General features: G+C 39.7%; 1 protein-coding gene across 1 annotated transcript; it reads right to left on the reverse strand.

The window, feature by feature from the left end:
* Positions 1-2,464: 2,464 nt before the first annotated feature.
* On the reverse strand, positions 2,465-10,612 carry LOC138355174 (coiled-coil domain-containing protein 42 like-2-like). The gene is made up of 3 exons (XM_069309998.1): positions 10,600-10,612; positions 9,406-9,627; positions 2,465-2,835 (listed from the first exon to the last, which is right to left on the reverse strand). The coding sequence occupies exons 1-3, from the start codon at positions 10,610-10,612 to the stop codon at positions 2,465-2,467; spliced, it is 606 nt and encodes a 201-aa protein (XP_069166099.1).
* Between the last annotated feature and the right edge of the window lie 61,477 nt (positions 10,613-72,089).

The following is a 72,089-nucleotide window of genomic DNA, read 5'->3' on the forward strand; positions in this document are numbered from 1 at the left end:
TACCCTTACTCAAATCTCTGAATATGTTAGATATTAAGTCACTGCACATTCTCTCTTGTGTATTATACATATATAAAACGCTGAACTGTAATGCCAATCCTGACCTCAAAAGCTTCATTGAAGGTTGTAACAGAACCCATGAGCACCACACCAGAAATAAATAGTTTTGATATTCCTAGAGTACGACTTAATCAAACTAGAAATGCTCTACAAATCAAGGGACCCAGAATGTGGAATGACCTTCCCAACCATGTTAAAGACTGTACCTCTCTCAACCAGTTTAAGATAAAAACTAAACACTACCTAATAAATTCCCTGTAACCTACCTCACTCCTCTATTGTTAACCCATGTCTGTAATTTTTTTTTTTTTTTTTTTTATTTAATCAACACTGTTTGTCAACCTATTGTATTAGTGCTGCTTTTTCAGTCATGTTCCCCCCTTTTTTTTTCTCTTTAATTGTATTTGTTCTCAACACTTTTTATTCTTTATGCTCAATTAGTATTAAGTTCTAGATATTAATGTTTTTCTTGCCCGAAACCCATTGCGTAATAGTGGCTTTAGGCATTGTATGTACTAGCTCTATCTATATATCAATCCATTAATGTAACATCACTTGTATGTATGTATGTACCTTACCTGAATAAACATATTTATTTATATTTATTTATTATTTTATATATTCTCCTGGTTATCTGGTAGGACATCGAAGTCCAGTATTCAGTGAGGTGATTGCGAGGCAATTAATATAACGTAACCAAGGGAACGCCCATTGCTTTAAGAGAATTTGTTCTTTCACAATTTGAGTAACGTAGAATACGTTTGGGTTAATTTACTTTCCTGTAAGCAGCTACGGTAGTCTCGAGGAGCCTAGCCATCAGCCAGATAAGAATTAGAGTATTGTCTGTCGAAATTAACGGTCAGTGGGCCGGGTAATTGACGTGTTTCAGGAAGTCAAAATAATTAATCTCGATCCTTGCTTGATCGACTCACACGAAGGCTACATTGTTCCATTAACGTAACGTCGTTATCTGCCCGGAAGTACCGGCACTTGATTGACTCGTGGGAGGAGTAGCGTCATTTTAGAATAACGTAAACGTGGGGCTAATTACTGTTATTAGTCGCCTGAATTGGTCTGAGTATGGAAGGTTTAGACGGAATTCATACCTTAATGAAAATTGCTGAGCCGGGGTGAAAGGTTGCGAATTTTAATTGTTTAATTATTGATCTTGAGGATAATAATTAATTACTCTAAAGGTAATCACGAGTGATTACCGTTCTCTTAGCACTTTGGACATTGTAAATCAGAGTTTACCATCGCTGAGTGATTAGTAACCGATTAACGTAAATTAACGTAACTAGTAGGGATTAATCAGCTGTCTGGAAGTACAGGGATTAATGGGATTTTCTCACTGAATGCTCGACGGGTAGAGTGTTGTTTGATTTCCGCGTTACTAGTGACAGTTGTAAGAGTTGTTAATTTAACGTAAATGTTACCTTGTTATTAACGTAAATGTTATTGTGTTATTAACGTAAATGTTATTGTGTTATTAACGTAAATCAATTGTTATTGATTGTTGATCGTCCGTGGGACAGAGTGTTAACGTAAGGATTAATTTGAGGAAGGGTGCTGGAGTTGCCAGTGAACCCATTAGTTATTGTTGTCATTGAAAGACTACTGATTTGATTGCATTGCAACCGCTGTTGCAGGAGTAGACTGCACTGAGGCGTAGAACAGTTAGGAGGTTACTGGAGACGTATTTCAGAATCTACTGTGTCCTTTGTTGTAATTGTGATTATAGATCTGTTAGTTCTTGTTTCTTGTTGATTCCTCTGTGGTCACGCTTATGTTCGAGTTAGTTCATTATGCAGTCCGAGAGGCTGGTGTCTAGCTGTCATTGATAGTGTCACAGGAAGGATTTCGAGTAACGTCATTGCCATTTCTTTTATGTTTTGTTGTAGTAGTTAGTACTTTATTGAATAAACTAAGTTGTTATGGTTAACACTGTCTTTTCGTTACACCCCCACACATTATTATTGTTATGCAAATGTTCTTCACACTCGACTAATAAAGTTGAGGCTAATTTTCTGAGCTTTGGATCAAATATACGGCACCACACAACAATAAATTATTGTTGTGAGAGCCCGGGACTTACTCGTTAGATTCGCTTCGGCGGCCTAAGTGGGGGGGATTTCGATTTTCATTGGGGTCTCGGCGTTTGCTCGCGCCTAGTCGATTGTTCATACATGGTCCCAAAGTGAGGAATGAGCTGTTTACTACACTGGTGTGTTAGCTAAGCAAGTCCTTCCTCAGGCGACCTAGTTGAATATCACGACAGGAATAAAGGTTAAAGAATAAAGAAAGTTCTTAGACATTTTCAGAGCTAAAATTCCTTATACCTATTTCAATTTATTCCAAAACTTCTCACAAGTTTCAACTCAAAACTCTCACAGCCACCAGTAAGTTAGAAGCTTACTGGAAGACTAGCTGTAGCTTGTTGGCGCTGAGTGTGGTGTGTAGTTTCTAAGTCTAGTTCTTGTCGATGGTATTCTAGAACACTATCAGCTTGTTTCTTATCGTGCTCACGTTGCATCTCCAGGTGACGTTTTCTTGCTTCAAGTTGTTCCCTCTCACGCTCACGTTGTAGGGCAGCCTCGCGTTCTTGTTCTTCCTTCTTTAGGGCAGCCTCGCGTTCCTGTTCTTCCTTCTTTAGGGCAGACTCTTCCTTCTTTATCTGGAGAGCTTCTTTCTGTTGTTGTAGAGCTTCTGTTTGTTGTTCACGCTCTATTTTCGCTAGTTCGAGGTTTAACTTCATAGCTGCCAGAGCATGCCGATCTGCAATAGAATAGTTTTCGTTAGAATCAGAGTCTATAATTCCTTCATATAAGAGGTGGTCGAGGATAATGTTGTGCAAGTCACTTTTGTTGGCTCCATGGGGAACATCTAGTTGATACTCATGTGCTAGAGCTCGTAATTCTGTCCTCTAGGCACGAATTAAGTTCCCGTGCTTCACTTGCTGGATCACTACGAAATGCTGAGAGACGAAACATTTTGAGATAGCAAATAAATGTACAGCGAATATACCTGTGATATTATAAGTGTCAGTAACAGGATGACGTGGCAACTGGTGACTATCCTGTGGAAATTCAATCGTTAATATAAAAACAATTACCGTTAATATTAGATGTTAAATAATTATTCAATCAAAATCGCAGGAAATCTTGTACCCGGCACTCAATATACGAGAATAAGGGCAAGAAAATCCTACTAAATAAATGAAACGGATAGTTTCAAAAACAAATGAAACTTTTAATTGTTTCAAAAATGAAAAGGTTGTCGAGGAATGTAGGGATACCTTGCCGGGTCTCTATAGGACAGAAGCAAGGGGTTTCCTACTTAACTAGAAGATACTTACAGAATTAGCATTCTTTGTGCTCTGAAAAAGAAAGCCAATTCCCTACCTGAGTAAATATCATAATCTCTGACCGATGTGTAGGGGTGCGAGTGTCAACTTGTGACGAGAACTGCTACTGAGGTCCCAACTCAACAGCGTAGTCCGTGCTAGAGGAACTATGGCCCTCTTTATCCTCCTTCGGTCGGATTGCAGAAGATAGGGTACGTGGCCCGAAGACAAACCAAAGTACCAGGGTACCAAAATGATGATCTGCCGTAATTGAAAAATATTCTAGGGACGAAAAAGGTGGAATACACGAGTAATAACACTGAGGGATGAACGACCAATTAAGAGCGTGACTGAGGCCTCCAGTCAACACGTAATCCATAGTTATCCAACACTCACCATATGTTACCCTCGGAATGCACAAAATACACAGCACCATATGAATATTAAAAGTTATGAAAATATTGAAAAGCAACTGTATCAAGGCCAAGTACACTTACCACAAATTGATGTTCTAGTATCAGTACCTGAGTGAGGCTCCTAGGACAGGCCCCCATTAAATGTGATGGAAATAAATGTAGGTGTACGGCAGTCCTCCCAATGGCGGGTGTCAATGCCAATCACATTTACAAAAAAAAAAAGAAAAAAAAAAGTTGACTACGTTGCTGTTGCCTCCTGTGGTCAAGTTAAAGGGAAAAACATGCAAAACAAATCGTATGAACAATGAAACATTAAATGACTTGAAAACAAATATGAACAAAGATAATCCCTTGGCTATGTACAGTGCGAATAAACAAAATTACAAAGTCAAAAAATAATATATAATAAAACAATGGTTACGTTACTCTACAATGAACAAGACAAAAAATGAATTAATAGGTGCTGAGAATATTGGCTAGCTGAAAACCTCCACTATTACACAGAGTTCACTAGATAGATGTATCAGCCTTGAGAGCACAGAATATTCTAAATCCAATGGCTCATGCACGCTTAGTCATCGGCTATGCAGATGACGCTGAAGTCGAGTGGAGTCGCCGATTCACCAATCAGAAGCGTGCTGGCTGGAAGTGGTAGTTTGGTAATCGACGAAGGTGGAGTGGTGACAGCAAGGAGGGGGAGGTGGAGAGCGAGTGTAGGGTTACGTATACCCCCTGTAAAAACGTATTCTACTAACTGTGTACTACTCTTGATTGTAGTATCTAGATGTTGTAGATGTACTGAAGTAACATGATGAAGGAAAGAGCAGGCCAAATCTTTCTTGAAGGAGATTATCGTCACAGTACCTATACCAAACCAAATTCGAGGAAAAGATCCAGGGTAGGATGTTTGTTTCAAAACACTCCATGTACAAATTGCTTAAAACAGGGGAGAGGGGATTACCCATCGCCATGCCAAATGTTTGTTTATAAAATGAATCATTAAAGTAGAAATAATTATCTTTAATGCACAATTTTATGAGTTCAACAATGGTGTTAAAGTTATATTATATTTAGGGAGTAGATCCCGTAAGAATGCCAACAGGTCATCAACAAGAACTCTGGTGAACAGAACCATCACATCAATACTCACAAATTTAAAATCATAATTTTATTTCAAACAAGAAAACTTGTTAACCAAGTCCAAGTTGTTTGTTATGTGTGTGTTGGAAATGGAACCTACTACCAGTGACAAGACCTGGACAAGCCATTTGGAAAGTCTATATGCTACAGATCAAACAAAACTAATAATAGATCTTGCAGGATTATTGGGGTTGTGTGTCTTAATAAGACCAAATAGATATGGTAGGAAAAGGAAACGACTTAAAAATTTAGGAATCAACTTCTTATCGTTCATGAGCAAGGTTTCAACAGTTTTGTTAAAATATGCAATAACTTCTTAAATTGAATCTCTATTAACAGGAAAAAAAGTGTTTCCGTCTTCCAACAACCGATTAATTTTTTAGACGAAGTCTTCCTTGTCCATGATGACAAGAGCATTGGACTTATCAGACTTAGTGTTATGTAGAGAGTTACCTTTTTTGAGGGTTTTGAATGCACGAATCAACCTCTCTGGACAATGACGAACAGTACTTAGTTTTTTTACTTCATAGGTTTCCATCTTCATTCTACTTTGCTCTGATGAAGACGAATTAAACCGAAAACGCATTTAGAATTGTCTGTTTTTCACGTGTGGTTTTTCTGCATACTTCGATCAATGTTTTGTGATCGTTGTTACATATTAAATATATATATGTTGTACCTAGTAGCCAGAATGCAGTTCTTGGCTTATTATGCAAGGCCCGGTTTGTGTAATAAGCCAATTTTTCCAGAATTTCAATATTTTTCTCATTTTTGTCTTATGAAATGATAAAGCTATTCATTTCATTATAGATGAGCTATTTTTTTTTTATTTTAGTTAAAACTAACGTAGATATATGACTGAACCTAACCAACCCTACCGAACCTAACCTAACCTATCTTAACCTAATCTAAACTAACATAAGTAAATCAATAAATTATGTTCTTAATATAATATAATAATAATACTTAAAATAAACTAATATGAAACAATTTATTGAAAATAAAGAAAATCACTCGGCCTATTAGGCAAATCGGGCCTTGCATAGTAGGCCGAGAAGTGCGTTCTGGCTACTAGGTACGACATATATATATATATATATATATATATATATATATATATATATATATATATATATATATATATATTAAATATGACCGAAAATATATATATTAAATATGACCGAAAAAGTAAGATTATTAATTCTAACACGAATTTTCTCAATATTTCTTATATTTCTTTTCACTGTTCACGGTAACTGAAAAATCAATTCTCCAAAATTCATTTTTATTTCTAGTCTGACGCAACACTTGAACGCATTTCGTAATAACTTATTACATTTTCAAAGACTTTCGTTTACACACACACAACTATAACTAAACAGAGTTTAAACAGCTTCGATTTTATACCTGCATTTGGGTGAGGTGATATGTTACAACAGTTTTGGATGAGGTGAAAACAAACTTTCAACACAAGACAGAACACGAAACAATGGGTATAATATTTTGTAAGTTAGAGGAAAGAAAGGAAGTAACTGCAAAGGGCCTATTGGCCCATATTTCTTGATGCTTCTATATTGGTGCGGAGTCTTGAAGTAGGTAGAATATAGTTGTGCATTAATTGGCTGTTGAGTGCTGGTGTCGACTTTTTAATGTGTAGTGCCTCGCAGATATTAAGCCGCCTGCTATCGCTGCATCTATCGATGATTTCCGTGTTTTTTGTTAAGACTTCTCTGGTGATGGTCTGGTTGTGGGAAGAGATTATATGTTCCTTAATGGAGGCCTGTTGCTTATGCATCGTTAATCGCCTGGAAAGAGATGCTGTTGTCTTGCCTATATACTGAATTCTTTGAGGCTTTCAGTCCCCAAGTGGGCATTTGAAGGCATAGACGACATTGGTCTCTTTTAAAGCGTTCTGCTTTGTGTTTGGAGAGTTTCTCATGAGTAGGTTGGCCGTTTTCTTGTTTTATAGTAGATCGTCAATTGTAGCTTCTGATTTTTGTCTGTAGGGATAACGTTTCTATTAACAATATCTTTCAGGACCCTTTCCTTCGTTTTATGAGCTGTGGAAAAGAAGTTCCTGTAAAAAAATCTAATAGGGGGTACAGGTGTTGTGTTAGTTGTCTCTTCAGATGTTACATGGCGTTTCACCTTCCTTCTTATGATGTCTTCAACGAATCCATTAGAGAAGCCGTTGTTGACTAGGACCTGCCTTAGCCTACAGAGTTCTTCATCGACTTGCTTCCATCCTGAGCTGTGGCTGAGAGCACGGTCGACATAAGCGTTAACGACACTCCTCTAGTACCTGTCTGGGCAGTCACTGTTGGCATTCAGCCACATTCCTTTGTTTCCTTAGTGTAGACTGCAGTGTGGAAACCTCCGCTCCTTTCCATGACTGTTGCATCTAGAAAGGGCAGCTTCCTATCCTTCTCCATCTCGTAAGTGAAACGCAACACAGAATTCCGCTCAAATGCCTCCTTCTTATGGCATAACACATAGATACTAAACACTATAACAAATGTTCATGTAATGACTACAAATCTACAAAAAATGTATATAAAATGCAAACAGAATAAACGACAATTATAAAGTACTAACCAAAATCTTATAAAAACTCAAATATTAAATAAAACTAAATACCAAAAAATGTATTATATATCCTAAATAAAAGATTATAATAATGTACAATGTCAAGACTTGAAATCAGTAAGAAAAGGCAAAGACATGGTAAACTAAACAAAATTATAATAAAATTAAACTACCAGAATGAACTATAAATCAAATTACAGTGCCTACTGTGCACTATACAGTGTACAATTGAACAGCCGAAAGGTTGCTATTTAACAGAGGTCGCAGCTCCTTTATATATAAGGATTCCATTGCTCTCAAATCTGACTGGCTATACATACAAGTGTCCAGAATTTTAAAATCAGATTCCAGCAGAGAATGATCAAACTCATAACAATGGTTTCTAATCTCCGAAAATGCTGATTTAGACAATGGTAATCCAGTCCTAAAAGATACTCCCCGGTGCTCAAGTATCCTAATCTTAAAGTTCCGAATGGAACTCTCAATATATCCAGCATTACAGCTGGAACAATTATACATATATACAACATTAGAGCACAGGGGGGTAGGCACTTTATCTTTAAATCTGAAATAAGAGCCTATGGTATTTGTGTTGACAAAAATAAATCTAAAGTCTACTTAAGGATAACAATGCTGCAACAGTCTCCTCAAACGACTCCTTACAGAAAAACTAATAGTGCCATAAAATCGTAATTTAATATAATTAATATCCCTTTCTACTGTAGTAATCTTACACGATGGGTGAAACTTCTAATTTACGAAATTCCTTATAAAGGTATAAACCATATGCAAAGGATAACCATTATCTGAAAAAAATTCAGAAGAAAATTAATTTCTTGATCAAAGTTATTCCAATTTGAACATAAAACAAAGGCCCTATTCAATAGAGTGTTAATTGCATTTTTCTTAAAAATATCAGGAACAAAAGAATTAAAATTTAAACCTAAACCAGTAAAAGTTGGTTTCCTAAAAACATTAGTGTTGAACCCATTAAGGTTATTCACTTTGACATCAAGAAACGACAATGAATTATCCACTTCACACTCTGCAGTAAAACGTATATTACTATGTTGTGCATTAAGATACTCTCTAAATTTCTCAATATGACATTGGTCCTTAAATAACAAAAAAGTGTCATCTACATATCTCCTGTACAAGACTGGTTTAAAGGCCAAAGGACATTTATCAAGCCAATTTATTTCATGAAAACTCAAAAAAGCATTAGCCAGTGCAGGACCTAAGGGAGACCCCATTGCTACTCCATCAATTTGTTTATAATATTTATTATTAAACATAAAGAGGGAGTCTTTAATCGCTATTTCCAGCAGCCGTCCGAATATTTTACTACAAAATCCAGACACTAAATTAGTGTCAGCAAATAATTGATTTACACAAATATTAATGGTTTCCAACAAAGGAATATTAGTAAAGAGTGATTCAACATCGAAACTGGTCATTATAGTTGGGAACTCAAAATTTGAGGAGGAAAGTTCTTTTACAAAATCCAGAGAATTTCTCACAGTAAATTCATTATGCGTTAATGGTTCTAATAATGGAACCAGAAACTTTGCCAGTTTGTAATTAAAAGTGCCAATCGCTGATAAAATAGGACGAATCGGTATACCTGTTTTATCAACTTTAGGTAACCCGTATAAGATGCCTGGCTTAGAGCCAGTTGCAAGTAATTTTGTATAATCAAAAAGAGAATCTTTCAGACTTCTTAAAACTCTAGTTTATCCTCACATTTCAAAATATACGAAAAGGGGTCTATATAAACCAACTTAAATTTAGAGGGGTCTTCTAACAACCTTTCAACATTATTCACATAATCTTACTTGTCCAAAACCACTATACCCCTACCTTTATCTGGTCTAGTAATACAAATACTACTATCATTCTTTAAGCCATTAATACAATCCAATTTCCTTTTGTCAAAAGGAGGGAATGTAGATTTATATTTCCCAAAGTCATTAAAGACTTCATGTGCTAAGGAAGAAACAGTGCTGATGATATTGGTCCAACTATAATTTGTACCAGTCCTTAGGGTACAAGTTTTCAATGTATTGCATAACCGCTCAAAACCTAAAAAATGATTAACAAATTTAGGGTTTTTACATGTCAACCCGAAGTCTAACCCCAGAGAGAGAAGTTCTTTCTCAATGGGAGACAAAATTCTCTTTGAGAAATTGAAAACCACCTTATCAGGGACCACCGAATTAAATGAAGGTATACCCAAGTTCCGCATTTTCTTCCCGTGAATAAGTCTACCCATTTTTCAACCCTTTTATCATAATAATTTTCATTTTTACATTTTAAGGATGCAAAATCAACCCAGGAAACCAAGATCTTGAATTTCTCCAAGTTCATGTGCAATTCACTTTTCAACTTATTTACCCGCTTCTGCTTTTCAGAAATTTCAAAGTCCAACAATCTTAATAACCAAGAATTATATTCACTTGTTAACGCAAATTTGTCGGAATACACTTTAAACCTGAGGAATCTTAGGACCAAACGATGCACCTTACAGGTCTGTAGAAATTCCAAATCCAAGTGAGCCTTCTTAACTGCGAAATCCACTTTTTCTATACAGAAGAATAGAGTTTTTGGTACCAAAAAAACGGCCAGCCTACTCATGAGAAACTCTCCAGACACAAAGCAGAACGCTTTAAAAGAGACCAACGTAGTCTATACCTTCAAATGCCCTCTTGGGGACTGTAAGCCTCAAAAGACTCAGTATATAGGCAAGACAACAACATCTCTTTCCAGGTGATTAACGATGCATAAGCAACAGGGCTCCTTAAGGAACATATAATCTCTTCCCACATCCAAACCATCACCAGAGAAATCATAGCAAACAACACAGAAATCATCGATAGATACAGCAATAGCAAGCGGCTTGACATCTGCGAGGCACTACACATCAAGAAGTCAACACCTGCAATCAACAGCCAATTAATGCACAATTATATGCTACCCACTTCAAGACTCCGCTCCAATATAGAAGCATCAAGAAATATGGGCCAATAGGCCCTCTGCAATTACTTCCATTCATACCTTCAATACCCATTGTTTCGTGGTCTATCCTGTGTTAAAAGTTTTGTTCACCTCATCCAAAACTGTTGTAACATATCACCTCACCCAAAATGCGGGTATAAAATGAAAAATAAAAGCGGTTTAAATCATAGCATAGTAAGAACTCTGTTTAGTGTTTGCAGGTAATAGTTGTGTGTGTGTAAACTAAAAGTCATTGAAAATGTAATAAGTTATTACGAAACGCGTTCAAGTGTCGCGTCAGACTAGAAATAAAAATGAATTTTGGAGAATTGATTTTTCGATTACCATCAACAGTGAGAAGAAACATAAGAAAGATCGAGAAAATTCGTGTTAGAATTATTAATCTTACTTTTTCGGTCATATTTAATAATATATGTCTACAGGAAAGACTGCTACCAAAATATACTAATATATATATATATATAGTTTGTATATATATATATATATATATATATATATATATATATATATATATATATATATATATATATATATGTCGTACCTAGTAGCCAGAACTCACTTCTGAGCCTACTATGCAAGGCCCGATTTGCCTAATAAGCCAAGTTTTCATGAATTAATTGCTTTTCGACTACCTAACCTACCTAACCTAACCTAACCTAACTTTTTCGGCTACCTAACCTAACCTAACCTATAGAGATAGGTTAGGTTAGGTTAGGTAGGGTTGGTTAGGTTCGGTCATATATCTACGTTAATTTTAACTACAATAACAAAAAATTGACCTCATACATAATGAAATGGGTTGCTTTATCATTTCATAAGAAAAAAATTAGAGAAAATATATTAATTCATGAAAACTTGGCTTATTAGGCAAATCGGGCCTTGCATTGTAGGCTGAAAAGTGAGTTCTGGCTACTAGGTACGACATATATATATATATATATATATATATATATATGTCGTACCTAGTAGCCAGAACTCACTTCTCAGCCTACTATTCAAGGCCCGATTTGCCTAATATGCCAAGTTTTCCTGAATTAATATATTTACTATAATTTTTTTCTTATGAAATGATAAAGCAACCCTTTTCTCTATGTATGAGGTCAATTTTTTTTTATTGGAGTTAAAATTAACGTAGATATATGACCGAACCTAACCAACCCTACCTAACCTAACCTAACCTATATTTATAGGTAAGGTTAGGTTAGGTAGCCAAAAAAAGCTAGGTTAGGTTAGGTTAGGTAGGTTAGGTAGACGAAAAAACATTAATTCATGAAAACTTGGCTTATTAGGCAAATCGGGCCTTGAATAGTAGGCTGAGAAGTGCGTTCTGGCTATTAGGTACGACATATATATATATATATATATATATATATATATGTCGTACCTAGTAGCCAGAACGCACTTCTAAGCCTACTATGCAAGGCTCGATTTGCCTAATAAGCCAAGTTTTCAAGAATTATTATATTTTCTCAATTTTTTTTCTTATGAAATGATAAAGCAACCCATTTCATTATGTATGAGATAAATTTTTTTTATTGGAGTTAAAATTAACGTAGATATATGACCGAACGTAACCAACCCTACCTAACCTATCTTTGTAAGTTAGGTTCGGTTAGGTAGCCGAAAAAGTTAGGTTAGGTTAGGTTAGGTAGGTTAGGTAGTCGAAAAAACATTAATTCATGAAAACTTGTCTTATTAGGCAAATCAGGCCTTGCATAGTAGGCTGAGAAATGCGTTCTGGCTACTAGGAACGACATATATATATATATATATATATATATATATATATATATATATATATATATATATATATATATATATATGTCGTACCTAGTAGCCAGAACGCACTTCTCGGCCTACTATGCAAGGCCCGATTTGCCTAATAAGCCAAGTTTTCCTGAATTAATATATTTTCTCAAATTTTATTCTTATGAAATGATAAAGCTACCCATTTCATTATGAATGAGGTCAATTTTTTTTTTATTGGAGTTAAAATTAATGTAGATATATGACCGAACCTAACCTAACCTAACCTATCTTTATAGGTTAGGTTAGGTTATGTAGCCGAAAAAGCTAGGTTAGGTTAGGTTAGGTAGGTTAGGTAGTCGAAAAACAATTAATTCATGAAAACTTGGCTTATTAGGCAAATCGGGCCTTGCATAGTAGGCCGAGAAGTGCGTTCTGGCTACTAGGTACGACATATATATATATAGATATATATATATATATATATATATATATATATATATATATATATATATATATATATATATATATATATATAGATATATATATATATATATATATATATATATATATATATATATATATATATATATATATATATATATATATATATATATATATTTATATTTATATTTATATATATATATATATATATATATATATATATATATATATATATATATATATATATATATATATATATATATATATATATATATATATATATATATATTATTAAATATGACCGAAAAAGTAAGATTAATAATTCTAACACGAATTTTCTCAATCTTTCGTACATTTCTTTTCACTGTTGGAGGTAAATCAAAAATCAATTCTCCAAAATTCATTTTTATTTCTAGTCTGACACGACACGAGCGCGTTTCGTAAAACATATTACATTTTCAAAGACTTTAGTTCACAACTACACAACTGAATAGAACTTACGCATCTCCGATTTTATATCTACATTTGAGTGAGGTGGAAGGGGTGATGTGGCATTAACACAAGACAGAACAAGATGTGGCATTAATAGGCTATTAATTTCATTAACACAAGACAGGACAAGAGTATTAATAGGGTATAATTTCATCAACACAAGACAGAACACGAAACAATGGATATTGAATAGAAGTGTTTGTAGAAAGCCTATTGGTCCATATTTCTTGATGCTTCTATATTGGAGCGGAGTCTTAAGGTGGGTAGAATATAGTTGTGCAATAATTGGCTGTTGATTGCTGGTGTTGACTTCTTGATGTGTAGTGCCTCGCAAACGTCAAGTCGCCTGCTATCGCTGTATCTATCGATGATTTCTGTGTTGTTTACTAGGATTTCTCTGGCGATGGTTTGGTTGTGGGAAGAGATTATATGTTCCTTAATGGAGCCCTGTTGCTTATGCATCGTTAAACGCCTAGAAAGAGGTGTTGTTGTTTTGCCTATATACTGGGTTTTTTGGAGCTTACAGTCCCCAAGAGGGCATTTGAAGGCATAGACGACGTTATTCTCTTTTAAAGTGTTCTGTTTTGTGTCTGGAGAGTTTCTCATGAGTAGGCTGGCCGTTTTTCTGGTTTTATAGTAAATCGTCAGTTGTATCCTCTGATTTTTGTCTGTAGGGATAACGTTTCTATTAACAATATCTTTCAGGACCCTTTCCTCCGTTTTATGAGCTGTGGAAAAGAAGTTCCTGTAAAATAGTCTAATAGGGGGTATAGGTGTTGTGTTAGTTGTCTCTTCAGAGGTTGCATGGCTTTTCACTTTCCTTCTTATGATGTCTTCGATGAAACCATTGGAGAAGCCGTTATTGACTAGGACCTGCCTTACCCTACAGAGTTCTACGAAGAACTCTGTAGGGTAAGGCAGGTCCTAGTCAATAACGGCTTCTCCAATGGTTTCGTCGAAGACATCATAAGAAGGAAAGTGAAGAGCCATGCAACCTCTGAAGAGACAACTAACACAACACCTATACCCCCTATTAGACTATTTTACAGGAACTTCTTTTCCACAGCTCATAAAACGGAGGAAAGGGTCCTGAAAGATATTGTTAATAGAAACGTTATCCCTACAGACAAAAATCAGAGGATACAACTGACGATTTACTATAAAACCAGAAAAACGGCCAGCCTACTCATGAGAAACTCTCCAGACACAAAACAGAACGCTTTAAAAGAGACTAACGTCGTCTATGCCTTCAAATGCCCACTTGGGGACTGTAAGCTCCAAAAAACCCAGTATATAGGCAAGACAACAACATCTCTCTCTAGGCGTTTAACGATGCATAAGCAACAGGGCTCCATTAAGGAACATATAATCTCTTCCCACAACCAAACCATCGCCAGAGAAATCCTAGTAAACAACACAGAAATCATCGATAGATACAGCGATAGCAGGCGGCTTGACGTTTGCGAGGCACTACACATCAAGAAGTCAACACCAGCAATCAACAGACAATTATTGCACAACTATATTCTACCCACCTCAAGACTCCGCTCCAATATAGAAGCATCAAGAAATATGGACCAATAGGCTTTCTACAAACACTTCTATTCAATATCCATTGTTTCGTGGTCTGTCTTGTGTTGATGAAATTAATACCCTATTAATACCACACTTTGTTCTGTCTTGTGTTAATGCCACATCACCCCTTCCACCTCACTCAAATGTAGATATAAAATCGGAGATATGTAAGTTCTATTCAGTTGTGTATTTGTGAACTAAAGACTTTGAAAATGTAATAAGTTTTACGAAACGCGCCCGTGTCGCGTCAGACTAGAAATAAAAATGAATTTTGGAGAATTGATTTTTGATTTACCTCCAACAGTGAAGCGTAATGTACGAAAGATTGAGAAAATTCGTGTTAGAATTATTAATTTTACTTTTTCGGTCATATTTAATAATATATGTCTACAGGAAAGACTGCTACCAAAATATACTAATATATATATATATATATATATATATATATATATATATATATATATATATATATATATATATATATATATATATATATATATATATATATATATATATATATATATATATATATATATACTGTCCAGCGAGCTCAACATCTGGTTCCTGGATGATGGCACTCTGGCAGGCACACAAGATTCCCTGCTAGAAGACTTACAGCTGGTGAAGACACGGGGGGAGTCCATGGGTCTCGTTCTTAGCCCCTCCAAGTGCGAAATTATTGCATCTAGTGAAGTAATCATTAGAGCAGTGAAATCAGTTCTACCAGAAGCCTCAGTCGTTAAACCTACCGACAGCACACTACTCGGAGCACCTCTGGGCCACAATGCCATTGCTGCAGTCCTTGACGAAAAGTTTAGAGACCTAAAGAGGATGGAAGAGAGAATTGGGGACTTGGACTCCCACGATGCCCTCTACCTTCTCACAAAGTGCCTTACCCTGCCCAGGCTAACATACTTCTTAAGGTGTGCACCAACTTTTGGTAACCCACTTCTAAATCAATATGATGAGCTCCTCAGGTCAATATTCAGGAAGGCGCTCAACCTAGATTTAGATGACAGTCAGTGGGACCAAGCAACACTACCAGTGAGATTTGGAGGGATAGGCATACGAAAGGCAACTGAGGTAGCACTTCCAGCATTCTTATCCTCATGTACAGCAGCCAACGAATTGGTAGGGCAGATCCTACCAGAGCGTATGAGAGAGACAGCGGGAACTCATGATCAAACGTTCATCGAAGCAGCCAGACAATGGGACACCATTGCACACCCTCAACCCCGACCACAAGCAGGCCCACTGGGATAGCCCCATAATGGAAAAGACTGTCACAGCAATGATTGACAACGCTGATGCTGAAAACAAAGCCCGCCTCCTAGCGGTAACAGCACCCCACGCCGGGGATTTTTTATTTGCTGTGCCCAATGCAGCCCTGGGAACTCGCCTCAGTCATGACGCTCTCCGCATTGGAGTTGCCCTTCGCCTTGCCGCCCCCATCCTCACCGAACATAGGTGCATCTGCGGAACTGCGATGGCAGACCAATATGGTCGTCATGGTCTGGTATGTCGTAAATCACAGGGTAAAATTGCAAGACATGAAGAAGTCAACGACATCATCAAGAGGAGCCTCGCCACAGCCCGCTGCCCGGCACAAAGAGAACCACACTTATCCAGACCTAACGACCCTCAGAAGCGCCCTGATGGGGTCACCTTGCTACCTTGGAAGGATGGTAAGCAAGTGGTATGGGACTACACGTGCGCTGCCACACTGGCCAGTACCTACCTCCACTACAGCACACGTGAAAGCGGTGGTGCTGCTTCTTTCAGGGAATCGCAGAAAATTATTAAATACAGAGGTCTAGCACACTGCTACAGCTTTGTTCCGATCGGCTCGGAGACCCTCGGTTCGTGGGGAAAATGTGCATTGAAGTTCCTGAAGGAATTGGGGGACAAATTGATCAGCGCTACAAAAGACCAGAGAGCAAAAAGTTTCTTGTTCCAGGGCCTCAGTGTTGCGATTCAGAGGGGAAAAGCCTGTTGCGTCTTGGGCACTAGTCCAACTTCAGAGGAATTCGAAGAAGTATATATATATATATATATATATATATATATATATATATATATATGTCGTACCTAATAGCCAGAACGCACTTCTATGCCTACTATTCAAGGCCCGATTTGCCTAATAAGCCAAGTTTTCATGAATTAATTGTTTTTCGACTACCTAACCTACCTAACCTAACCTAACCTAACTTTTTCGGCTACCTAACCTAACCTAACCTATAAAGATAGGTTAGGTTAGGTTAGGTAGGGTTGGTTAGGTTCGGTCATATATGTACGTTATTTTTAACTCCAATAAAAAAAAATTGACCTCATACATGATGAAATGAGTAGCTTTATCATTTCATAAGAAAAAAATTAGAGAAAATATATTAATTCATGAAAACTTGGCTTATTAGGCAAATCGGGCCTTGAATAGTAGGCATAGAAGTGCGTTCTGGCTATTAGGTACGACATATATATATATATATATATATATATATATATATATATATATATATATATATATATATATATATATATATATATATATATTAGTATATTTTGGTAGCAGTCTTTCCTGTAGACATATATTATTAAATATGACCGAAAAAGTAAGATTAATAATTCTAACACGAATTTTCTCAATCTTTCGTACATTACGCTTCACTGTTGGAGGTAAATCAAAAATTAATTCTCCAAAATTCATTTTTATTTCTAGTCTGACGCGACACGGGCGCGTTTCGTAAAACTTATTACATTTTCAAAGACTTTAGTTCACAAATACACAACTGAATAGAACTTACGTATCTCAGATTTTATATCTACATTTGAGTGAGGTGGGAGGGGTGATGTGGCATTAACACAAGACAGAACAAGAGGGGATATTAATAGGGTATTAAAAGTATCAACACAAGACAGAACACAAACAATGGGTATTGAATAGAAGTGTTTGTAGAAAGCCTATTGGTCCATATTTCTTGATGCTTCTATATTGGAGCGGAGTCTTGAGGTGGGTAGAATATAGTTGTGCAATAATTGGCTGTTGATTGCTGGTGTTGACTTCTTGATGTGTAGTGCCTCGCAAACGTCAAGCCGCCTGCTATCGCTGTATCTATCGATGATTTCTGTGTTGTTTACTAGGATTTCTCTGGCGATGGTTTGGTTGTGGGAAGAGATTATATGTTCCTTAATGGAGCCCTGTTGCTTATGCATCGTTAAACGCCTAGAAAGAGATGTTGTTGTCTTGCCTATATACTGGGTTTTTTGGAGCTTACAGTCCCCAAGTGGGCATTTGAAGGCATAGACGACGTTAGTCTCTTTTAAAGCGTTCTGTTTTGTGTCTGGAGAGTTTCTCATGAGTAGGCTGGCCGTTTTTCTGGTTTTATAGTAAATCGTCAGTTGTATCCTCTGATTTTTGTCTGTAGGGATAACGTTTCTATTAACAATATCTTTCAGGACCCTTTCCTCCGTTTTATGAGCTGTGGAAAAGAAGTTCCTGTAAAATAGTCTAATAGGGGGTATAGGTGTTGTGTTAGTTGTCTCTTCAGAGGTTGCATGGCTTTTCACTTTCCTTCTTATGATGTCTTCGACGAAACCTTTGGAGAAGCCGTTATTGACTAGGACCTGCCTTACCCTACAGAGTTCTTCGTCGACTTGCTTCCATTCTGAGCTGTGGCTGAGAGCACGGTCGACATATGCGTTAACAACACTCCTCTTGTACCTGTCAGGGCAGTCGCTGCTGGCATTTAGGCACTTTCCTATGTTTGTTTCCTTAGTGTAGACTGCAGTGTGGAAAACTCTGCCCTTTTCCATGACTGTTACATCTAGAAAGGGCAGCTTCCCATCCTTTTCCATCTCGTAAGTGAAACGCAGCACGGAACTCTGCTCAAATGCCTCCTTCAGCTCCTGCAGATGTCAGACATCAGGTACCTGTGTAAAAATGTCGTCAACATACCTGCAGTATATGGCCGGTTTCAAGTTCATGTCGACTAAGACTTTTTGCTCGATGGTACCCATATAGAAGTTTGCAAACAGGACACCTAGGGGAGAACCCATGGCGACCCCATCTACTTGCTTATACATGTGCCCATCCGGGCTCAAGAAGGGTGCCTCTTTAGTACAAGCTTGGAGTAGTTTCCTCAGAATATTTTCTGGTATGTCAAGAGGAGTACAGGCTGGATCACGATACACTCTGTCGGCTATCATTCCGATTGTCTCGTCCACAGGTACGTTGGTAAACAGCGATTCTACGTCCAACGAGGCTCTTATCCCTGTGGCCCGTGTGCCCCGCAGTAAGTCAACAATTCCTTTGGAGACTTCAGGCTGAAGGCGCAAGGAACATAAGGAGTCAGCAGGCCGTTGAGTCGCTTCGCCAGTCTGTACGTGGGTGTGGGTATCTGGCTAATGATTGGCCGAAGTGGGTTTCCAGGCTTGTGCGTCTTGACATTTCCATACGCATATCCAGGTTTATATTCCCCTTCTTTTCCACAGCTCATAAAACGGAGGAAAGGGTCCTGAAAGATATTGTTAATAGAAACGTTATCCCTACAGACAAAAATCAGAGGATACAACTGACGATTTACTATAAAACCAGAAAAACGGCCAGCCTACTCATGAGAAACTCTCCAGACACAAAACAGAACGCTTTAAAAGAGACTAACGTCGTCTATGCCTTCAAATGCCCACTTGGGGACTGTAAGCTCCAAAAAACCCAGTATATAGGCAAGACAACAACATCTCTTTCTAGGCGTTTAACGATGCATAAGCATCAGGGCTCCATTAAGGAACATATAATCTCTTCCCACAACCAAACCATCGCCAGAGAAATCCTAGTAAACAACACAGAAATCATCGATAGATACAGCGATAGCAGGCGGCTTGACGTTTGCGAGGCACTACACATCAAGAAGTCAACACCAGCAATCAACAGCCAATTATTGCACAACTATATTCTACCCACCTCAAGACTCCGCTCCAATATAGAAGCATCAAGAAATATGGACCAATAGGCTTTCTACAAACACTCCTATTCAATACCCATTGTTTGTGTTCTGTCTTGTGTTGATACTTTTAATACCCTATTAATATCCCCTCTTGTTCTGTCTTGTGTTAATGCCACATCACCCCTCCCACCTCACTCAAATGTAGATATAAAATCTGAGATACGTAAGTTCTATTCAGTTGTGTATTTGTGAACTAAAGTCTTTGAAAATGTAATAAGTTTTACGAAACGCGCCCGTGTCGCGTCAGACTAGAAATATAAATGAATTTTGGAGAATTAATTTTTGATTTACCTCCAACAGTGAAGCGTAATGTACGAAAGATTGAGAAAATTCGTGTTAGAATTATTAATCTTACTTTTTCGGTCATATTTAATAATATATATATATATATATATATATATATATATATATATATATATATATATATATATATATATATATATATATATATATATATATATATATATATATATATATATATATATATATATGTCGTACCTAGTAGCCAGAACGCACTTCTCAGCCTAATATGCAAGGCCCGATTTGCCTAATAAGCCAAGTTTTCATGAATTAATGTTTTTTCGACGACCTAACCTACCTAACCTAATCTAACCTAACTTTTTCGGCTACCTAACCGAACCTAACCTATAAAGATAGGTTAGGTTAGGTTAGGTAGGGTTGGTTAGGTTCGATCATATATCTACGTTAATTTTAACTCCAATAAAAAAAATTGACCTCATACATAATGAAATGGGTAGCTTTATCATTTCATAAGAAAAAAAATAGAGAAAATATATTAATTCAGGAAAACTTGGCTTATTAGGCAAATCGGGCCTTGCATAGTAGGCTGAGAAGTGCGTTCTGGCTACTAGGTACGACATATATATATATATATATATATATATATATATATATATATATATATATATATATATATATATATATGTCGTACCTAGTAGCCAGAACGCAGTTCTTGGCCTACTATGCAAGGCCCGACTTGCCTAATAAGCCAAGTTTCCCGACTATCAATATTTTTTATTTTTTTTCTTGTGAAATGATAAAGGTATCCATTTCATTATGTTTGACATTATTTTTGATGTTTGAAGGAACTTTTTCAGTGTCAGAATAGTTAACGGATGGAATGCATTAGGCAGTGATGTGGTGGAGGCTGACTCCATACACAGTTTCAAATGTAGATATGATAGAGCCCAGCAGGCTCAGTAATCTGTACACCAGTTGATTGACAGTTGAGAGGCAGGACCAAAGAGCCATAGCTCAACCCCTGCAAGCACAAATAGGTGAGTACACACACACACACACCTCCTCCTCTCTCTCCCTCACCCTGTCTCTTCCTCACCTGCTCTCTCCATCTCTCTCCCTCTCCTCTCTCTCCGTCTCTCTCTCCCTCCCTGCTCTCTCTCCATCTCCTCCCCCCCTCCCCTTCTACTTTCTTCTCACTTCAGTGGAAGGGTCGGATCGCCCCCACCCACACATTTATCTCTCCCTTTCTCTCTCTCTCTTTCTCTATCTCTTTCTCTCTCTCTCTCTCTCCCTCCCTCCTCCATCTCGCTCTGCCCTCCTGACAAATCCTATCACAGCACAACTATACGAACTGGGGCAAGCATGACAGCAAGAGGTACCAGGGGAACAGGGAAGAGTCAAGGTGACGAAATGAAGGAAATGTTTGCCTAGTTTCTGGAGGACATCAAGAGTGAGATGCAAGAAATGATGCAGGAAATGAAGAACGAAATAAGCAACCTGAAAAGAGAGCTGACAGCAGCAAAGGAGGAGATTAGAGCTCTCAAAGAGAATGGTATCGAGGCTGAGACTCAGAAAATCATCCAGGGAGAAGGTGGTAATAATTTTTTGGATGACAATGCCACAATAAAAGCAACATTTGCAGAAATACTAAAAAAAAATAACTCTGAAGTAATGACTGCAGTGATGGTGGTGGTCATGAAAGCAGCCACCTCACAGGAGGCGCCACGCTCCACTAGCCAACTGCTGGAAAGGAACAGACCAGTGGTTGCTGTGGGTATTAAAGAGCAGGAAGGGTCAAATAGGACAGAGTGGAATGACAAGGACAAAGCAGCAGTGAATGAAGTACTAAAGTCACTAGACATTGAAGGGGCTAAGCATAGCATTGAGAAGGTTTTCAGGCTAGGTTGGTACAACAAAGACCGAGACCGAGTGATAAAGATAGTGTTTGCAAACGAGAGCACAAAGGAGAAGATTCTATCAAGGAAGAGCTCCCTGAAAAACGTGGGAAAATTCAAAAATGTATTCCTCGAGAGAGACATGACAAGGGAGGAGAGAGCCGTGGCAGCAGAAGCATGGAAGAGGCGCAGGGCGAGAGGGGAAAACCAGGAAGTCACAGCTCCTAACACAACACCCCCAGAGGCGAGGGGGGAACCCACAACCAACTACCTAGTAACACCAGAGGGGAGGACAACCCCGCCACCCTCCTCTGCATAGAAAATCCCCCTACCCCAAACCCTCCCTGCCCCCACTCAAATGTTCAGCCAAATCTCCCTCCCCCCACACCCAATCCCCACCCTTATACCCCTCCCCTCCCCCCACACCCAATCCCCACCCTTATACCCCTCCCCTCCCCCCACACCCAATCCCCACCCTTATACCCCTCCCCTCCTCCCACCGAGTCCTCCCTCCTCCCCTTTCCTTCCTGTCCTCCCTCCCCTTTCACCCCATCCCCTCCCTGTCCCTCCTCCTTCACTGGATCCCCCGCCCCTCATCCCAGTATCCTCTGAGACCCTGTTATCCACCTCACAGGTCCTCACACCCATGGAACAGCTTCCCCCACCAGCAGAACACTCACCAAGGAGGCGATTTGAGAAGGGACAGAAGAAAGTGAGCCTCAAAGTAATGTACACTAACATAGATGGAATTACAAATAAAGCAAATGAGCTTGGAGAACGGGTATTAGAGGAAAACCCAGACATAATAGCCCTCTCAGAAACAAAGCTAACGAAAACAATAATAAACGCAGAGTTCCCACAGGACGATTATGTTATGAGGAAAGAGAGGGAAGGAAGAGGTGGGGGTGGTGTAGCTCTGCTGGTAAGAAAAGGCTGGGAATTTGAGGAGATGGTTATTGAGGGCTGTGAAGGTTTCAGTGTCTACATAGCAGGTACCATAACAAATGGAGGGAAAAAAATTATAGTCGTAGTCATATATAATCCACCACCAAATGACAGAAGACCTCGACAGGAATATGATAGAAACAACATGGCCACCATTAACATAATAGAAAGAGCAGCTTCTGTTGCTAGCAGGAATGGATCTGGACTACTAATAATTGGAGACTTCAACTATGGGAAGATAGATAGGTAGAACAGAGACCCGCATGGAGTACCAGAAACAGGGAGAGATAAGCTGCTGGACGTGGCAACAAGAAACTTTCTCCAGAACATCAAAGAACCAACAAGAATGAGAGGAGAAGATGAACCAGCAATGCTTGATTTAATATTTACCCTAAATGAGTGGGATATAAGGGAAGTCAAGATGGAAGCACCCTTGGGAATGAGTGATCACACTGTATTGAACTTTGAGTACCTGGTAGAGCTAGGAATTATCTCCCCCCGAAAAGAACTAGGAATCAAAAGGCTGGCATACCGAAAGGGAAATTATAAACAGATGAGACGTTTCCTAAGTGAAATACCTTGGGACACAGACCTCAGAGATAAGTCTGTACAGGGTATGATGGACTATGTTACCCAAAAGTGTCAGGAGGCAGTAAACAGGTTCATCCCGTCCAAAGGGAAAAATCCGAGAAGCAACAGAAGAATCCATGGTATAATAGGGCATGTATGGAAGCGAAGAAACTAAACAAAAGGGCGTGGAGGAACTTCCGGAATAACAGAATACCAGAAAGCTGAGAGAGATACCAGAGAACTAGGAATGAGTACTTCAGGGTGAGAAGAGAAGCAGAGAAAATTTTGAAAATGATATAGCAAACAAAGCCAAGACCGAACCAAAACTACTCAACAGTCACATCAGAAGGAAGACAACAGTGAAAGAACAGGTATTGAAACTTAGAATAGGCGAGGACAGGTATACAGAGAATGACAGAGAGGTGTGTGAAGAACTCAACAAGAGGTTCCAGGGGGTCTTCACAATAAAACAAGGTGAGGTCACTGTGCTAGGAGAAAGGGACGTAAACCAGGCAGCCTTGGAAGAGCTCGAAATTACGAGAGAGGAGGTCAAGAGACACCTGCTGGATTTGGATGTTAGAAAGGCTGTTGGTTCAGATGGGATCTCACCATGGATACTGAAAGAGTGTGCAGAGGCACTTTGCTTGCAACTCTCCATAGTGTATAGTAAGTCACTGGAGATGGGAGACCTACCAGAAATATGGAAGACGACGAATGTGGTCCCAATATACAAAAAGGGCGACAGGCAAGAAGCACTGAACTACAGGCCAGTGTCCTTGACTTGTATACCATACAAGGTGATGGAGAAGATTGTGAGAAAAAACCTTGTAACACATCTGGAGAGAAGGGACTTCGTGACAAATCGCCAACATGGGATCAGGGAGGGTAAATCTTGCCTTACAGGCTTGATAGAATTCTACAATCACGTGACAAAGATTAAGCAAAAAAGAGAGTGCTGGGCGGACTGCATTTTCTTTGATTGTCGGAAAGCCTTTGACACAGTACCGCATAAGAGGCTGGTACATAAGCTGGAGAGACAGGCAGGTGTAGCTGGTAAGGTGCTCCAGTGGATAACGGAGTACCTAAACAATAGGAAGCAGAGAGTTACGGTGAGGGGTGAGACCTCCGATTGGCGTGAAGTCACCAGTGGAGTCCCACGGGGCTCTGTACTCGGTCCTATCTTGTTTCTGATATATGAAAATGATCTCCCGGAAGGTATCTATTCATTTCTCTCAATGTTTGCGGACGATGCTAAAATTATGAGAAGGATTAAAACAGAAGAGGACTGTTTGAGGCTTCAAGAAGACCTAGACAAGCTGAAGGATTGGTCGAACAAATGGTTATTAGAGTTTAACCCAACCAAATGTAATTTAATGAAGATAGGTGTAGGGAGCAAGAGGCCAGATACAAGGTATCATCTGGGAGAGGAAACTCTTCAGGAGTCAGAGAAAGAAAAAGACTTGGGGGTTGATACCACGCCAGACCTATCTCCTACAGCACATATCAAGAGCATAACATCAGCGGCATATGCCAGGCTGGCCAACATATGAACGGCATTCAGAAACTTGTGTAAAGAATCATTCGGAACTTTGTATACCACATATGTCAGGCCAATCCTGGAGTATGCAGCCCCAGCATGGAGTCCATATCTAGTCAAGGATAAGACTAAACTGGAAAAGGTTTCAAAGGTTTGCTACCAGACTAGTACCCGAGCTAAGAGGAATGAGCTACGAGGAGAGACTACGGGAATTAAACCTCACTTCGCTTGAAGAGAGAAGAGTTAAGGGGGACATGATCACCACATTCAAGATTCTGAAGGGAATTGATAGGGTAGATAAAGACAGGCTATTTAACACAAGGGGCACACGAACAAGAGGACCCGGTGGAAACTGAGTGCCCAAATGAGCCACAGAGATATTAGAAAGATCTTTTTTTAGTGTCAGAGTGGTTGACAAATGGAATGCATTAGAAAGCGATGTGGTGGAGGCTTACTCCATACACAGTTTCAAGTGTAGATATGATAGAGTCCAATAGGCCCAATAGAGTCCAATAGTCCAATAGGGAATAGGGGCGGAAGGATTCACTACAAATGACAAGGAAGTGCGTGAGGAATTTAATAAGAAATTCCAGGAGGTCGTCACCTTAGAGCAAGGAGAAATTCCAGAGGTAAGTATGGAACTGGATGTCAGATCCACTTGCATTCCAGAATTACAGATACAATTACCCACCGAAAGGGAACTACAATTACGACAGACAACTGCCCTACAACAATCAGTACTGGTCAGAACAAACTCATTATGTCCACGAATAATGGACTTGCCGAAAAAGTCTCCCATTCAAACTATCACTAATAGAGTAACCTCATTCATCTTTGCCAACATACAAGGACTGAAAACAAGTACAAACAACAAAGTACAGTTCATAAATGGCCTCCTCTCGGAGTCAAATGCAGTATTTGGAGCTTTCACAGAAACCCATGCAGGGGAATTGTTGGACAGTGATATCTGGAATCCAGGATATAACCTATACAGGTGCGATAGGAAAATTAGGTCACATGGAGGAGTGGGTCTGTATATTAGGGAAGACCTTGTATGCTCGGAGCTCCTAAACGTTACAAATGAGGTGGTAGAGGTACTGGGATTAAAAATAGAGAAAATAAATTTAGTGATTATACTAATATACAAACCGCCAGATGCAACGGCTGAGGAATTCACAGAACAGATAAGCAAAATAGAGAATAGCCTTGATAATTTGGAGAACCCGATACCTGATATTATCTTCCTAGGTGACTTCAACTTGCCTAGTCTCAGGTGGCAAATAGCAAACAATAATATTATACCAGGAAATCTATCAGGACCTAACCAACCACAGATTAGAGAACTACTTAGATTCTGTGACAAATTTTCACTCAATCAGCAGATATCGGAGCCAACGAGAAATGAAAATATTCTAGATCTGATCTTTACGAAGAATGAAGACATTATCAGAGACATTACGATATCAGATACCACATATTCAGATCACAAGCTCATTGAAGTGCAAACGACCATCAATACTCAGAATAGACCTAAAACGTTGATAAAGCGAGAGGGGCTATTCAGTAAATTCAATTTTAATAATAAAAGGATAGACTGGGAGATAATAAACAGGGAACTTACAAACATTCCATGGGGAACTGTTCTAAGTAATACAAGTCCTACAGAAGGAATAGAAAAACTGACTTCAGAAGCGTATCAAGTCTGTCTGAAACATGTTCCTTTGAGGAAAGCCAGAAAGAGATCTAACGTAGAAAGAGAACGCAGACGACACTATAAACGCAGGAAAAAATAACGGAACTGCTTATGCAGACACGAATTTCCCGTCAAAGAAGGAATAATTTAAATAGGGAGATTGAAGAAATCGAGTGGAAATTGAAACACTCATATGAAACTGAAGAAAGGCAGTTAGAACAGAAAGCCATTCAGGAAATAAAAAAAAATCCAAAATATTTCTTCTCATGTGCGAAATCAAAAGCAAAAACCACTGCCAGTATTGGACCTATTCGTACAAGTGAAGGTTCATACACGGAGGGTGACAAAGAAATTAGTGAAATCCTAAAAAAGCAGTATGAGGACATGTTTAGCACTCCAATAAACAACATGAAGGTGGAAGATCCAGACAATTTCTTTATGCGGGATATTCAAACCCCTGTAAATATAACTGATATAAACACGAGCGCACTAAATTTTGAAAAAGAAATTGAAAACATGCCCATGCACTCGGCCCCAGGTCCAGACTCATGGAATTCAATATTTATAAAGAAATGCAAAGTGCCGGTAGCACAGGCACTCAGTATAGTGTGGAGGAAGAGCTTGGACACGGGGGAGATACCAGATGCACTTAAAGTAGCAGACATAGCCCCTCTACACAAGGGAGGGAGCAAAGCATTGGCAAAAAATTATAGACCAGTTGCACTAACATCGCACATCATAAAAGTATTTGAGAGAGTGATTAGGAGTCAGGTCACCAATTTCATTGAGACCAATGACCTTCACAACCCAGGCCAACATGGATTTCGAGCGGGAAGATCGTGCCTCTCACAGCTACTTGAGCACTACGACAAAGTCACTGAGGCATTAGAAGAGAAACAGAATGCTGATGTGATATACACGGACTTCGCAAAGGCTTTCGATAAATGTGACCATGGCGTGATAGCACACAAAATGAAGTCAATGGGAATAACCGGTAAAGTAAGACGCTGGATACTCAGTTTTCTGTCAAACAGGACTCAGCGAGTAACTGTCAACCATATAAAATCTAGTCCAAGTGCAGTGAAAAGCTCTGTACCTCAGGGTACAGTCCTTGCACAGCTGCTTTTCCTTATTCTCATATCAGATAAAGACAAAAATACAAGTCACAGCTTCGTATCATCCTTTGCAGATGACACAAAAATCAGTATGAAAATTACCTCGGCTGAGGACATTGAAAAACTTCAAGCTGATATTAATAAAGTTTTCGACTGGGCATCAGAAAATAACATGATGTTTAACAGTGATAAATTCCAGGTACTCAGGTACGGTAAAAATGAGGACCTTAAACATAATACAGAGTACAAAACACAATCAAATGTACCCATAGTAGGAAAACAGCATGTAAAGGATTTGGGAATAATAATGTCTGATGACCTAACGTTTAAGGAGCATAACCAAGCAAATATTGCGACAGCCAGAAAAATGATAGGATGGATTACGAGAACTTTCAAATCCAGGGATCCCATCACAATGGTTGTACTCTTCAAGTCACTTGTGTTGTCCCGTCTTGAGTACTGTTCAGTACTCACTTCCCCTTTCAGAGCAGGAGAGATTGCTGAAATAGAGGGAATACAGAGAACATATACGGCACGCATAGATGCAATAAAGCACCTAAATTATTGGGATCGTCTCAAAGCCCTCCAAATGTACTTACTAGAAAGAAGACGAGAGAGATATCAAATAATATACACCTGGAAGATACTGGAGGGACAAGTACCAAATCTACACAGTAAAATAACAACGTACTGGAGTAAACGATATGGAAGAAAATGTAGAATAGAACCAGTGAAGAGCAGAGGTGCCATAGGCACAATCAGAGAACACTGTATAAACATTAGAGGTCCGCGGTTGTTCAACGTCCTCCCGGCAAGCATAAGAAATATTGCCGGAACAACCGTGGACATTTTCAAGAGGAAACTAGATTTATTCCTCCAAGGAGTGCCGGACCAACCGGGCTGTGGTGGGTATGTGGGCCTGCGGGCCGCTCCAAGCAACAGCCTGGTGGACCAAACTCTCACAAGTCAAGCCTGGCCTCGGGCCGGGCTTGGGAAGTAGAAGAACTCCCAGAACCCCATCAACCAGGTATCAACCAGGTAAGTGTGGGAATAGCTAACCAGGAACCACTGGAAGAGTTTGAGATTACCAGCGGGGAAGTAAGGAAGTGTTTACTAGAATTGGATGTGACAAAGGCTATAGGCCCAGATGGAATCTCCCCTTGGGTTCTTAAGGAAGGAGCAGGAGAACTGTGCCTACCACTCTCCATAGTGTATAACAAATCACTGGCAACAGGGGAACTGCCAGATATTTGGAAAGCAGCTAACGTAGTCCCGATATACAAGAAAGGGGATAGACAGGAGGCACTGAACTACAGGCCTGTGTCCCTAACCAGCATACCATGCAAGCTGATGGAGAAGATTGTGCGAAAAAAACTAGTGGAGCATCTGCAGCGAAGGAATTTTGTAACACAGCATCAACATGGTTTCAGGGATGGCAGGTCCTGCCTCACAGGGTTACTTGAATTCTACGACCAGGCAACAAAAATAAGGCAAGAAAGAGAAGGGTGGGCAGACTGCATATTTTTGGACTGTCAGAAAGCCTTTGATACAGTGACACACAAGAGGCTAGTGCGAAAGTTGGAGACACAGGCTAGAGTGAAAGGGAAAGTACTCCGGTGGATGGAGGAGTACCTAAGCAACAGGAGACAACGAGTTTGTGTGAGGGGTGAGGTCTCAGATTGGTGAGACGTTACAAGTGGAGTCCCGCAGGGGTCAGTCCTTGGACCTATACTGTTTCTGGTATATGTAAATGATCTCCTAGAGGGTATAGATTCGTTCCTCTCAATGTTTGCCGACGATGCAAAAATTATGAGGAGGATTGAAACAGAGGATGATAGTAGGAGGCTACAAGATGACCTAGATAGACTGAGTGAATGGTCCAACAAATGGCTGTTGAAGTTCAACCCGAGTAAATGCAAAGTAATGAAACTAGGCAGTGGAAACAGGAGGCCAGACACAGGATACAGAATAAGAGATGAAGTACTTAATGAAACAGACAGAGAGAAAGATCTAGGAGTTGATATCACACCAAACCTGTCTCCTGAAGCCCACATAAAGAGAATAACGTCTGCGGCATATGTGAGGCTGGCTAACATCAGAACGGCGTTCAGGAACCTGTGTAAGGAATCATTCAGAATCTTGTACACAACATATGTAAGACCAATCCTGGAGTATGCGGCCCCAGCATGGAGCCCGTACCTTGTCAAGCACAAGACGAAGCTGGAAAAAGTCCAAAGGTATGCTACTAGACTAGTCCCAGAACTAAGAGGCATGAGTTATTCCTGGTGGTGGGGACGTGGCGTGTTTTGCGATGGGCGGCCCTATTCTCGCTGTCGTGCGGTTAAACTCCATGGGAATGGAGTTTACTGGCCGTGCTGGTTACCTGCTGGTGGACATGGTATTGAGTGACATGCTTCGAGTCCCGGTTCGGGACATATATGGTGTTGAGCTGGTCACTGCTCACCGTGTCATCATCAAGTTTGTGGGTGAGGCGGTGTACCGTGCTTTTCTACGGAGTTACGAGGGACGTACTTTGCAGCTGCAGGAAGGCTCTGGGTCTGTGACCATTTCAGACCGTAGTGGTGCTGTGACGTATATCAGTGTTCATGGCACCCCCATGGAGTTTCCTGAGACTCTCTTCCGGCGATTCTTCCAGAGGTACATGAGTGTGCGGATGAACTCACTTTCATCTGGCACGTATTCGGGTGTGAAGACCAACATTCGGACCCTCGGGATGCGACTGAGTTCGAACATTTCGTCCTCTGTCCGGCTGTTGGGATACTACGTGTGGGTGATTTATGCCCGACAACCCTGTACTAGCTTCCGGTGTGGCTTGTTGGGGCATCAGGCTGCCGGGTGTGGTGCTGATCCGGTCGCTTCCGTGAAGAGGATTTCCTGCCGCTCCCTCTGTAGGAGGACTCCAGGGGTGAGGAGGTGAGTGTCCCGTTCGCTGCTGAGGCTTCCCCAGCGTCACCCGACATTCCCCCGGTTGTCGCAGACCCACCTCTGGGTGTTGCGGTGCCGTCGGATGTTCCTCCTGTCCATGTCTCTGGCCCTGCCGATCCCGTGGACCTTCCTGGTAATCCCTGTGGAGCATCGCCGTCTGCTTCCTTGTCTTCGGATGCGGATCCTGGCCCTGCGTCCGCGCCTTGGGTCCCTGCTGTGCTGGACGGTGGGGTGGCTGCGGAGCCTCCTGCTGTGTGTGGTCAGGTTCCTCCTGTGGTAGAGGCTGCTGCCGTTCTGCGTCGGGCGTCGGTTCGTCCGGCTAGTGGTGCCCGTGCTTCTAGATCTGCTTCTGGCTCTGACGATATCCGGCCAGAGCCCAAACGTTCCAAGCGTTCGTCTACTGCCTGGGCTGATGTTGGGGACTTCATTGACTGTGTGTCTTCAGGTGTTGAGAGCGTGGCTCCGGATGAGTCGTTGTCTCCACGGTTGGTGGTGGCGGAGGTACATGTGCCTGCTGGGGCTGGTGCCTGTGTCTTGGGTGTGCCTCCTGTTCCTTCCCCGCCCGGGGGCTCTCCGTAGTGGTGTGTGGTGGGTTCCGGTGCCGGGGGTGGTGAGGATGCTGGTGCTGAGCGTGGCCTGGTGGTGACTTTGAGAAAGGATGCGCGCGCCCATGGTTCCCTGCAGTCGTCTGGTGGTGTGCCCGTGGCCGCTGGTGTCCCTGTGGTGGTGCCCTCTGTCCGGGCCCCTACTGTGGACGACCTGGAGGCCTGGGTTGCCGAGTTCCTGCTGTCTGAGAAGCCGGAGGACTTTTCTGATGAGCGGGCTCCTGGTGTATGGGATAGGGTGGCGGTTACTCGCGTCCAGAGGGACACCATATGGGTTTCCTGTCTGCGAGTGTTTGTTGCCAGGGTTCCGATTCACATGGCGCCCCCGGTGGTGGGTCAAGCCATTTGGGGGAGGTGGCTGATTTGGGAAGCGTTTAATGTGCGGTATCCCCATTCCCGGGCAATTATGTAAACTGATTTTACTTTGACATGTATGTTATCCTTCTGCATTGCTCGCATGTGTTTTTATTCTTAGCTTGTTGTGTGCTGTGCAATTTTCTTGTTTTGTTTCATGATGTCCTTTATGTTGTATTTTGTTCTCGGTCCTTCAGGCCGATGCGTGTTTGTTGTTATGTATGTACCTATGTTTATTTTCGGATTTGCATGGGTTGCTTGTTTATTATTGGTTTGTTGCGGGGCGGTTGGTTTGGTGTGGGTGTTTTTATTCATGTCTTGTTTCTGTGCTGTACGTTTGCACTGGTGTTTTAATTATTACTTTACATGTTGTACTTGTTTATTATTTTTTTTGTTGTTGTTGTGTATTGTGCTTGTATTTTTATGTTTTCTGTTATGCATCTTGATGTTTGTTTTGTTTTATGATGTTTTGTTTTAAAATGTTACTGTGCTTGCTTGTTTGACAATTGTTTTCTATTTTGTGTCTTGATGTCTGTGTTTTTCACTGCATATATCGGGTTTGTATTTTGTTGTACTGAGCTGTCGGCCCTTCTGGCCGGTGGTCTATTGTTTTATTTTGTTATGTTTTCTGTGTTTTTTTCTCGTTTTTATTGTATTTAAATTGCATGCTTTGCATGTAAAAATAGAAATAAAAAAAAATTAACGACAGCTCGTTAAATCGTTAACACTACATTAGTCTTCACTTGACAATTCCTCCACTGCATGAACTTCACTGTGACTGTTGCCTTTACACGTCTCTACATTAATGACAACAATGTTCAACGAAACAAGTGACTTCGTTAAGTAAATCGTGACCCCCCGTGACGTTAAATGACTTTAATTCTCACAGAATCCTTCACAGTACACAACGCCTTCCACCAAGGACCAACTTGTCTACGGTTTACACACGGTACAACACAGTACATCACACTACATCCTTGCCACTCACGGCAAAACTTGTAAATGACTTCCCCAGTAAATTATCCACCAATAATTCACACTTTACCACAACACAACAGTAAAATAAGCGCTGGCCAATATAATAATGGAAATTTTTTATAACCAAGGGAAACCTCCCTGTTACTACTTTCACTGCTGGAAAAGGGGAATCAAATTACAGCAAATTACATACACGGCACATGGAAACAAATGGAACTCACAGAGAAAATGGAAACAAATAAAACTCACTTTACTCCACCACTGAATGTGTCTGTATGTGTCCTCACACACGTCAACCTAACAGTTGGGCTCAACCTCAACTTGGTGACGGCAACCAGGGTAAACTCACACGTCTCCAATTCCCATTCACCTGACTAGGTGGTCGACTTGGGACAGAGGACAGACGGAACACTGGGTGCGAAACCAGCTTCAGAGCTTTATTACCCAAAACGGAAACAGTGTACTTACATCAATCTCGCGGGCCCGCCACACACACTCACATACATACGCGCCAATCTCACTCCCACTGCTGCTGCTGGATGATGACGTAGGCGTCCTCACTTCCTACATGTGGTCAGTTGGAGCATGGGTCCTAGACCACGGTGTTAGCTCCACACACAGAGACCAGGTGGCGCGAACACGCCGGCTTAGGCAGCCCAGGGTGCGCGCACAACAGATTACACAGCTGGGATGCGGTACCACGCCCTTCCACTTGACACGGTACCACAGGATGCGATGGTCCACGGTGTTACACGGTACACGAGACGGAGTCCTTCAATGTTCCCTTCTAATTCCACGGAATTAGAAATTTAAGGTTTCTCTCATAACACTGAAATCTTCTCTAGCACGTCTGACTGCAGGATCTTCAAGCACAGATACCATAGACGGCGGATGTCACTAACCTAGGCCGATAATTAACAGCCTCACTCAGTCCAGTTGCTCTGAGATGGCATCTCATAAACACACGGCTTAGATGTCTCAGTGCACACGTTCGGTGAACCTTTCCGAACTACCGAATTCTTACGGACGGCTCCCGGAAAGATAGCAAGATGATAGGCGTGACTTTAGTAACGTTGCAGGCGGGATTTCCCGATGCCTTGCCTAGCACGGGAAAGTACGTCCTCCCATAGCAACGTTCTTGGTAAGAATATTTTTTCCAGCCAAGACGGCCCCGGGGATAACATGCGGCACCCCCTCAGCGTCTTGACCAATCACGGTTCAGCATTCCTGAGGCCCAGGAGCCTTGGCCAATGGCGCACCTGCCTCACGCCGCTACCTCCTCTCTCTCACGAGGTGGACATGTGATAGGGGGGGGGAGGTCTACAGTCGTTATCCCCCATACCTCCCTCTCTACACTTGACTTGTACAAAAAAATTGCCCTGAAATCAACTCCTTCCTGTAATTTCTTTCACAGACCTGATACAGCGATCAAAATGACATCAATGACTACCAAATGTCACAGGCTGTTTAACGACACCCAACACGACTGTGGAAAAGTTATATTCAGAAAGTTGAATCACGGTGCACATCACTGGTGCACTATGCAATTTCGTACTTCATTCAGTGCACGAGAGAGCAGGAAAAATATGTCTCCTGACACCTTCCCATTACCTCCCCTCGTTCGCCTTTCCTTCTCTTGTTCCCCTTTCCCTTCCTTCGAGCCGACATCGGTCATAAACACGTCAAGGGCAGGCATGTGACACTGTGCGGGCGTCTCAGGCCATATCTAGGGGAAGAGGAAGGGGAGGGCTATGAGCGGTGTACAGATCACTACATTCGTTCGAGGTGAAGAAAAATCAATAAATATATACTGTATTACACGTGTTATAAAATTACTCAATGTTTCGAACCTACATGGTTCATTCTCAAGTGATTTTAAAGTACAGGGGATATTAGATTTATACCATTAGGGGGGAGGGTGTCAGGTGTAGACAAAATAGACCAATACAAATGGGACAAGAATAAGGCATAAAGAGGAGAAAATAAGGTGTTAAAATTTGAAGAAAAAGGCGAAAATAGGACCCAAAGCACGTAAGGCCCATGATTCACGTGAATTGTTCATAGCATGTTGAGCAATGACTTCTATGTTTTAATCTTCATGTTCCGATCTTGTTCTTACTCTCATGGTGGGTAGATGAATAGTTCCATAATTTGAGTTTTCATGGAAGGTTTTTCCTTTTTATGTGGATTGTTTCAAGAATTCGTAATCATCTTACATCTTGGGTTATGTCTATTATACAAGTGCTTTTATGCAATCTATATAAATAAAAATGGAAATGTTCGTTTGCTCATAATCGCTAATCTCCGGAATTTCTTCACTGATTACTTTGAAATTTTTACACCACATTCCATTCTCATCCCAGCACGTTTTTATATACATACTATATAGATGCCTATATATATAGATATATAGTTTTTTTCTGAAAAACTGTGTTTTTCATGTGAGGGAAATCTTCGAAACCTCTTTACCGATTGCGTTGAAATTATGACACAACGATGCATTCGAATATGGGCGTCTTTTTATATACCTGCCATATACATAACTCACCTGTGACAAGAAAAAACATGCTTATTTTGAAAAACAGCGCCATCTGTTGGTCGTAAGAGCAACATACGCAGTAATCTCCGAAAGTTCTTCACTGATTGTTTTGAAATTGTGACACAATGTTGTATTTGAATAGGCGCATCTTTTCATATACCTACTATATAGATGCCACCCCTGTGACAGGTAAACACATGCGTTTTTGATAAACAGCGGCATCTGTTGCACATAAGATCAACACATGCTATGCTAAATATGTTACAATTCAATTTCAATGTGTCTGATTTCATTGATAAATGGAATTTTCATAAATTTCGATTTATTTTAATTTTGATTCAATTATTTTTGTGACATTGCGTTGGAATTGAGCTGTGTTGTTAACCATACCGTTCATTTCTTGAGTATAGTTTATTTTTTCAATTTTTCCGTTATTTTTCATTTCGTTTTTTGAACTTTTTTTCTTATATTTCAGTTATGGGGACATCTGGGGCCAGATTCAAGAAGCAGTTATGCAAGTACTTACGAAAGTGTACATCGTTCCTCAATCTTTGATGGCTTTAGTTGCATTTATTAAACAGTTTACAAGCATGAAAACTTGTCAATCAACTTTTGTTATTGTTATAAACAGCCTCCTTGTGCTTCGCAGCTCATTAACTGTTTAATAATTGTAAACAAAGCTGCCAAAGATTGAGAAGAATACAGGTTCGTAAGTGTTTGCCTAACATCTGTGTGAATCTAGCCCCAGATTATTTGATGTTCCCAATTTTCTGATGGGAACATCAGATCATTTGATCATCAGACGAGGGAGTGGGGAATGGTGGGGAGGACGAGGGGACAGGGGAGGGGGGTAATGGTGGGGGAGGACGAGGGGACAGGGGAGTTGGGGATGGTGTGGACGAGGAGAATGGAGAATGGTTGGGATGACAAGGGGAGAGGAGCGTGGGGGATAGTGGGGAGGATGACGGGATAGGGGGAGGAGAGGAAATGGTAGGGAGGACGAGGGGACGGGGGAGGGGGGGGAATGGTAGGGAGGTCGAGGGGACGGGAGTAGGAGATTGAGGGGAGGACGAGGGGATGGTGGAGTAGCGACAAATTCGAGATTTGTGTAACGTTTTCAATTAATTTTCTATTCGAATATTTTTTGAGCTCCCTGCCCCTTAATTTTACTTCCAGCTTGCCCTTGCCTCCCTGAAATCTAACAACTCTATTCTTATCCTTCCTTCCGACAAAGGCAATTCGGTGGTTGTCCTTGAGCGTGTGGGCTACCTCCAGAAAGCAAATGTCTTACTTCCCTGACTTCTAATTTTTTGGATTGCCATAAAACTTTCTTCAACCGCAAACTAAGACAGCTCTCTCGTCTTTACCCTCCTGACTTCGATCTTATTAATCGTTTTCGAGTCATCTGCCCTTCTCTTCCTTATTTGTATGATCAACCTAAGACTCATAAACCTGGTGCTCCTCTTCACCCTATCATTTCTTCAAGGGGGCTCTGTCGACTACCCTCTTGCCTCCTGGCTAGCTAAAACTCTGATTCCTTACCTTGGTCCTTTTTCTCCTGCCCACCTTTGCCACTCTCAGGACACTCATAGAAAGACTGCGCTTGCAACCCTCTTATAAGATGCCTAGTCTTGATGTCGATTTTCTGTTCACTACTGTTCCCCCTCGATGACGTTCTCTCTTTCCTTAGACAGAAGGCGACTGAGGGCCTTTTTCCTCGCCTGCTTCCCATTGACGTTTTCCTCGAACTCATCAGACTCTGTGTTGATTCTAACTCATTCTCTTTCAACTGCAAATATTTCTCAAAAACTTTCTGTGTCGCTATGGGTTCCCCTCTTTCCCCTGTTCATGCAATCTCTACGTGGAATACTTCGAAACTGTTCTTTATCCTTCTATTGATACTCGTCCCTCTCTCTGGCTTCGCTTTGTTGATGATATTTTTGCTTAATGGCCCAATGACCTTAGTCTTTTCCAGCTTTTCTTCTCCTCTCCTCTCTGAACAATCTGGATCCTTCAATACATTTCAAAGTTGAATGGAAATCTAATTCCCTCTTTCCTTTTCTTGACGTTCACGTCAAGCTCTGTGCCCGGGTTCTTTTTCTCTGTCTACCGTAAACCCATGCATAGTGACATGTACATTCACTTCTTTTCCTACCATCCTCCTTCTGTTAAGAAAAGTGTCCTCGTCTCTCTCTTCCTCTGCGCTCTACACATCTGCGACCCTCAGTTTGTTAATTCTAAAATTTCCTTTATTTACAAATCATTCTCTCCCCTTGGTTACCCATTTAATATTTATGAACTGTGTCTATTCTCAAGCTAATAGAAATTTCTCTCATACTAAACCTGCTTCCAACACTAGCAGCAATGTGCTCCGCCTTGAGGGAAAAATCAGAATTCAAACCAGTACAAGGTATGCAACCTCCTGGAGACAGGGTACGAAGCTGATGGAGGGCGCCTTCCAGGGGGGGACTCTCGTTTGCAGAAATACTGCAAAACATCCAAAGTGCCAAGCCTGCTTTAGAGGCAGAAGCTATGAAAGCAGCTACCTCACAGGAAGGTGCAAAATGTACTGAACAAATGTTGGAAAGGAAAAAAACAGTTATAATTGTAGGAGTACAGGAACCAGAAGGATCCAGTCGGGAGGAGATGAGAAGGGGGGACCGAGCAACAATGACAGAGATCATGGAGAGATTGGATATGGAAGAGGCAAATGGCAACATAGAGAAGGTTTTCAGACTGGGCATCTACAAGAAGAAAAGGAAACGACTGATAAAGGTAGTTCTAATGAACGAGGTAATAAAAGAAAAAATCCTATCCAGAAAGAGCAGATTTATGAGGTTAGGGGGATGTGATGACGTCTCTCTGCAAAGGGACATGACGAGGGAAGAGAGAAGGAAGGAAGGCTGCAGAAGCAAGGAGGAGACGCCAAGAAAGGGTTTAGAATATGGGAGTCACAAGACTCAGATCAGTAGCTCCAGGAACCTCAGAGGGGAGTGGGAATCCCCCCCCCCACCAACAGGCCAGTAACCCCAGGGTTGTTTATAACAGAAGCCTCTCATCATCCATCTCAATAGTCATCCCTCAACAATCACCTGCACCTCCCCAGACAGTGAAGTTCCTCTTCAGACCATGCCCCCTCCCTGTTCCCTGACCCCAGGCCCACCATGTTCCCCCCCATGCCCGTCTTCTTCCACAACCCCTTCCACAGGCCCTCCCTGTTCCTTCACCCCATGACCTTCCCTTGTTTCTCCAGCCCATGCCCTTCCCAGTTCCACCACCCCAAGCTCTCCTTCCTACCCCAACCCCCCTTCCTCCTTGACTCCACCCCTCCCCAGGCTCCCTTTCCCTCCCTAACCTCCAGCCTCCTGGTCAACCCAACCCCGTCTCCCCTGCAAACCCCAACCCGTGAACTCCCACCACATGCCCCTCCTGCTTCCTCATCCCATGCCCTAATTAACCCTCAACCCCCGACCCCTTCAGCCACACCACCTAATACCCTTCTAGCCTCCCAGGTCCTCCTTGCTAGGCCCTCCCACCCCATGACACCTCCTGCCCTCCAACTCCAGGAGAATCAATAGAAACTGAGAATAGACAGAGGAGAGTCAGCTTCAATGTAATGTACTCGAACATAAATGGGATTACAAGCAAGACAACTGAACTTAGGGAAAGAGCACAGGAAGTAAACCCAAATGTAATTGGACTCACAGATACAAAACTCTCAGTAATCATAATGAAGGCAGTGTTTTCCCAGGACTACAGTGTAATAGGTAAAGAGAGGAAAGGAAGGGGAGGAGGCAGAGTGGCTCTACTGATGAGAAAGGAATTGAGTTTCGAGGAGATGGTAATTCCGGGATGTGAAGGGTTCAGAGACTTTATAACAGGTACCATGACGATGGGAGGATCAAGAGTAGTAGTAGCAGTCATATATAACCCCACCACCAAATGAAAGAAGACCCAGGCAAGAGTATGACAGAAACACCATAGCAGTTAGCACTATAATTGAGAGAGCAACCGCTGCTGCCTGTAGAAATTGCTCCCATCTGCTCATAATTGGGGACTTTAATCGCCGAAGGATAGACTGGGAAAACAAGGAACCACATGTAGGTGAGGAAACATGAAGAGCAAAACTGTTGGACCTGGCGACTAAAAACTTTTTAAGTCAGCCTGTCAAGGGTCCCAAGAGAATGAGAGGCAACGATGAACCAGCAAGACTCGACCTAGTACTTACTCTGAACGATTCAGACATAAGTGAAATCGGTCTCGAATCTCCCGTGGGAATGAATGATCACAGTGTGAGAGTTTGAGATTAGTGGAATAAGTGAAATGGTTGAGGAATTGAGTTCGGAAAATGTTTAAGAATTTTATTTATTCTTTAACCTTTATTCCTGTCGTGATATTCAATTAGGTCACCTGAGGAAGGACTTGCTTAGCTAACACACAAAGTGTAGTAAGCTGCTCATTCCTCACTCTAGGACCATATATGAACAATTGACTACGCGCGAGCAAACGCTGAGACACCCAATAAAATTGAAATCCCCTCCACTTGGTCGCTGACCTTCGCCATTCGCCGAAATGAATCTAACGAGTTGGTCCTGGGCTCTCACAACAATAATTTATTGTTGTGTGGTGCCGTATATTTGGTCCAAAACTCTGAATCAGTCTCAATTTTTATAGTCGAGTGTGACAGTACACTTGCAGGGCAATAATAATGTGTGGGGTGTAACGAAAAGACAGTGTTAACTATAACAACATAGTTTATTCAATATAGTACTAACTACTACAACAAAACAAAAAGAAATATCAATGATGTTACTCGAAATCCTTCCTGTGACACTATCAATGACAGCTAGACACCAGCCCCTCGGACTGCATAATGAACTAACTCGAACATAAGCGTGATCACAGAGGAATCAACAAGAAACAAGAACTAACAGATCTAAAATCACAATTACAACAAATGACACAGTGGATTCTGAAACACGTCTCCAGTAACCTCCTAACTGTTCTACGCCTCAGTGCAGTCTACACCTGCAATAGCGGTTGCAATGCAATCAAATCAGTAGCCTTTCAATGACAACAATGACTAATTGGTTCATTGGCAACTCCAGTATCCCTTCCTCATATTAATCCTTATGTTAACACTCCGTCCCCCTGACGATCAACAATCAATAACAATTTGATTTACGTAATAACAACATTCACGTTAATTTAATAACTCTTACAACTGTCACTAGTAACGCGGAAATTACACAACACTCTACCCGTCGAGCATTCAGTGAGAAAATCCCATTAATGCCTGTATTACTGGCATTAGACAGCTGATTAGTCTCTTTACTAGTTACGTTAATTTACGTTAATCGGTTACTAATCACTAAGCGATGGTAAACTCTGATTTACAATGTCCAACATGCTAAGAGAACGGTAATCACTCGTGATTACTTTTATGGTAATTAATTACTATCATCAAGATCAATAATTAATCAATTAAATACGCAACCTTTCACACTGGCTCAGCAATTTACATTAAGGTATGAATTCCGTCTAAGCCTTCCATACTCAGACCTATTCAAGTGGCTAATAACAGTAATTGGGCACCACGTTTACGTTATTCTAAAATGACGTTACTCCTCCCACGAGTCAATCAAGTGCCGGTACTTCCGGACAGATAAATAACGACGTTACATTAATGGAACAATGTAGCCTTCGTGTGAGTCGATCAAGCAAGGATCGAGGTTAATTACTTTGACTTCCTGAAACACGTCAATTACCCGGCCCACTGACCGTTAATTACGACAGACAATACTCTATATCTTACCTGGCTGATGGCTAGGCTCCCTGAGACTACCGTAGCTGCTTTGCAAGAAAGTAAATTAAGCCAAACGTATTCTACGTTACTCAAATTGTCAAAGAACAAATTTTCTTAAAGCAAAGAGCGTTTCCTTGGTTACGTTATATTAATTGCCTCGCAATCACCTCACTGAATACTGGACTTCGATGTTCTACCAGATAAACAGGAGAATATAAAACCCAAGTACTCGTCTACAGCCGAGTTCACCCACGACAATGACAAATCACAGTGATTTACGTTACAATCCGGTTGCAATGACAATACTGCAGAACCTAGTAAAATAACATACAGGACATAAACCCTCTAAAACACTGCCCCACAATGACTTTACTGAACTGCAATCACATACGGTGATTGCTCAACACTTGCAACAATCACCATAATTGACAACCCCTTTGTAATAACACACACGGCAAGTACTCTAAATTCCTAGTAGAATACTGCCCAACACTTACTTACTGTTGCAAATGACCAACAGTGCGCTCTAAATAACCCCTTAGAACACAGGTCCACACATTGCAATCACCACAGTAAATAACACAATAACACTGGGCACCGTGACACTACGATAATATATATATATATATAATTACGGCTGACACATGTAGCCTACAGCTATCAAACGTTTCTGGGAACACTAAGGAGATCTCGCACTCCTTAAATCACATGGGTGAGTGATTTATCGATCCCGCAGGCCGAAAAACACTCCAGAGAATTACGTTACTCGACAGAGCGACGGCTATCACTCACCAACAGCCTCGTCACTCATCAAATTCTACCAAAATTACGCTAATACTGCAACCACAATTATATATATATATATATATATATATATATATATATATATATATATATATATATATATATACATATATATATATATATATATATAAATAAATATATATATATATATATATATATATATATATATATATATATATATATATATATATATACATATATATATATATATATATATAAATATATATATATATATATATATATGTATATATATATATATATATATATATATATATATATATATATATATATATATATATATATATATATATATATATATATATATATATATATATATATATATATATATATATATATATATATATATATATATATATATATCAGGGAATCGCAGAAAATTATTAAATACAGAGGTCTAGCACACTGCTACAGCTTTGTTCCGATCGGCTCGGAGACCCTCGGTTCGTGGGGAAAATGTGCATTGAAGTTCCTGAAGGAGTTGGGGGACAAATTGATCAGCGCTACAAAAGACCAGAGAGCAAAAAGTTTCGTGTTCCAGCGCCTCAGTGTTGCGATTCAGAGGGGAAATGCCTGTTGCGTCTTGGGCACTAGTCCAACTTCAGAGGAATTCGAAGAAGTGTTTGACTTGCAACAATGATCGAACCCGTCTGTGACATTCATCAATGTTTCCCATTGTTGTGTTCTTCAAGAGATCCATAACCTTTAAGCACCTTTTTGCATTATTATTTTTGTATCAACCTATGTATATATATATATATATATATATATATATATATATATATATATATATATATATATATATATATATATATATGTATATATATATATATATGTATATATATATATATGTATATATATATATATGTATATATATATATATATTAATAAATATGACCGAAAAAGTAAGATTAATAATTCTAACACGAATTTTCTCAATCTTTCGTACATTTCTTTTCACGGCTGGTGGTAATTCAAAAATCAATTCTCCAAAATTCATTTTTATTTCTAGTCTGACGCGACACTTGAGCGCGTTTCGTAAAACTTATTACATTTTCAAAGACTTTGGTTTACACATACACAACTGAATAGAACTTACACATCTCTGATTTGTTTATATCTACATTTGAGTGAGGTGGAATTAATAGGGTATTAAATTCATCAACATAAGACAGAACACGAAACAATGGGTATTGAATGGAAGTGATTGTAGAAAGCCTATTGGTCCATATTTCTTGATGCTTCTATATTGGAGCGGAGTCTTGAGGTGGGTAGAATATAGTTGTGCATTAATTGGCTGTTGATTGCTGGTGTTGACTTCTTAATGTGACTTCTTGGTACAAAAGGATTAAGAATGGGGAGGTCAGGTTAGAACAGGAATTCATACAACTGGTTAGAAATGTTAAAAAATAGATTAGGAAAGCAAAAAGAAACTATGATGTTCGCATAGCAGAGCAAGCAAAGTCAAATCCTAAAGGGTTTTTTCAGTTATATCGAACTAAGACTAGGGAAAGGATAGGTCCATTAAAATCTGAGACAGGTCAAATAACGGATAATGACAAGGAGATGAGTAGTATTTTTAACAAATATTTTATATCCGTATTTACTAAAGAAGAACTTAACAATATGCCTTCAGCCGAACAAGTCTATGTGGGTGGGGATGAGGACAGGTTGACTAGTTTAGCAGTTACCAGGGAGGATGTAATTAAACAATTAGAAAAACTAAAACCAAACAAATCCCCAGGGCCGGATGAAGTGTTTGCCAGGGTGCTTAAAGAATGCAAAGAGGAGCTCTCCGAGCCACTGTCTACCATATTTAATAAATCAATAGAGTCAGGCAGAGTGCCAGAGTCATGGAAGGTAGCTAATGTGGTACCAATTTTTAAGAAAGGAGATAGATCACTTGCGTCAAACTATCGTCCAATTAGCCTAACGTCTATTGTGGGAAAGTTACTTGAATCAATAATTGCAAATACAATTCGTCTTCATCTTGAAAAACATAAATTAATAAATGAGTTGCAACATGGTTTTACAAATGGCCGTTCATGTTTAACAAATTTGCTAACTTTTTATTCCAGCATAGTTGAGGCAGTTGATAGTGGTAAGGATTGTGATGTTGTGTACCTTGACTTTAGCAAAGCTTTTGATACAGTGCCACATGAAAGACTAATTAAAAAAATAGAAGCTCATGGTATTGGGGGTGCTATATTAACTTGGATTAGGGTATGGCTATTCCAAAGGAAACAGAGAGTTAGTATAAATGGGGTTAAATTAGAGTGGGATAATGTTGTTAGTGGAGTACCTCAGGGCTCTGTCCTGGGACCTCTGTTGTTTATAATATATATCAATGATTTAGATTCAGGTTTGAGTAGCAACATTTCCAAATTTGCCGATGATACGAGAATCGGTAGGGAAATTAATTCGGAGGAGGACTCACTATGACATCAAGTTAATCTAGATAGGGTTTTGAAATGGTCAAATGATTGGCAAATGCAGTTTAATGCTGATAAATGTAAAGTTCTGAGACTAGGTAATGATGATAGAGTTACAAGATACGAGCTAGATGGTGTTGAGATTGCGAAGTCGGATTGCGAAAGGGATCTGGGAGTTATGAGTAGTAAGAATTTAAAACAAAAGGATCAATGCATGAATGTTCGTAATAAGGCGAATAGGACACTGGGATTTATTAATCGAAGCGTTAGTAACAAGACATCCCATCTATCGTGATGGGGTGCATCTATCGAGAGCTGGGGTTGTTGCTGTTGCGAACTCGCTAGAAGAAGTGGTTAGAGGTGTTTGTTTGGGTTTAAACTGTTAGTAGATAGAGGTATGGGAATTGATTTGGAGGAAGGAGGTAATAAAAGTATGTGTTTGTGGGAGAAAGGAATTGGCAAAACGATCAGGGAAAGAGAAGGTCCGCAAAATAACAATTCACTTAGGGTATATTACACTAACAGTAGAAGTCTAAGAAATAAAATTAACAAATTAAATGCTCTTGTCTGCACAGAAAAAATAGATATTATTGCACTTACCGAAACGTGGATGAATGTAGAAAATAGAGAACTATTAGCTGAATATCAAATATATGGATTTAAACTATTTCACACAGATAGATATATTAGACGAGGAGGTGGAGTAGCCATATATGTTAGGGACAATTTGAAATGTAGTCTCAAAGAGGGAATCAAAACAGAGCCACACTCAGAAACTATTTGGATTGAATTAAACGAAAAAGCTAATAATATTATAATAGGAGTAATATATAGGCCACCAAATTTAGACAGAATGGAAGCAAAGCATCTATGGGATGAAATATCTAGAGCATCTAGATCTAACAGTATTTATGTCATGGGTGACTTTAATTTTAGCGGAATAAACTGGTTGAACAAAACAGGGAATAGTGAAGCAGAAGATTTTCTAGAATTAATTGACGATTGCTTTCTTACGCAACACATTAAGGAACCAACACGGGAAAATAATATTTTAGATTTAGTGTTAACTAACAGGGAAACGCAAATTAATGACATCGAAATAGGGAGTGAGCTAGGGAGCAGTGATCACAAAGAAATCAGATTTAGCATAGAATGGAATAGACCAGTAGGAGAAAATTCTGTTAAAGTGCCAGATTTTCGAAAAGCTGATTTTAATAGCCTAAGAAATTTTTTGGGTCAAATTGATTGGAAAGGCTTGGGTATGGGGTGTGGGCCGGTCTTGGAGCGAGACATGAACCCAGCGATAGGTGACTTAAATGGGGATTTCGATGTGGATTCAATATATAACTTATTTAAGAATATTCTAAACAAAGCACAGGAACGTAGTATACCATACAAATTGAATAGATCGTATACTAATGACCCAAAGTGGATAACAAAGAATTTGAAGAACCTTATAGGTAAAAAGAGAGCTTGGTACAAAAGGATTAAAAATGGGGAGGTCACTTTAGAACAGGAATTCGTACAACTGGTTAGAAATGTTAAAAAAGAGATAAGGAAAGCAAAAAGAAACTATGAAGTTCGCATAGCAGGGCAAGCAAAGACAAATCCTAAAGGGTTTTTTCAGTTATATCGTACTAAGACTAGGGAAAGGATAGGTCCATTAAAAACTGAGACAGGTCAAATAACAGATAGTGATGAAGAGATGAGTAGTATTTTTAATAAATATTTTGTATCTGTATTTACTAAAGAAGAACTTAACAATATGCCTTCAGCCGAACAAGTCTATGTGGGTGGGGACGAGGACAGGTTGACGAGTTTAGTAGTTACCAGGGAGGATGTTCTTAAACAAATAGTAAAACTCAAACCAAACAAATCCCCAGGGCCGGATGAAGTGTTTGCTAGGGTGCTTAAAGAATGCAAAGAGGAGCTTTGTGACCCACTGTCAACCATATTTAATAAATCAATAGAGTCAGGCAGAGTGCCAGAGTTTTGGAAAGTTGCTAATGTGATACCAGTTTTTAAGAAAGGAGATAGATCACTTGCGTCTAACTATCGACCAATTAGCCTAACGTCTATTGTGGGAAAGTTACTCGAATCTATAATAGCAAATAAAATTCGTCTTCATCTTGAAAAACATAAATTAATAATTGAGTCGCAACATGGTTTTATAAATGGCCGTTCATGTTTAACAAATTTGTTATCTTTTTATTCTAGCATTGTTGAGGCAGTTGATAGTGGTAAGGATTGCGATGTTGTATACCTTGACTTTAGCAAAGCTTTTGATACAGTGCCACATGAAAGACTGATTAAAAAAATAGAGTCTCATGGTATTGGGGGTGCTATATTAAGCTGGATTAGGGCATGGCTATACCAAAGGAAACAGAGAGTTAGTATAAATGGAATCAAGTCAGAGTGGGAAAATGTTGTAAGTGGAGTGCCTCAAGGCTCTGTCCTGGGACCTCTGTTGTTTATAATATATATAAATGATTTAGATTCAGGTTTGAGTAGCAACATTTGCAAATTTGCCGATGATACGAAAATCGGTAGGGAAATTAATTCGGAGGAGGACTCACTATCACTTCAAGTTGATCTAGATAGGGTTTTGAAATGGTCAAAGGATTGGCAGATGCAGTTTAATGCTGATAAATGTAAAGTTCTGAGGTTAGGTAATGATGATAGAGTTACAAGATACGAGCTAGATGGTGTTGTGATTGCGAAGTCGGATTGCGAAAGGGATCTGGGAGTTATGGTTAGTAAGAATTTAAAACAAAAGGACCAATGCATAAATGTTCGTAATAAGGCAAATCGGACACTTGGATTTATTAATCGCAGCGTTAGTAACAAGACACCTGGTGTGGTTCTCAAGCTATATCTTGCTCTAGTTAGGCCCCATTTAGATTATGCAGTTCAGTTTTGGTCGCCATATTATAGAATGGATATAAATTCACTTGAACGTGTCCAGCGTAGGATGACTAAGTTAATTCCCCAAATTAGTAATCTTTCATATGAAGAAAGATTAACAAAGCTTAAGTTGCATTCACTGGAAAGGCGAAGAGTTAGGGGTGACATGATAGAGGTTTACAAGTGGATGAATGGACATAACCGGGGGGATATTAATAGGGTATTAAAAGTATCAACACAGGACAGAACACGAAACAATGGATATAAATTGGATAAGTTTAGATTGAGGAAAGACTTGGGTAAATACTGGTTCAGTAACAGGGTTGTTGATTTGTGGAACCAATTGCCGCGTAACATTGTGGAGGTGGGGTCCCTCGATTGTTTCAAGCGCGGGTTGGACAAGTATATGAGTGGGATTGAGGGGTTATAGAATAGGAGCTGCCTCGTATGGGCCAATAGGCCTTCTGCAGTTACCTTTGTTCTTATGTTCTTATGTTCTTAAGACACCTGATGTGGTTCTCAAGCTATATCTTGCTCTAGTTAGGCCCCATTTAGATTATGCAGTTCAGTTTTGGTCGCCGTATTATAGAATGGATATAAATTCACTTGAAGATGTCCAACGTAGGATGACTAAGTTAATTCCCCAAATTAGAAATCTTTCATATGAAGAAAGATTAACAAAGCTTAAGTTGCATTCACTGGAAAGGCGAAGAGTAAGGGGTGACATGATAGAGGTTTACAAGTGGATGAATGGACATAACAGGGGGGATATTAATAGGGTATTAAAAATATCAACACAAGACAGAACACGAAACAATGGGTATAAATTGGATAAGTTTAGATTTAGGAAAGACTTGGGTAAATACTGGTTCAGTAACAGGATTGTTGATTTGTGGAACCAATTGCCGTGTAACGTGGCGGAGGTGGTGTCCCTCGATTGTTTCAAGCGCGGGTTGGACAAGTATATGAGTGGGATTGGGTGGTTATAGAATAGGAGCTGCCTCGTATGGGCCAATAGGCCTTCTGCAGTTACCTTTGTTCTTATGTTCTTATGTGTAGTGCCTCGCAAACGTCAAGCCATCTGCTATCGCTGTATCTATCGATGATTTCTGTGTTGTTTACTAGGATTTCTCTGGCGATAGTTTGGTTGTGGGAAGAGATTATATGTTCCTTAATGGAGCCCTGTTGTTTATGCATTGTTAAACGCCTGGAAAGAGATGTTGTTGTCTTGCCTATATACTGGGTTTTTTGGAGCTTACAGTCCCCAAGAGGGCATTTGAAGGCATAGACGACGTTGGTCTCTTTTAAAGCGTTTTGCTTTGTGTCTGGAGAGTTTCTCATGAGTAGGCTGGCCGTTTTTCTGGTTTTATAGTAAATCGTCAGTTGTATCCTCTGTTTTTTGTCTGTAGGGATAACGTTTCTATTAACAATATCTTTCAGGACCCTTTCCTCCGTCATCAGCCACATGAAAGACTGATTAAAAAGATAGAGGCTCATGGTATTGGGGGTGCTATATTAAACTGGATTAGGGCATGGCTATACCAAAGGAAACAGAGAGTTAGTATAAATGGAGTCAAGTCAGAGTGGGAAAATGTTGTAAGTGGAGAGCCTCAAGGCTCTGTCCTGGGACCTCTGTTGTTTATAATATATATAAATGATTTAGATTCAGGTTTGAGTAGCAACATTTGCAAATTTGCCGATGATACGAAAATCGGTAAGGAAATTAATTCGGAGGAGGACTCACTATCACTTCAAGTTGATCTAGATAGGGTTTTGAAATGGTCAAAGGATTGGCAGATGCAGTTTAATGCTGATAAATGTAAAGTTCTGAGGTTAGGTAATGATGATAGAGTTACAAGATACGAGCTAGATGGTGTTGAGATTGCGAAAGAGATCTGGGAGTTATGATTAGTAAGAATTTAAAACAAAAGGATCAATGCTAGTTAGGCCCCATTTAGATTATGCAGTTCAGTTTTGGTCGCCATATTATAGAATGGATATAAATTCACTTGAACGTGTCCAGCGTAGGATGACTAAGTTAATTCCCCAAATTAGAAATCTTTCATATGAAGAAAGATTAACAAAGCTTAAGTTGCATTCACTGGAAAGGCGAAGAGTTAGGGGTGACATGATAGAGGTTTACAAGTGGGTGAATGGACATAACCGGGGGGATATTAATAGGGTATTAAAAGTATCAACACAGGACAGAACACGAAACAATGGGTATAAATTGGATAAGTTTAGATTTAGGAAAGACTTGGGTAAATACTGGTTCAGTAACAGGGTTGTTGATTTGTGGAACCAATTGCCGCGTAACCAATTGACGTTTTGGAGGACGAGTGCTGTGGAGAGACTGTGGATCGCGCAAAAGGGAAAGCAACGAAGAGAAAGGAAGCGCAGGCCCCTCAGAAAGTAAAGGAAGTACCTAAGCAAACATTAGTTGTGGGAGATTCCCAGATAAGGTATTTGGATAGAACGTTTTGTGCTAGAGATAGGGGGAACAGGTTAAGGGTTTGCTATCCCGGAGCTGGCATTGGTGATATTATAAACAACATGAATGATATTATGGCTGGTAATGGGAACAATCCCATTATTTGCATTAGCGTGGGAGGAAATGATGTTGGTCGAGTCAGGAGTGAGGAACTGATTCAGAGGTATAAAACAGCCATAGAGTTAGTTAGGAGCAAGGGAGGAATCCCGATCATATGTGGCATTCTTCCAAGAAAGGGAGTGGGAAATGAATGGATATCGAGGGCACTTGGTGTCAATTGCCGGCTGGAAAGATATTGCAAATCAAATGCAATATCTTTCATAGACAACTGGGAACACTTCTATGGAAGAAATGAAATGTATGCTCGTGATGGGGTGCATCTATCGAGAGCTGGGGTTGTTGCTGTTGCGAACTCGCTAGAAGAAGTGGTTAGAGGTGTTTGTTTGGGTTTAAACTGTTAGTAGATAGAGGTATGGGAATTGATTTGGAGGAAGGAGGTAATAAAAGTATGTGTTTGTGGGAGAAAGGAATTGGCAAAACGATCAGGGAAAGAGAATGTCCGCAAAATAACAATTCACTTAGGGTATATTACACTAACAGTAGAAGTCTAAGAAATAAAATTAACGAATTAAATGCTCTTGTCTGCACAGAAAAAATAGATATTATTGCACTTACCGAAACGTGGATGAATGTAGAAAATAGATAACTATTAGCTGAATATCAAATATATGGATTTAAACTATTTCACACAGATAGATATATTAGACGAGGAGGTGGAGTAGCCATATATGTTAGGGACAATTTGAAATGTAGTCTCAAAGAGGGAATCAAAACAGAGCCACACACAGAAACTATTTGGATTGAATTAAACGAAAAAGCTAATAATATTATAATAGGAGTAATATATAGGCCACCAAATTTAGACAGAATGGAAGCAAAGCATCTATGGGATGAAATATCTAGAGCATCTAGATCTAACAGTATTTATGTCATGGGTGACTTTAATTTTAGCGGAATAAACTGGTTGAACAAAACAGGGAATAGTGAAGCAGAAGATTTTCTAGAATTAATTGACGATTGCTTTCTTACGCAACACATTAAGGAACCAACACGGGAAAATAATATTTTAGATTTAGTGTTAACTAACAGGGAAACGCAAATTAATGACATCGAAATAGGGAGTGAGCTAGGGAGCAGTGATCACAAAGAAATCAGATTTAGCATAGAATGGAATAGACCAGTAGGAGAAAATTCTGTTAAAGTGCCAGATTTTCGAAAAGCTGATTTTAATAGCCTAAGAAATTTTTTGGGTCAAATTGATTGGAAAGGCTTGGGTATGGGGTGTGGGCCGGTCTTGGAGCGAGACATGAACCCAGCGATAGGTAACTTAAATGGGGATTTCGATGTGGATTCAATATATAACTTATTTAAGAATATTCTAAACAAAGCACAGGAACGTAGTATACCATACAAATTGAATAGATCGTATACTAATGACCCAAAGTGGATAACAAAGAATTTGAAGAACCTTATAGGTAAAAAGAGAGCTTGGTACAAAAGGATTAAAAATGGGGAGGTCACTTTAGAACAGGAATTCGTACAACTGGTTAGAAATGTTAAAAAAGAGATAAGGAAAGCAAAAAGAAACTATGAAGTTCGCATAGCAGGGCAAGCAAAGACAAATCCTAAAGGGTTTTTTCAGTTATATCGTACTAAGACTAGGGAAAGGATAGGTCCATTAAAAACTGAGACAGGTCAAATAACAGATAGTGATGAAGAGATGAGTAGTATTTTTAATAAATATTTTGTATCTGTATTTACTAAAGAGGAACTTAACAATATGCCTTCAGCCGAACAAGTCTATGTGGGTGGGGACGAGGACAGGTTGACGAGTTTAGCAGTTACCAGGGAGGATGTTCTTAAACAAATAGTAAAACTCAAACCAAACAAATCCCCAGGGCCGGATGAAGTGTTTGCCAGGGTGCTTAAAGAATGCAAAGAGGAGCTTTGTGACCCACTGTCAACCATATTTAATAAATCAATAGAGTCAGGCAGAGTGCCAGAGTTTTGGAAAGTTGCTAATGTGATACCAGTTTTTAAGAAAGGAGATAGATCACTTGCGTCTAACTATCGACCAATTAGCCTAACGTCTATTGTGGGAAAGTTACTCGAATCTATAATAGCAAATAAAATTCGTCTTCATCTTGAAAAACATAAATTAATAATTGAGTCGCAACATGGTTTTATAAATGGCCGTTCATGTTTAACAAATTTGTTATCTTTTTATTCTAGCATTGTTGAGGCAGTTGATAGTGGTAAGGATTGCGATGTTGTATACCTTGACTTTAGCAAAGCTTTTGATACAGTGCCACATGAAAGACTGATTAAAAAAATAGAGTCTCATGGTATTGGGGGTGCTATAAGAACATAAGAACATAAGAACAAAGGTAACTGCAGAAGGCCTATTGGCCCATACGAGGCAGCTCCTATTCTATAACCACCCAATCCCACTCATATACTTGTCCAACCCGTGCTTGAAACAATCGAGGGACCCCACCTCCACAATGTTACGCGGCAATTGGTTCCACAAATCAACAACCCTGTTACTGAACCAGTATTTACCCAAGTCTTTCCTAAATCTAAACTTATCCAATTTATATCCATTGTTTCGTGTTCTGTCCTGTGTTGATACTTTTAATACCCTATTAATATCCCCTCGGTTATGTCCATTCATCCACTTGTAAACCTCTATCATGTCACCCCTAACTCTTCGCCTTTCCAGTGAATGCAACTTAAGCTTTGTTAATCTTTCTTCATATGAAAGATTTCTAATTTGGGGAATTAACTTAGTCATCCTACGCTGGACACGTTCAAGTGAATTTATATCCATTCTATAATATGGCGACCAAAACTGAACTGCATAATCTAAATGGGGCCTAACTAGAGCAAGATATAGCTTGAGAACCACACCAGGTGTCTTGTTACTAACGCTGCGATTAATAAATCCAAGTGTCCGATTTGCCTTATTACGAACATTTATGCATTGATCCTTTTGTTTTAAATTCTTACTAATCATAACTCCCAGATCCCTTTCGCAATCCGACTTCGCAATCACAACACCATCTAGCTCGTATCTTGTAACTCTATCATCATTACCTAACCTCAGAACTTTACATTTATCAGCATTAAACTGCATCTGCCAATCCTTTGACCATTTCAAAACCCTATCTAGATCAACTTGAAGTGATAGTGAGTCCTCCTCCGAATTAATTTCCCTACCGATTTTCGTATCATCGGCAAATTTGCAAATGTTGCTACTCAAACCTGAATCTAAATCATTTATATATATTATAAACAACAGAGGTCCCAGGACAGAGCCTTGAGGCACTCCACTTACAACATTTTCCCACTCTGACTTGATTCCATTTATACTAACTCTCTGTTTCCTTTGGTATAGCCATGCCCTAATCCAGCCCAACACAGCACCCCCAACACCATGAGACTCTATCTTTTTAATCAGTCTTTCATGTGGCACTGTATCAAAAGCTTTGCTAAAGTCAAGGTATACAACATCGCAATCCTTACCACTATCAACTGCCTCAACAATGCTAGAATAAAAAGATAACAAATTTGTTAAACATGAACGGCCATTTATAAAACCATGTTGCGACTCAATTATTAATTTATGTTTTTCAAGATGAAGACGAATTTTATTTGCTATTATAGATTCGAGTAACTTTCCCACAATAGACGTTAGGCTAATTGGTCGATAGTTAGACGCAAGTGATCTATCTCCTTTCTTAAAAACTGGTATCACATTAGCAACTTTCCAAAACTCTGGCACTCTGCCTGACTCTATTGATTTATTAAATATGGTTGACAGTGGGTCACAAAGCTCCTCTTTGCATTCTTTAAGCACCCTAGCAAACACTTCATCCGGCCCTGGGGATTTGTTTGGTTTGAGTTTTACTATTTGTTTAAGAACATCCTCCCTGGTAACTGCTAAACTCGTCAACCTGTCCTCGTCCATACCCACATAGACTTGTTCGGCTGAAGGCATATTGTTAAGTTCCTCTTTAGTAAATACAGATACAAAATATTTATTAAAAATACTACTCATCTCTTCATCACTATCTGTTATTTGACCTGTCTCAGTTTTTAATGGACCTATCCTTTCCCTAGTCTTAGTACGATATAACTGAAAAAACCCTTTAGGATTTGTCTTTGCTTGCCCTGCTATGCGAACTTCATAGTTTCTTTTTGCTTTCCTTATCTCTTTTTTAACATTTCTAACCAGTTGTACGAATTCCTGTTCTAAAGTGACCTCCCCATTTTTAATCCTTTTGTACCAAGCTCTCTTTTTACCTATAAGGTTCTTCAAATTCTTTGTTATCCACTTTGGGTCATTAGTATACGATCTATTCAATTTGTATGGTATACTACGTTCCTGTGCTTTGTTTAGAATATTCTTAAATAAGTTATATATTGAATCCACATCGAAATCCCCATTTAAGTCACCTATCGCTGGGTTCATGTCTCGCTCCAAGACCGGCCCACACCCCATACCCAAGCCTTTCCAATCAATTTGACCCAAAAAATTTCTTAGGCTATTAAAATCAGCTTTTCGAAAATCTGGCACTTTAACAGAATTTTCTCCTACTGGTCTATTCCATTCTATGCTAAATCTGATTTCTTTGTGATCACTGCTCCCTAGCTCACTCCCTATTTCGATGTCATTAATTTGCGTTTCCCTGTTAGTTAACACTAAATCTAAAATATTATTTTCCCGTGTTGGTTCCTTAATGTGTTGCGTAAGAAAGCAATCGTCAATTAATTCTAGAAAATCTTCTGCTTCACTATTCCCTGTTTTGTTCAACCAGTTTATTCCGCTAAAATTAAAGTCACCCATGACATAAATACTGTTAGATCTAGATGCTCTAGATATTTCATCCCATAGATGCTTTGCTTCCATTCTGTCTAAATTTGGTGGCCTATATATTACTCCTATTATAATATTATTAGCTTTTTCGTTTAATTCAATCCAAATAGTTTCTGTGTGTGGCTCTGTTTTGATTCCCTCTTTGAGACTACATTTCAAATTGTCCCTAACATATATGGCTACTCCACCTCCTCGTCTAATATATCTATCTGTGTGAAATAGTTTAAATCCATATATTTGATATTCAGCTAATAGTTCTCTATTTTCTACATTCATCCACGTTTCGGTAAGTGCAATAATATCTATTTTTTCTGTGCGGACAAGAGCATTTAATTCGTTAATTTTATTTCTTAGACTTCTACTGTTAGTGTAATATACCATAAGTGAATTGTTATTTTGCGGACCTTCTCTTTCCCTGGTCGTTTTGCCAATTCCTTTCTCCCACAAACACATACTTTTATTACCTCCTTCCTCCAAATCAATTCCCATACCTCTATCTACTAACAGTTTAAACCCAAACAAACACCTCTAACCACTTCTTCTAACGAGTTCGCAACAGCAACAACCCCAGCTCTCGATAGATGCACCCCATCACGAGCATACATTTCATTTCTTCCATAGAAGTGTTCCCAGTTGTCTATGAAAGATATTGCATTTGATTTGCAATATCTTTCCAGCCGGCAATTGACACCAAGTGCCCTCGATATCCATTCATTTCCCACTCCCTTTCTTGGAAGAATGCCACATATGATCGGGATTCCTCCCTTGCTCCTAACTAACTCTATGGCTGTTTTATACCTCTGAATCAGTTCCTCACTCCTGACTCGACCAACATCATTTCCTCCCACGCTAATGCAAATAATGGGATTGTTCCCATTACCAGCCATAATATCATTCATGTTGTTTATAATATCACCAATGCCAGCTCCGGGATAGCAAACCCTTAACCTGTTCCCCCTATCTCTAGCACAAAACGTTCTATCCAAATACCTTATCTGGGAATCTCCCACAACTAATGTTTGCTTAGGTACTTCCTTTACTTTCTGAGGGGCCTGCGCTTCCTTTCTCTTCGTTGCTTTCCCTTTTGCGCGATCCACAGTCTCTCCACAGCACTCGTCCTCCAAAACGTCAAATGAATTTGAAGTTGCTATGGCGTTTGAAGGCGGCTTTATCAAAGTCTTCTTAAGGCCCCTGTCTTTCGCAACTCTCCAAGACGAGGTCCCTTTACTGCTGGTCTCCTCCTTCGTTACTTCTCGTTGTTTTTTAAGCTGACGCACCTCCTCCCGCAGAGAGTCCAACTCTGTCCTCAGGGCTCCCACTAGAGTCACCAGGTCCTTCACTACAACTTCCATATATTAAGCAACTTCCATATGCTATATTAAGCTGGATTAGGGCATGGCTATACCAAAGGAAACAGAGAGTTAGTATAAATGGAATCAAGTCAGAATGGGAAAATGTTGTAAGTGGAGTGCCTCAAGGCTCTGTCCTGGGACCTCTGTTGTTTATAATATATATAAATGATTTAGATTCAGGTTTGAGTAGCAACATTTGCAAATTTGCCGATGATACGAAAATCGGTAAGGAAATTAATTCGGAGGAGGACTCACTATCACTTCAAGTTGATCTAGATAGGATTTTGAAATGGTCAAAGGATTGGCAGATGCAGTTTAATGCTGATAAATGTAAAGTTCTGAGGTTAGGTAATGATGATAGAGTTACAAGATACGAGCTAGATGGTGTTGTGATTGCGAAGTCGGATTGCGAAAGGGATCTGGGAGTTATGATTAGTAAGAATTTAAAACAAAAGGATCAATGCATAAATGTTCGTAATAAGGCAAATCGGACACTTGGATTTATTAATCGCAGCGTTAGTAACAAGACACCTGGTGTGGTTCTCAAGCTATATCTTGCTCTAGTTAGGCCCCATTTAGATTATGCAGTTCAGTTTTGGTCGCCATATTATAGAATGGATATAAATTCACTTGAACGTGTCCAGCGTAGGATGACTAAGTTAATTCCCCAAATTAGAAATCTTTCATATGAAGAAAGATTAACAAAGCTTAAGTTGCATTCACTGGAAAGGCGAAGAGTTAGGGGTGACATGATAGAGGTTTACAAGTGGATGAATGGACATAACCGGGGGGATATTAATAGGGTATTAAAAGTATCAACACAGGACAGAACACGAAACAATGGATATAAATTGGATAAGTTTAGATTTAGGAAAGACTTGGGTAAATACTGGTTCAGTAACAGGGTTGTTGATTTGTGGAACCAATTGCCGCGTAACATTGTGGAGGTGGGGTCCCTCGATTGTTTCAAGCACGGGTTGGACAAGTATATGAGTGGGATTGGGTGGTTATAGAATAGGAGCTGCCTCGTATGGGCCAATAGGCCTTCTGCAGTTACCTTTGTTCTTATGTTCTTATGTTCTTATGTAACATTGTGGAGGTGGGGTCCCTCGATTGTTTCAAGCACGGGTTGGACAAGTATATGAGTGGGATTGGGTGGTTATAGAATAGGAGCTGCCTCGTATGGGCCAATAGGCCTTCTGCAGTTACCTTTGTTCTTATGTTCTTATGCATAAATGTTCGTAATAAGGCAAATCGGACACTTGGATTTACTAATCGCAGCGTTAGTAACAAGACACTGTGCTGTGGTGAGACTGCGGATCGCGCAAAAGGGAAAGCAGCTGTGGTGAGACTGCGGATCGCGCAAAAGGGAAAGCAACGAAGAGAAAGGAAGCGCTGGCCCCTCAGAAAGTAAAGGAAGTACCTAAGCAAACATTAGTTGTGGGAGATTCCCAGATAAGGTATTTGGATAGAACGTTTTGTGCTAGAGATAGGGGGAACAGGTTAAGGGTTTGCTATCCCGGAGCTGGCATTGGTGATATTATAAACAACATGAATGATATTATGGCTGGTAATGGGAACAATCCCATTATTTGCATTAGCGTGGGAGGAAATGATGTTGGTCGAGTTAGGAGTGAGGAACTGATTCAGAGGTATAAAACAGCCATAGAGTTAGTTAGGAGCAAGGGAGGAATCCCGATCATATGTGGCATTCTTCCAAGAAAGGGAGTGGGAAATGAATGGATATCGAGGGCACTTGGTGTCAATTGCCGGCTGGAAAGATATTGCAAATCAAATGCAATATCTTTCATAGACAACTGGGAACACTTCTATGGAAGAAATGAAATGTATGCTCGTGATGGGGTGCATCTATCGAGAGCTGGGGTTGTTGCTGTTGCGAACTCGCTAGAAGAAGTGGTTAGAGGTGTTTGTTTGGGTTTAAACTGTTAGTAGATAGAGGTATGGGAATTGATTTGGAGGAAGGAGGTAATAAAAGTATGTGTTTGTGGGAGAAAGGAATTGGCAAAACGATCAGGGGAAGAGAAGGGCCTCAAAATAACAATTCACTTAGGGTATATTACACTAACAGTAGAAGTCTAAGAAATAAAATTAACGAATTAAATGCTCTTGTCTGCACAGAAAAAATAGATATTATTGCACTTACCGAAACGTGGATGAATGTAGAAAATAGAGAACTATTAGCTGAATATCAAATATATGGATTTAAACTATTTCACACAGATAGATATATTAGACGAGGAGGTGGAGTAGCCATATATGTTAGGGACAATTTGAAATGTAGTCTCAAAGAGGGAATCAAAACAGAGCCACACAGAAACTATTTGGATTGAATTAAACGAAAAAGCTAATAATATTATAATAGGAGTAATATATAGGCCACCAAATTTAGACAGAATGGAAGCAAAGCATCTATGGGATGAAATATCTAGAGCATCTAGATCTAACAGTATTTATGTCATGGGTGACTTTAATTTTAGCGGAATAAACTGGTTGAACAAAACAGGGAATAGTGAAGCAGAAGATTTTCTAGAATTAATTGACGATTGCTTTTTTACGCAACACATTAAGGAACCAACACGGGAAAATAATATTTTAGATTTAGTGTTAACTAACAGGGAAACGCAAATTAATGACATCGAAATAGGGAGTGAGCTAGGGAGCAGTGATCACAAAGAAATCAGATTTAGCATAGAATGGAATAGACCAGTAGGAGAAAATTCTGTTAAAGTGCCAGATTTTCGAAAAGCTGATTTTAATAGCCTAAGAAATTTTTTGGGTCAAATTGATTGGAAAGTCTTGGGTATGGGGTGTGGGCCGGTCTTGGAGCGAGACATGAACCCAGCGATAGGTGACTTAAATGGGGATTTCGATGTGGATTCAATATATAACTTATTTAAGAATATTCTAAACAAAGCACAGGAACGTAGTATACCATACAAATTGAATAGATCGAATACTAATGACCCAAAGTGGATAACAAAGAATTTGAAGAACCTTATAGGTAAAAAGAGAGCTTGGTACAAAAGGATTAAAAATGGGGAGGTCACTTTAGAACAGGAATTCGTACAACTGGTTAGAAATGTTAAAAAAGAGATAAAGAAAGCAAAAAGAAACTATGAAGCTCGCATAGCAGGGCAAGCAAAGACAAATCCTAAAGGGTTTTTTCAGTTATATCGTACCAAGACTAGGGAAAGGATAGGTCCATTAAAAACTGAGACAGGTCAAATAACAGATAGTGATGATGAGATGAGTAGTATTTTTAATAAATATTTTATATCTGTATTTACTAAAGAGGAACTTAACAATATGCCTTCAGCCGAACAAGTCTATGTGGGTGGGGACGAGGACAGATTGACGAGTTTAGCAGTTACCAGGGAGGATGTTCTTAAACAAATAGTAAAACTCAAACCAAACAAATCCCCAGGGCCGGATGAAGTGTTTGCCAGGGTGCTTAAAGAATGCAAAGAGGAGCTTTGTGACCCACTGTCAACCATATTTAATAAATCAATAGAGTCAGGCAGAGTGCCAGAGTTTTGGAAAGTTGCTAATGTGATACCAGTTTTTAAGAAAGGAGATAGATCACTTGCGTCTAACTATCGACCAATTAGCCTAACGTCTATTGTGGGAAAGTTACTCGAATCTATAATAGCAAATAAAATTCGTCTTCATCTTGAAAAACATAAATTAATAATTGAGTCGCAACATGGTTTTATAAATGGCCGTTCATGTTTAACAAATTTGTTATCTTTTTATTCTAGCATTGTTGAGGCAGTTGATAGTGGTAAGGATTGCGATGTTGTATACCTTGACTTTAGCAAAGCTTTTGATACAGTGCCACATGAAAGACTGATTAAAAAGATAGAGTCTCATGGTATTGGGGGTGCTATATTAAGCTGGATTAGGGCATGGCTATACCAAAGGAAACAGAGAGTTAGTATAAATGGAATCAAGTCAGAGTGGGAAAATGTTGTAAGTGGAGTGCCTCAAGGCTCTGTCCTGGGACCTCTGTTGTTTATAACAAATTTATAACAAAGCTTAAGTTGCATTCACTGGAAAGGCGAAGAGTTAGGGGTGACATGATAGAGGTTTACAAGTGGATGAATGGACATAACCGGGGGGATATTAATAGGGTATTAAAAGTATCAACACAGGACAGAACACGAAACAATGGGTATAAATTGGATAAGTTTAGATTTAGGTAAGACTTGGGTAAATACTGGTTCAGTAACAGGGTTGTTGATTTGTGGAACCAATTGCCGCGTAACATTGTGGAGGTGGGGTCCCTCGATTGTTTCAAGCACGGGTTGGACAAGTATATGAGTGGGATTGGGTGGTTATAGAATAGGAGCTGCCTCGTATGGGCCAATAGGCCTTCTGCAGTTACATAAGAACATAAGAACAAAGGTAACTGCAGAAGGCCTATTGGCCCATACGAGGCAGCTCCTATTCTATAACCACCCAATCCCACTCATATACTTGTCCAACCCGTGCTTGAAACAATCGAGGGACCCCACCTCCACAATGTTACGCGGCAATTGGTTCCACAAATCAACAACCCTGTTACTGAACCAGTATTTACCCAAGTCTTTCCTAAATCTAAACTTATCCAATTTATATCCATTGTTTCGTGTTCTGTCCTGTGTTGATACTTTTAATACCCTATTAATATCCCCCCGGTTATGTCCATTCATACACTTGTAAACCTCTATCATGTCACCCCTAACTCTTCGCCTTTCCAGTGAATGCAACTTAAGCTTTGTTAATCTTTCTTCATATGAAAGATTTCTAATTTGGGGAATTAACTTAGTCATCCTACGCTGGACACGTTCAAGTGAATTTATATCCATTCTATAATATGGCGACCAAAACTGAACTGCATAATCTAAATGGGGCCTAACTAGAGCAAGATATAGCTTGAGAACCACACCAGGTGTCTTGTTACTAACGCTGCGATTAATAAATCCAAGTGTCCGATTTGCCTTATTACGAACATTTATGCATGTTCCTTTGTTCTTATGTTCTTATGTTCTTATAAATGATTTAGATTCAGGTTTGAGTAGCAACATTTGCAAATTTGCCGATGATACGAAAATCGGTAGGGAAATTAATTCGGAGGAGGACTCACTATCACTTCAAGTTGATCTAGATAGGGTTTTGAAATGGTCAAAGGATTGGCAGATGCAGTTTAATGCTGATAAATGTAAAGTTCTGAGGTTAGGTAATGATGATAGAGTTACAAGATACGAGCTAGATGGTGTTGTGATTGCGAAGTCGGATTGCGAAAGGGATCTGGGAGTTATGATTAGTAAGAATTTAAAACAAAAGGATCAATGCATAAATGTTCGTAATAAGGCAAATCGGACACTTGGATTTATTAATCGCAGCGTTAGTAACAAGACACCTGGTGTGGTTCTCAAGCTATATCTTGCTCTGGTTAGGCCCCATTTAGATTATGCAGTTCAGTTTTGGTCGCCATATTATAGAATGGATATAAATTCACTTGAACGTGTCCAGCGTAGGATGACTAAGTTAATTCCCCAAATTAGAAATCTTTCATATGAAGAAAGATTAACAAAGCTTAAGTTCAGTCGGTCAGGTGAAGTCACAGTGAGAGGTTGTGTTAACCGGAGCTCCTGAGTGTTGTTATAGCAATATGGAAGTTGTAGTAAAGGACCTGGTGACTCTAGTGGGAGCCCTGAGGACAGAGTTGGACTCTCTGCGGGAGGAGGTGCGTCAGCTTAAAAAACTACGAGAAGTAACGAAGGAGGAGACCAGCAGTAAAGGGACCTCGTCTTGGAGAGTTGCGAAAGACAGGGGCCTTAAGAAGACTTTGATAAAGCCGCCTTCAAACGCCATAGCAACTTCAAATTCATTTGACGTTTTGGAGGACGAGTGCTGTGGAGAGACTGTGGATCGCGCAAAAGGGAAAGCAACGAAGAGAAAGGAAGCGCAGGCCCCTCAGAAAGTAAAGGAAGTACCTAAGCAAACATTAGTTGTGGGAGATTCCCAGATAAGGTATTTGGATAGAACGTTTTGTGCTAGAGATAGGGGGAACAGGTTAAGGGTTTGCTATCCCGGAGCTGGCATTGGTGATATTATAAACAACATGAATGATATTATGGCTGGTAATGGGAACAATCCCATTATTTGCATTAGCGTGGGAGGAAATGATGTTGGTCGAGTCAGGAGTGAGGAACTGATTCAGAGGTATAAAACAGCCATAGAGTTAGTTAGGAGCAAGGGAGGAATCCCGATCATATGTGGCATTCTTCCAAGAAAGGGAGTGGGAAATGAATGGATATCGAGGGCACTTGGTGTCAATTGCCGGCTGGAAAGATATTGCAAATCAAATGCAATATCTTTCATAGACAACTGGGAACACTTCTATGGAAGAAATGAAATGTATGCTCGTGATGGGGTGCATCTATCGAGAGCTGGGGTTGTTGCTGTTGCGAACTCGCTAGAAGAAGTGGTTAGAGGTGTTTGTTTGGGTTTAAACTGTTAGTAGTTAGAGGTATGGGAATTGATTTGGAGGAAGGAGGTAATAAAAGTATGTGTTTGTGGGAGAAAGGAATTGGCAAAACGATCAGGGAAAGAGAAGGTCCGCAAAATAACAATTCACTTAGGGTATATTACACTAACAGTAGAAGTCTAAGAAATAAAATTAACGAATTAAATGCTCTTGTCTGCACAGAAAAAATAGATATTATTGCACTTACCGAAACGTGGATGAATGTAGAAAATAGAGAACTATTAGCTGAATATCAAATATATGGATTTAAACTATTTCACACAGATAGATATATTAGACGAGGAGGTGGAGTAGCCATATATGTTAGGGACAATTTGAAATGTAGTCTCAAAGAGGGAATCAAAACAGAGCCACACACAGAAACTATTTGGATTGAATTAAACGAAAAAGCTAATAATATTATAATAGGAGTAATATATAGGCCACCAAATTTAGACAGAATGGAAGCAAAGCATCTATGGGATGAAATATCTAGAGCATCTAGATCTAACAGTATTTATGTCATGGGTGACTTTAATTTTAGCGGAATAAACTGGTTGAACAAAACAGGGAATAGTGAAGCAGAAGATTTTCTAGAATTAATTGACGATTGCTTTCTTACGCAACACATTAAGGAACCAACACGGGAAAATAATATTTTAGATTTAGTGTTAACTAACAGGGAAACGCAAATTAATGACATCGAAATAGGGAGTGAGCTAGGGAGCAGTGATCACAAAGAAATCAGATTTAGCATAGAATGGAATAGACCAGTAGGAGAAAATTCTGTTAAAGTGCCAGATTTTCGAAAAGCTGATTTTAATAGCCTAAGAAATTTTTTGGGTCAAATTGATTGGAATGGCTTGGGTATGGGGTGTGGGCCGGTCTTGGAGCGAGACATGAACCCAGCGATAGGTGACTTAAATGGGGATTTCGATGTGGATTCAATATATAACTTATTTAAGAATATTCTAAACAAAGCACAGGAACGTAGTATACCATACAAATTGAATAGATCGTATACTAATGACCCAAAGTGGATAACAAAGAATTTGAAGAACCTTATAGGTAAAAAGAGAGCTTGGTACAAAAGGATTAAAAATGGGGAGGTCACTTTAGAACAGGAATTCGTACAACTGGTTAGAAATGTTAAAAAAGAGATAAGGAAAGCAAAAAGAAACTATGAAGTTCGCATAGCAGGGCAAGCAAAGACAAATCCTAAAGGGTTTTTTCAGTTATATCGTACTAAGACTAGGGAAAGGATAGGTCCATTAAAAACTGAGACAGGTCAAATAACAGATAGTGATGAAGAGATGAGTAGTATTTTTAATAAATATTTTGTATCTGTATTTACTAAAGAGGAACTTAACAATATGCCTTCAGCCGAACAAGTCTATGTGGGTGGGGACGAGGACAGGTTGACGAGTTTAACAGTTACCAGGGAGGATGTTCTTAAACAAATAGTAAAACTCAAACCAAACAAATCCCCAGGGCCGGATGAAGTGTTTGCTAGGGTGCTTAAAGAATGCAAAGAGGAGCTTTGTGACCCACTGTCAACCATATTTAATAAATCAATAGAGTCAGGCAGAGTGCCAGAGTTTTGGAAAGTTGCTAATGTGATACCAGTTTTTAAGAAAGGAGATAGATCACTTGCGTCTAACTATCGACCAATTAGCCTAACGTCTATTGTGGGAAAGTTACTCGAATCTATAATAGCAAATAAAATTCGTCTTCATCTTGAAAAACATAAATTAATAATTGAGTCGCAACATGGTTTTATAAATGGCCGTTCATGTTTAACAAATTTGTTATCTTTTTATTCTAGCATTGTTGAGGCAGTTGATAGTGGTAAGGATTGCGATGTTGTATACCTTGACTTTAGCAAAGCTTTTGATACAGTGCCACATGAAAGACTGATTAAAAAAATAGAGTCTCATGGTATTGGGGGTGCTATATTAAGCTGGATTAGGGCATGGCTATACCAAAGGAAACAGAGAGTTAGTATAAATGGAATCAAGTCAGAGTGGGAAAATGTTGTAAGTGGAGTGCCTCAAGGCTCTGTCCTGGGACCTCTGTTGTTTATAATATATATAAATGATTTAGATTCAGGTTTGAGTAGCAACATTTGCAAATTTGCCGATGATACGAAAATCGGTAGGGAAATTAATTCGGAGGAGGACTCACTATCACTTCAAGTTGATCTAGATAGGGTTTTGAAATGGTCAAAGGATTGGCAGATGCAGTTTAATGCTGATAAATGTAAAGTTCTGAGGTTAGGTAATGATGATAGAGTTACAAGATACGAGCTAGATGGTGTTGTGATTGCGAAGTCGGATTGCGAAAGGGATCTGGGAGTTATGATTAGTAAGAATTTAAAACAAAAGGATCAATGCATAAATGTTCGTAATAAGGCAAATCGGACACTTGGATTTATTAATCGCAGCGTTAGTAACAAGACACCTGGTGTGGTTCTCAAGCTATATCTTGCTCTAGTTAGGCCCCATTTAGATTATGCAGTTCAGTTTTGGTCGCCATATTATAGAATGGATATAAATTCACTTGAACGTGTCCAGCGTAGGATGACTAAGTTAATTCCCCAAATTAGAAATCTTTCATATGAAGAAAGATTAACAAAGCTTAAGTTGCATTCACTGGAAAGGCGAAGAGTTAGGGGTGACATGATAGAGGTTTACAAGTGGATGAATGGACATAACCGGGGGGATATTAATAGGGTATTAAAAGTATCAACACAGGACAGAACACGAAACAATGGATATAAATTGGATAAGTTTAGATTTAGGAAAGACTTGGGTAAATACTGGTTCAGTAACAGGGTTGTTGATTTGTGGAACCAATTGCCGCGTAACATTGTGGAGGTGGGGTCCCTCGATTGTTTCAAGCACGGGTTGGACAAGTATATGAGTGGGATTGGGTGGTTATAGAATAGGAGCTGCCTCGTATGGGCCAATAGGCCTTCTGCAGTTACCTTTGTTCTTAAGTTGCATTCACTGGAAAGGCGAAGAGTTAGGGGTGACATGATAGAGGTTTACAAGTGGATGAATGGACATAACCGGGGGGATAATAATAGGGTATTAAAAGTATCAACACAGGACAGAACACGAAACAATGGGTATAAATTGGATAAGTTTAAATTTAGGAAAGACTTGGGTAAATACTGGTTCAGTAACAGGGTTGTTGATTTGTGGAACCAATTGCCGCGTAACATTGTGGAGGTGGGGTCCCTCGATTGTTTCAAGCACGGGTTGGACAAGTATATGAGTGGGATTGGGTGGTTATAGAATAGGAGCTGCCTCGTATGGGCCAATAGGCCTTCTACAGTTACCTTTGTTCTTATGTTCTTATGTTCTTATGACACCTGATGTGGTTCTCAAGCTATATATTGCTCCAGTTAGGCCCCATTTAGATTTTGCAGTTCAGTTTTGGTCGCCATATTATAGAATGGATATAAATTCACTTGAATGTGTCCAGCGTAGGATGACTAAGTTAATTCCCCAAATTAGAAATCTTTCATATGAAGAAAGATTAACAAAGCTTAAGTTGCATTCACTGGAAAGGCGAAGAGTTAGGGGTGACATGATTGAGGTTTACAAGTGGGTGAATGGACATAACAAAGGGGGATATTAATAAGGTATTAAAAGTATCAACACAAGACAGAACACGAAACAATGGGTATAAATTGGATAAGTTTAGATTTAGGAAAGACTTGGGTAAATACTGGTTTAGTAACAGGGTTGTTGATTTGTGGAACCAATTGCCGCATAACATTGTAGAGGTGGGGTCCCTCGATTGTTTCAAGCATGGGTTGGACATGTATATGAGTGGGATTGGGTGGTTATAAATAGGAGCTGCCTCGTATGGGCCAATAGGCCTTCTGCAGTTGCCTTTGTTCTTATGTTTTATGAGCTGTGGAAAAGAAGTTCCTGTAAAATAGTCTAATAGGGGGTATAGGTGTTGTTAGTTGTCTCTTCAGAGGTTGAATGGCGTTTCACTTTCCTTCTTATGATGTCTTCGACGAAACCATTGGAGAAGCCGCTGTTGACTAGGACCTGCCTTATCCTACAGAGTTCTTTGTCGACTTGCTTCCATTCTGAGCTGTGGCTGAGAGCACGGTCGACATAAGCGTTAACAACACTCCTCTTGTACCTGTCTGGGCAGTCGCTGTTGGCATTTAGGCACATTCCTATGTTCGTTTCCTTAGTGTAGACTGCAGTGTGGAAACCTCCGCTCTTTTCCATGACTGTTACATCTAGAAAGGGCAGCTTCCCATCCTTTTCCATCTCGTAAGTGAAACGCAGCACGGAACTCTGCTCAAACGCCTCCTTCAGCTCCTGCAGATGTTATATTATCATAGCAATATGGAAGTTGTAGTGAAGGACCTGGTGACTCTAGTGGGAGCCCTGAGGACAGAGTTGGACTTTCTGCGGGAGGAGGTGCGTCAGCTTAAAGAACAACGAGAAGTAACGAAGGAGGAGACCAGCAGTAAAGGGACCTCGTCTTGGAGAGTTGTGAAAGACAGGGGCCTTAAGAAGACTTTGATAAAGCCGCCTTCAAACGCCATAGCAACCTCTAATTCATTTGACGTTTTGGAGGACGAGTGCTGTGGAGAGACTGTGGATCGCGCAAAAGGGAAAGCAACGAAGAGAAAGGAAGCGCAGGCCCCTCAGAGGGTAAAGGAAGTACCTAAGCAAACATTAGTTGTGGGAGATTCCCAGATAAGGTATTTGGATAGAACGTTTTGTGCTAGAGATAGGGGGAACAGGTTAAGGGTTTGCTATCCCGGAGCTGGCATTGGTGATATTATAAACAACATGAATGATATTATGGCTGGTAATGGGAACAATCCCATTATTTGCATTAGCGTGGGAGGAAATGATGTTGGTCGAGTCAGGAGTGAGGAACTGATTCAGAGGTATAAAACAGCCATAGAGTTAGTTAGGAGCAAGGGAGGAATCCCGATCATATGTGGCATTCTTCCAAGAAAGGGAGTGGGAAATGAATGGATATCGAGGGCACTTGGTGTCAATTGCCGGCTGGAAAGATATTGCAAATCAAATGCAATATCTTTCATAGACAACTGGGAACACTTCTATGGAAGAAATGAAATGTATGCTCGTGATGGGGTGCATCTATCGAGAGCTGGGGTTGTTGCTGTTGCGAACTCGTTAGAAGAAGTGGTTAGAGGTGTTTGTTTGGGTTTAAACTGTTAGTAGATAGAGGTATGGGAATTGATTTGGAGGAAGGAGGTAATAAAAGTATGTGTTTGTGGGAGAAAGGAATTGGCAAAACGACCAGGGAAAGAGAAGGTCCGCAAAATAACAATTCACTTAGGGTATATTACACTAACAGTAGAAGTCTAAGAAATAAAATTAACGAATTAAATGCTCTTGTCTGCACAGAAAAAATAGATATTATTGCACTTACCGAAACGTGGATGAATGTAGAAAATAGAGAACTATTAGCTGAATATCAAATATATGGATTTAAACTATTTCACACAGATAGATATATTAGACGAGGAGGTGGAGTAGCCATATATGTTAGGGACAATTTGAAATGTAGTCTCAAAGAGGGAATCAAAACAGAGCCACACACAGAAACTATTTGGATTGAATTAAACGAAAAAGCTAATAATATTATAATAGGAGTAATATATAGGCCACCAAATTTAGACAGAATGGAAGCAAAGCATCTATGGGATGAAATATCTAGAGCATCTAGATCTAACAGTATTTATGTCATGGGTGACTTTAATTTTAGCGGAATAAACTGGTTGAACAAAACAGGGAATAGTGAAGCAGAAGATTTTCTAGAATTAATTGACGATTGCTTTCTTACGCAACACATTAAGGAACCAACACGGGAAAATAATATTTTAGATTTAGTGTTAACTAACAGGGAAACGCAAATTAATGACATCGAAATAGGGAGTGAGCTAGGGAGCAGTGATCACAAAGAAATCAGATTTAGCATAGAATGGAATAGACCAGTAGGAGAAAATTCTGTTAAAGTGCCAGATTTTCGAAAAGCTGATTTTAATAGCCTAAGAAATTTTTTGGGTCAAATTGATTGGAAAGTCTTGGGTATGGGGTGTGGGCCGGTCTTGGAGCGAGACATGAACCCAGCGATAGGTGACTTAAATGGGGATTTCGATGTGGATTCAATATATAACTTATTTAAGAATATTCTAAACAAAGCACAGGAACGTAGTATACCATACAAATTGAATAGATCGAATACTAATGACCCAAAGTGGATAACAAAGAATTTGAAGAACCTTATAGGTAAAAAGAGAGCTTGGTACAAAAGGATTAAAAATGGGGAGGTCACTTTAGAACAGGAATTCGTACAACTGGTTAGAAATGTTAAAAAAGAGATAAGGAAAGCAAAAAGAAACTATGAAATTCGCATAGCAGGGCAAGCAAAGACAAATCCTAAAGGGTTTTTTCAGTTATATCGTACTAAGACTAGGGAAAGGATAGGTCCATTAAAAACTGAGACAGGTCAAATAACAGATAGTGATGAAGAGATGAGTAGTATTTTTAATAAATATTTTGTATCTGTATTTACTAAAGAGGAACTTAACAATATGCCTTCAGCCGAACAAGTCTATGTGGGTGGGGACGAGGACAGGTTGACGAGTTTAACAGTTACCAGGGAGGATGTTCTTAAACAAATAGTAAAACTCAAACCAAACAAATCCCCAGGGCCGGATGAAGTGTTTGCCAGGGTGCTTAAAGAATGCAAAGAGGAGCTTTGTGACCCACTGTCAACCATATTTAATAAATCAATAGAGTCAGGCAGAGTGCCGGAGTTTTGGAAAGTTGCTAATGTGATACCAGTTTTTAAGAAAGGAGATAGATCACTTGCGTCTAACTATCGACCAATTAGCCTAACGTCTATTGTGGGAAAGTTACTCGAATCTATAATAGCAAATAAAATTCGTCTTCATCTTGAAAAACATAAATTAATAATTGAGTCGCAACATGGTTTTATAAATGGCCGTTCATGTTTAACAAATTTGTTATCTTTTTATTCTAGCATTGTTGAGGCAGTTGATAGTGGTAAGGATTGCGATGTTGTATACCTTGACTTTAGCAAAGCTTTTGATACAGTGCCACATGAAAGACTGATTAAAAAGATAGAGTCTCATGGTATTGGGGGTGCTATATTAAGCTGGATTAGGGCATGGCTATACCAAAGGAAACAGAGAGTTAGTATAAATGGAATCAAGTCAGAGTGGGAAAATGTTGTAAGTGGAGTGCCTCAAGGCTCTGTCCTGGGACCTCTGTTGTTTATAATATATATAAATGATTTAGATTCAGGTTTGAGTAGCAACATTTGCAAATTTGCCGATGATACGAAAATCGGTAGGGAAATTAATTCGGAGGAGGACTCACTATCACTTCAAGTTGATCTAGATAGGGTTTTGAAATGGTCAAAGGATTGGCAGATGCAGTTTAATGCTGATAAATGTAAAGTTCTGAGGTTAGGTAATGATGATAGAGTTACAAGATACGAGCTAGATGGTGTTGTGATTGCGAAGTCGGATTGCGAAAGGGATCTGGGAGTTATGATTAGTAAGAATTTAAAACAAAAGGATCAATGCATAAATGTTCGTAATAAGGCAAATCGGACACTTGGATTTATTAATCGCAGCGTTAGTAACAAGACACCTGGTGTGGTTCTCAAGCTATATCTTGCTCTAGTTAGGCCCCATTTAGATTATGCAGTTCAGTTTTGGTCGCCATATTATAGAATGGATATAAATTCACTTGAACGTGTCCAGCGTAGGATGACTAAGTTAATTCCCCAAATTAGAAATCTTTCATATGAAGAAAGATTAACAAAGCTTAAGTTGCATTCACTGGAAAGGCGAAGAGTTAGGGGTGACATGATAGAGGTTTACAAGTGGATGAATGGACATAACCGGGGGGATATTAATAGGGTATTAAAAGTATCAACACAGGACAGAACACGAAACAATGGGTATAAATTGGATAAGTTTAGATTTAGGAAAGACTTGGGTAAATACTGGTTCAGTAACAGGGTTGTTGATTTGTGGAACCAATTGCCGCGTAACATTGTGGAGGTGGGGTCCCTCGATTGTTTCAAGCACGGGTTGGACAAGTATATGAGTGGGATTGGGTGGTTATAGAATAGGAGCTGCCTCGCATGGGCCAATAGGCCTTCTGCAGTTACCTTTGTTCTTATGTTCTTATGTCTGACATCAGGTACCTGTGTAAAAATGTCGTCAACATACCTGCAATATATGGCCGGTTTCAAGTTCATGTCGACTAAGACTTTTTGCTCGATGGTACCCATGTAGAAGTTTGCAAACAGGACACCTAGGGGAGAACCCATGGCGACCCCATCTACTTGCTTATACATATAAAGCAAATATATATGTGTACATACAAAAGAATGGGGGTGGTAGGAGAAGATAATATTAGTGTTCAGTGAGAGACCACAAGGTCTCCTCTGAATACTTTTTATTTTCTTCTCCGAGGCTATGGGTCCCCACAAGGCCCTGGGAACAATTCAAGAAATTAACACCACACTCTGGTATCACTCCGTATCACTCCACAATAATCAATGGCCAGGAATCACTGACGTTACACCTGCAAGATTACACATGGAATAATATCACTCTGTCTCGCGGACGATCAAAAATGAATGAATTACCACAATTGAATATAAATATTACATGGACATCCTCTCAGTCCTTGGCTAGTCTATGTATACTCTGTTACCGTGTGTACCCACAAACACACACACACACTCTATACGTCTGTGTACACAAGACGTAAGTCCCACTGGACTGACAAGATGACAACAAGGGTGATTATTTCCTCGTCCACACTTCACTTCACCTCTACAAGTGCTTAGTGACAATGCGACGGAACACCTGACTTCGAATTCAAGCTTTAGAGACTAACTAATCACCAGAAATACACACATAGGTACTTACTCAATAATACTGCCGGCCTTACACACACACCATTCCCATACATCAGGCATCCTGCTACGGGTGGCTGACTCATAGTGGTGGAGATGGCTAGAGCGGTCCTCACGTGGTATCTTACGTGCAATTGGCGCGCACTCGAACCCCCCAACCCCCCTCACAACACGGCTCTTCCATGACGACGAGTCAAGTGGCTGGCGCGGGCGGCCCACAGCTCACCCACCATGCGGCCTAGTTGTTTCTGCGCAAACTTGAGTCTCGCTTCAAGCCATATAATAGAATGATGCTATCGGCATATCTCTGTCCACAGACGTGCTACCCCGGCCAGGGTAACATTTCTGGAATGCTGATGACGGGGGCACTCACATGAGCCCAAACACTAGATGTTTCGGTTGTTGGTTACCAAACTTAAGTCCGCGCACTTAACAAGTGCACTTAGCAAGTGTACTGGCCTCCACAGGCATAAGAGCACCATTGTAAGTGAGCTGGTGAGCCATCCCCTCACACACAGTGTACTGTTGTTTGAGTATCTGGTCATACTGTTATTTTGAATATTAGAGGAAAGATGGCTCA

The sequence above is a fragment of the Procambarus clarkii genome, chromosome 66, assembly GCF_040958095.1.
Source record: "Procambarus clarkii isolate CNS0578487 chromosome 66, FALCON_Pclarkii_2.0, whole genome shotgun sequence".
Taxonomy (NCBI): domain Eukaryota; kingdom Metazoa; phylum Arthropoda; class Malacostraca; order Decapoda; family Cambaridae; genus Procambarus; species Procambarus clarkii.

Excerpts from the sequence above, each read along its gene's own strand:
- LOC138355174 (XM_069309998.1), bottom strand. Across the intron at positions 2,836-9,405 it reads TATTACTAGACCAGATAAAG|ATCGGCATGCTCTGGCAGCT; the intron begins GTAGGGGTATAG and ends ATTCTATTGCAG.